This window comes from Camellia sinensis, chromosome 6 (genome assembly GCF_055761805.1).
Source record: "Camellia sinensis isolate YWXY chromosome 6, ASM5576180v1, whole genome shotgun sequence".
Classification (NCBI taxonomy): Eukaryota; Viridiplantae; Streptophyta; class Magnoliopsida; order Ericales; family Theaceae; genus Camellia; species Camellia sinensis.
In genome coordinates, this window is record NC_138966.1 from 45,924,738 (window position 1) to 45,996,826 (window position 72,089).

The 72,089-nt window shown below is 39.5% G+C and overlaps 3 protein-coding genes and 1 long non-coding RNA gene across 11 annotated transcripts; 2 read left to right on the forward strand and 2 right to left on the reverse strand.

Moving 5' to 3' along the window:
* Nucleotides 1-8,168: 8,168 nt before the first annotated feature.
* Nucleotides 8,169-38,921, reverse strand: LOC114307006 (methyltransferase-like protein 2). Of its 7 annotated transcripts, none has more exons than XR_003644900.2 (13): nt 38,326-38,921; nt 38,015-38,243; nt 36,799-36,938; nt 36,541-36,574; nt 35,540-35,615; nt 34,807-34,984; nt 34,588-34,677; nt 34,385-34,484; nt 33,891-33,968; nt 32,492-32,711; nt 32,176-32,244; nt 8,478-8,547; nt 8,169-8,372 (listed from the first exon to the last, which is right to left on the reverse strand). XR_003644900.2 is itself a non-coding variant. In XM_028252343.2 (10 exons), the coding sequence occupies exons 1-10, from the start codon at nt 38,611-38,613 to the stop codon at nt 32,641-32,643; spliced, it is 1,284 nt and encodes a 427-aa protein (XP_028108144.2). In that variant the 5' UTR covers nt 38,614-38,921; the 3' UTR covers nt 32,246-32,640. The 7 variants fall into 7 exon arrangements, 2 of the variants coding, with proteins under 2 accessions (XP_028108144.2, XP_028108142.2); XR_014332330.1 differs by having other exon boundaries at nt 33,891-34,105; XR_014332329.1 differs by having other exon boundaries at nt 33,891-34,129.
* LOC114306981 (zinc finger BED domain-containing protein RICESLEEPER 2) lies at nt 8,338-10,517 on the reverse strand. The gene is made up of 4 exons (XM_082876077.1): nt 10,177-10,517; nt 9,142-9,909; nt 8,656-8,996; nt 8,338-8,372 (listed from the first exon to the last, which is right to left on the reverse strand). Exons 1-4 carry the CDS (start codon nt 10,515-10,517, stop codon nt 8,338-8,340), a joined length of 1,485 nt encoding a protein of 494 aa, XP_082732203.1.
* On the forward strand, nt 15,748-17,839 carry LOC114307007 (geranylgeranyl pyrophosphate synthase, chloroplastic). Its single transcript, XM_028252345.2, has one exon. It carries the CDS (start codon nt 16,694-16,696, stop codon nt 17,819-17,821), a length of 1,128 nt encoding a protein of 375 aa, XP_028108146.1. The 5' UTR covers nt 15,748-16,693; the 3' UTR covers nt 17,822-17,839.
* A 23,615-nt stretch (nt 38,922-62,536) lies between the features above and the next one.
* Nucleotides 62,537-66,165, forward strand: LOC114307004 (uncharacterized). 2 transcript variants are annotated; one of them, XR_014331661.1, is made up of 4 exons: nt 62,537-62,830; nt 62,951-63,029; nt 63,566-65,684; nt 65,783-66,165. It is a non-coding gene; the product is annotated as an uncharacterized LOC114307004 (long non-coding RNA). The 2 variants fall into 2 exon arrangements; XR_014331660.1 differs by having other exon boundaries at nt 62,537-63,029.
* The last annotated feature ends 5,924 nt before the right edge of the window (nt 66,166-72,089 follow it).

Sequence of the window (72,089 nt, forward strand, 5' to 3'; positions counted from 1 at the left end):
AAATTAAAGGCCCTATCGGCCACCGAAACCGAAATTGATTACGCCATTGTGATTGGCGTAATTTTTAGAGCCTACGGTGAAATTTAATTGAAAATTGATTCGGATCAGATTAATTAGATTAAATTAATGGTGTAGTGCTCAAATTATTTAATATTAATAATTGTAATTAGTGGAACATATATAAAAAGGGCTACTTTCACTCAATTCCTCTCTTTTGTTCAAATTTGGCTGATATTAACTCTAAGGAGAGGGAGTGAGGGTCAACTATAGAGAGAAAAGGGGAGAATTATGCAATTTTGGCTCAAGGCTTGGAAATTTGAAGTTAAACTCCAAGAACTTGAGTGTTTGAAGCTCCTAGGTGAGTAATCAACCCTTAATTCATGAGTTTGAGTTGTGGTTTTGTGAATTGAAGATTAATTGGTGAGTTAGATCATGAATTGAGTTGGTTTTGTTGAATTAGAAGTCAATATGCACATGCATGTGAGAAATTGCTTTGAATTTGCATGTTTGAGCACAAAATGTATAATCCATGTGAGATTTTAGTTAAAGCTCATATTTTTGACCATCTCTTCATCATCTAAGTTGAGAATGAGAGTTACATATCACATGCATGCACAATTCATAAGTATATGAGTTTTCAATGCATGAGTTTGTTATGTTTGAAATAAGTTTGGCGTAAATTGGGACATTCATGTGATTAATTTGTGAAATTGAGCTTCATAATGTAATAAATTTGGTGTTAGACCATGTTGATACATGTATATGTGAAGTTTGAGCCATAATATGCAAGATATGTTAATTTGAATGTTGAATTTGAGCTCAAGAACAGTTCTAAAAAACCCAGAATTCTTGACGTCCGCTCGAGCGGGGGAACCGCTGCTTGAGCGTAAAATACGAGCTCCCCGAATATTTTGCAGACATAACGTCCGTTCGAGCGGGGAAGTTCACGCTCGAGCGGGGGAGCTATATAGAATGACCTTCAGCTCGAGCGTCTGAATTCACGTTCGAGCGTAAAAATGATGTAACCAGTACTTTTGCAGACCTCATGGGTCCGCTCGAGCGGGGAAGTCCACGCTCGAGTAAGGGACCCCTATTTCTGAAATTTTGAAAATGCATTATGTGCTTCATTTTCCGTTCTCTTTCACTTCTAAATACTCTTAGGCATGCATTGAGCATTATGAATGAATTAAAAGAATAAGAAAGAAGCCTAAGGAGGAATATGTGAATTAAGAACGAATTGGATTGTTTGTGACCCATTGTGTTCATGGAATGTATAGGGTCGAGCTCCAGGGCAAATCATCCAGCCGATCACTGTGAGTAATATCTTAATAAAGATACTTTGAAATATGTCGTTTGTCCAATTGTTTATCTCTCTATAAGTTTTATGAGTTTGTTGATTTGAATTGTGGACAAATGTTTACTATGCCATATGGTTGGGCCTAAGGCCGTTTGCTATAAATGAATGGACTAAAGGCCAACCTAACATGAAAGATAGAATGAATGGACCAAAGGCCAGTCTGACGTGAAAGATAGAATGAATGGGCCAAAGGCCAGTCTGACATGAAAGATAGAACGGATGGGCCAAAGGCTCGCCTGACATGAAAGATAGAATGAATGGGCCAAAGGCCAATTTGACATGAATGATAGAATGAATGGGCCAAAGGCCAGTTTGACATGAATGATAGAATGAATGGAACAAAGGCCAGTTTGATTTGAATGAAAGAATGGATGGGCCAAAGGCCAGTTTGATCTGAATAAAAGATAAATGGGCCAAAGGCCAGTATGACACAAACGAATTGGGCCCGAGGCCGTATGATGTGTTCGAAACCGCAGTCATTTGACCTAAATTTGTATATATATGCTAATAGAAATACGAATTGGGCCCAAGGCCATTTGAAGCATGTTGTTCTACATACCGTCTGTATAACTTCTTTATTTGGTATTATTCACTGGGCTTTTGCTCACGCTCATTTATGTGTTTATAGGTGAGCCAAGAGAGGTCCAATCCCAGCCTCAGTGAAGTTTGTGTGGAACAACCAAGGTTTTGAAGAGTCAGCCCTTACGTCTCACGCACGAGACCCGTCTTCGCCCTTTTGCTATCTTGTTTTATTTTGTCATGTCGGTGAGGACTTTGAATATGTTTGTACATAGTTTTGATTGGCTGACTTAGACTTGAATGATCCTCTATGTACAGAACTTTGTGATAGTACATATTTTGATGTGAGCTATTAATATGTATATGTATGGTTTGTTATGATGTGCCACGTAAGCACAGTTCTATGGACAAAGTTTTAAATTTTGCTTCCGTTTGGCCCTTTTACTCTGATGAGTTATGTCTGGTTTGGTTTGAGGCCATAGGTGATCTCAGGATTACTGGCCGGTTATGTCCTTAACCCATGGGGGCGGGCTCGGGTCATGACACCACATTTATTCGCCAAATAGGTACCAAAATAATTGGCGTAAAGCACAACATTAACCTCACAAGTGGTTGATCAAGCAATTTTGCGCAGTGCAAGAGCAGATGTGGTATGTTTGTAAGAAATAAAGATGGAGGTGGTGGGCGAGAATGTGGTGAAGGAGATTTGGGAGGGAGATTTGTGGAGTGGCTCTATTTGCCAGCCATTGGCACAGCAGGTGGGATATTTTTGTGTTGGGACTCCAAGGTAGTTTTGAAGGAACAAGAGGAGATGGGTGGCTTTTCTGTGTCTTGCCTGTTTCGGTGTGTGGAGGATTAGTTTCGATGGGTGTTTACTGGGGTGTATGGCCCAATGCAGAAGTTAGATCAGGGAGAGTTCCTATTCGAGTTAGAAAATGTGGCTTTTCGATAATCGGTGCCATGGTGTGTGGGAGGTGATTTTAATATGGTAAAATGGTCAATAGAGAAGGTGGGGAGTACCTGGGTGTTGAGTTTGATGCGGGCTTTCTGCTTATTCATTGACGAGATGAGGTTGATTGATATATGTCTTTAGGGGGGAGTTTCACATGGTCGAATGGACAGAGTTTGTCTCGGATTAATAGTTTCCTACTTTCAGGGGATTAGGAGGAACATTTTGTGGATGCGATTCAAACTCATTTGCCTCATCCAATGTCGAATCCTTGGCCTCTTTTACTTGACAATAGGGGATCCATCGTGGTCCAATGCCTATCCGGTTTAAGAATATGTGGCTGCAATTTGATGGTTTCTTGGAGGTGGTTCAAGGGTGGTGGACCTCATTTATGTGGTGCCCGGATCGCTCAGTTGTAGGTTGGCTTAGAATTGAAATTTTTAAAAGAGGATTTAAAAAGGTGAAATAAGGAGGTGTTTGGTCGGCTGGAGAACCAGAAAGAAGAGGTAGTGGCTCTACTTTACTCCCTAGACGAAATAGAGGCACATGGGGGTTTGTCAGCTGATGATGTGGTGAGGAAGGAGGCAGCTAGATAGGATTATGTTCGTATCTCTCACATGGAGGATATGAGTTATCAGTACAAATCCAGGTGCTTGTAGTTGAAGGCAGGGGACCAGAATACTAAGTTTTTTCATCGGATGGCTAATGCTCACCGTCGGGTGAATCAAATTAATAGGTTACAAGTGGATGGTCGGGATCTGGGTACGGAAGAAGAGATTCAAGAGGGGATTATATCCTTCTATCAATATTTGTTTCAGCCTCAAGCAAGGGAGTGGCAGCCAGGGATGGATAGGGTTCATTTTGACACGATCTCGGTAGAGAACAAAATGGCTTTGGAGTGTACCGTCTTGGGAGAGGAGGTTTTTGGGGCCTTGCGGGCGATAAGTAGGGACAAGGTGCCAGGTCCGGATGGTTTTACCATGGCTTTCTTTCAATATTGTTAGAGTGTGATTAAGATGGAAGTAATGGAAGATTTGGAGGCTTTCTTTGTGTCTAGGAACTTTGAGAAGAGCTTTAATGCAACTTTTTTGGCTTTGATTCCTAAAAAAGAAGGGGGGGCAGAGGATATCAGGGACTTTAGGCCTATTAGTTTACTTGGTTATGTGTATAAGCTTTTGGCTAAAGTTTTGGCGAATAGGTTTCATGGGGTATTGCAGGTGGTTGTGTCTGATTCTCAATATGCGTTTATGGGAGGTTAGCAAATTTTGGATGCAGTGCTTATGGCAAATGAGTGTGGATTCTCGGATTTGACAAGACTTACCCGGTTTGGTTTGTAAGCTGGATATTGAGAACGAGTATGATAACGTACGGTGGGAGTTTTTGTTATATGTTATGGGCCACATAGGTTTCGAAGGGACTTGGTGTCCGTGGATTCAGTTTTGTATTTCTACTGTCAGGATGTCTGTTCTGGTCAATGGTACACCAGTGGGTTTCTTTCTGACATACTGAGGCCTCTGTCCACTTTTGTTCATTTTAGTGATGGAGGCGTTGAGTAGATTGTTGGATATGGATGTCCATAAAGGTCTGATGGAAGGTTTTTTGGTGGGTTCTCTTTCAAGAGCGCTTATTCGTGTTTCCTATTTATTGTATGTCGATGACGCTTTGATCTTTTGTAGGGCAATGGCGGGTATTTAAGATGTGTCTTATTATGCTTTGAGGTGGTTTCGGGTCTTAAGGTTAATTTGTGAAAATCAGAGTTAATTCTGGTAAGGAAGGTAGAGAGTCTTCTAGTGCTAGTCGCGGTGTTGGGCTGCCAAGTGTCGACTCTGCCAGCAACTGACTTGGGTCTTGGGTATGAGAAAGAGTTGTGAAGCGAATTCAACATCAGTTGGCTGGGTGAAAGAGGCAATATCTTTTGAAAGGGGATTGGTTGACTTTGATTAAGAGCGTATTGAGTAGTATTCCGACGTACTTCATGTCTTTACATGTTATTCTGGTATCGGTGGCGCGACGAATGGAGAAGCTTCAAAGGGATTTTTTGTGGGGCAGTGAGAGGATGATTTTAGATACCATTTGGTGGATTGGGGGTAGATTTGTCAACCAAAAGAGGCTGGGAGGTTAGGGGTTTGGAGATTGGTGGTTTTTAACCAAGCTTTGTTAGGTAAGTGGTTGTGGCGCTTTGCTGAGGAGCCGGAGAGGCTTTGGCGACGGGTGATGGCTAGTAAGTATATGCTGGCTATGGTGGATTGGGGATCAGGAGATGTGACTAGTTCTCATGGTTGTGGTTTATGGAAAGGAATTTGGTTGGGAAGAGTGGAGTTTCGGGAAAGGGTGGGGTTCCGGGTGGGTGATGGGTTGAGGGTGCGCTTTTGGAAAGAAGGATGGATGGTATGGTGAGGCTTTGTTGGCGGATCATTTTCCTTTGATTTTTGCCATTGTTAGGGATCCGGAAGCTATGGTGGCATCTTATTTGGGGGGTGGGGATGTGGTGGTATGGGATATTCACTTGAGGTGGCCGGTTCAAGGTTGAGTAATTGCTGGAATTATGGGGTTATTTGTATGGGTTGGGTATGACTAGGGTGGGGGAGGATGCCTTGAGGTGGAATATTGTGGGGGCTAAGGGGTGTTTTTTCTGTTTTGTCCTACTATTGGAGTTTGGTGAGGAAGGTGAGAAGAGATTTTCCTTGGAGGAGTATTTGGGTGCCGGGGGTTCTTTCAAAGGTGGCTTTTTTCATATGGATGGCAGCCTTAGGGCGAAATCTTACAATTTAAAACTTGGTGAGGCGCGATCATTTTCTTATGAATCGATGTTGTATGTTGTGTGCAGATGTAGAGTTAGTGGATCATTTGTTTTTTGCATTGTCCTGTGGCTAGTCGGTTCTGGGGACTTATTTGCTCTCTTTTTGGGATTGTTTAGGTTCAACCGCGAAGGGTGATGGACATGTTGTGGAGCTAGCATGGAGCTCGGGTGGGTCGCCACGGGCGATGTGCGTGGTCTTTGGTGCCCTTTTCTTTGATGTGGCTAGTTTGGTTGGAGTGTAATCGGCACACTTTTCAAGAGCTTCACCACAGTGTTTCTTGGCTTGAGAGTCACCTTTTTATAGTCTTGTATAGTTGGCTGGAGCGGAAGTTTGATTCGAATTTGTTTGTTTTTTTATGATTTCTTAGATGGCATTCTTGGTTAGGAGTTGGTAATTATACTTTTTAGGTCTTGTATTTTTGCATCATCTTGATGCACTTTCAATAAAATTTAGTTTTTCATCAAAAAAATAAAAATAAAAATTGTCAGATAACCCATTCTGCATCATAGTTTTACATAAAAGGAAGATTTGCAAACTCGTAGGCACGTGCATAGGCTTTACATACAAACAAAATTGCACGTGTCTTCTTCTATAACCATGTAAAAAGATTACAAAATGGAATAGGAAATTTTCCGTATGAATCTTGTCTTTGGCATGAGCACACGCATCATTTATCCTTGGTACATGTATGCAGCATTGGCCTTACCTTTATAGTTGGAGTAAAATCTGATTTCGCTTACTTTTTCTATTATTTTCTTGAAATTGAATTTCCCTTAGTCCTTTATTGTGCTCTGATAACAATTTCCAACTACTGATAATTATGGTCCATATACAAGATGTTTAATATATATATTGTTATGGATAACGTGTGTCTTCTTCTACAACCATATAAAGAGATTGCAAAATGGGTTAGAAAATTTTTCTTATCAATCATGTCTTTGGCATGAGCACACACATAATTCATCTTTCGAACAGGTATGATGCATTGGCCTTGCCTTTATTGTTGGAGTAAAATCTGGCTTTGTTTTGGATTAATGCCAAAGGCTTTGAAATTTTCTACCTTGCATTTGGGCAACTTATATTCCTATATAATTTGATGCATGCAAATCTCCTTTGGTATATGACAAGGCTGATTGATAAATATTACAGAACTTGAATTGAGTGTTGACGAATTAGAAATTTTCTACACCAACATAAGTTTTATAGAAATTAAATGGAAGAACTCTTCTCAAAAGAAAATTGGTTTTTTTTTTTTTTTTCTAATTTTTTATTTTACTTTGACAAAGGAAAGAACCACCAAATAGTGAAATATAAAAATTTACGCTATGTGTGTATGAAATAAATGGCATTACCAGCTCACCGCTCACTGACCATGGAAACACAAGATACGTGGTCGTTTCTTCCCCACCCCCACCTCCACAAATCCCATGCATAATGTATCTATTTCCAAGAATAATTTAATGGGGTTGTTCTCTTGTTAATCATTTACTAATTAGCATTAGTATGAATCTATTATCTTTGTCACTCTCCTAGGTAATGTTGACAAGAGTAGTTGAAGAGGGATGTAGCTCTTCAAGGCTGCTTTTACTTCCTGCCTTATTTTGGTGTGTATGTCTCTGTGTGGTTGTCTGTTTTCTAATAGCTAATGCTTGTTATTTTGGTTGTTGTGGAAGAGAAAATCATGTTAAATTAGTCCCAAACAACTTCACCAAGGTTTTTCAGCAATTTTTTAGGTTAGAAATTTGATGCTACTAAATTACATGCTTCATGAATTCATTGTGCAGAATTGTGGTGTTAACATAATGTCACATAGTATCTTTGAAAGTAGCCTATATTTATTAAGCTATAGCTTGGAAAGAATTGAGTAGACTTTAACATGGCATCCAAAGTTTGCCTTACAAATTTTCATGGAATCACTTTACAGTTGCAAAGTGCAATCATTTTAGGTCCAAACTTTTTTTCTTCTACACCTTGTTTTGAAATTTGATAAAAAAAAAAAAAAGAAAAAAAAAGAAAAGAAAAGAAAAGTGTACATTGTGTATTTGTTCTTTCTCACTACCCTCTGGCACAATTGTTGATGATATCGTGTATGTTGAAGCAACTAACACCACTACTAAGACTACTAATGATTAATACTCTTATCATCCCCTCTCAAGCTAATAGGTGAGGGTAACACCATTAGCTAAGGGTGGTCGTGGGTTGGTTGCGGCTACGGAACCTCCAATCTGCCGTCCGTTCATCGGATTGGCGGATTGGAGAAAATCAATACGCATCTGTCCGCCAATCCGGCGGATGCGGATTGAGCGGATTAGCGGATTGATGCGAATCGGTTTAGCGGTTTAAAATTTTATACTTTTTCAACATAATTCAACATGTGCACTTCCTCAAAAAAAAAAAAAAAAAACCAAAACCAAAACCAAAACAAAAACATGTGCACTTCATTCCTCAATGACCACTTGTGCGCAATGCATATATAAACCGCCAAAAGATTATCAAATAAAACCAACCCATGACCAAAAAAAAAAAAAAAATAGTGCAGTGATCAAATTTTCAACATAAAGTGGTCAAATTTTGGCACTAGGCTAGTAAACTGTGCAGTGGTCAAATTTTCAACATACAACCATCCAAAATAAGGTATTAAAGTCATCCAAAGAAAGTTTTAACCGATAGTCATATTTTGAAAATAACTTAAAAAGAAGCAATAAAGCCATTCATTTCCTTGAGCCAAACCATGAGCCATCCAAACCTGTATAACAAAAAAATGAAATTACTTAATAAGGAAAACACTAAAAAGTCTTAAACTTAAAACAAATAAACATCAACACCATTTAACAAAAGGGAAGTATTTTACCAATGATATTAAACTTCAATAAAACTACTCTCCAGACTTGGGCTTGAACATAAACTTGATTCCGAAACAACTACACATAAAACATAATACAACAAAAACATGTGAAATGACGATAATGAATTTTGAATAATACAAAATAAATGAAATTTAAAGCAAAATAAATCATTGTATATATTACTCGAATCATATTGTTGTTCAAATTCTTCAACATCATCCATTGCTTGTCGAAGGTAGTTTGGAATGTTACTTCGAAGCAAATTTTGTGTACAAACAAGAAGCTCCACTATCTTGGGAGCAAGTGAACTACGAAATGGATCAAGTATACGACCTCTTGTACTAAAAGCTGACTCAGAAACAACAGTGGAAACAGGCATTGCCAACATATCTCGTGCTATAAGTGATAATACTCTATACTTTGTTGTATTAACCTTCCACCACTCCAAGATATCAAATTCAACATTCTTCCCACGTTTCTCAATATCACCCAAATACTTGTCCAATTCCAACGTACTCCTATTACTACAAAATTACCCCTAAAAAAATGAGTTAAATTGAGAGTTCACAATAGAGTGCGGATCATTTTCATCTATCACCATATCTACTGCTTCATTTATATTGGAAGGCATGCACATTTGTTGAATCAAGCATGGCGCAATGATCATACAATTGATTCAAACAATTTTTCACCTTGTCTAACATTTCTTTGACTTTCACTACATCTCCACCAAAATTTGTTGAAAAACAAAATTGTAAATATGTCATTTTTCTTCGATGATCAAGCACAACCGCAATATACAAAAGGAGATTGATTTTATCTCCATTTCCTCTATACTTGTCAAACTTCTCTTTCATTTTCTTTGCCATTGAAGACAAAATAGGATAATTGTCTTTGATTAATTGTCCAATCATGTTTTCAATGACAAAAATTTCTGTGTAGAATGTATTTGAAGTAACAAATAAAAACCCAAAAAATCTCTTTGTTGCATTGTAGAACATTTTAAGAAATTTCAAAAACACCCTACAATTATCCCAATCCTCGGCTGTAGGCATCTCTCTCCTCTCACCCCCTTCATTATCCAAAAAGTAGTGTTTATAATTGTAGTCCTCCTCACCCATTCTTTGAAAAGCACTCTCAAATTTTTCCGCCGCCTCCAACATAAGATATGTGGAATTCCACCGTGTTGGCACATCTAGACACAAGAGACTCTTACTCTCAATTTTCAAACTTTCCACATACTTTTTAAAAGTGTCAAGGCGGTTTGGAGAATACCACACATACCTCACTACATGCCTCACATTTGCTATACAAGACTTAAGATCCTTCAATTCATCACTAACAATGAGATTTAGAATATGCGCACAACAACACATATGCAAAAAGTCATGGCCCAAGACAATTCCCTTCAACAAGTTTGTGGTTCGTTTCAAGAATCTAATGATTAGATTATTGGAACTCGCATTATCAACAATTAAGGTAAAAAGGCCATCAATGTCCCACTCTTTTAAGAGTGCCTCAATCGTTTTACCAAGAGTTTCTTATTTGTAGTTTTCAACTTGACAAAAATTTATGATCCTCTTTTGTAACTTCCAATCATCATCAATGAAATATGCTATTAGACACATATAACACAAATTTTGTATAGAAGTCCATGCGTCTGTGATAAAGCAAATTCTATGCCCCTTCACAATTTTTTTCAACCTCTCTCTTTCATTAGTGTATATGTCTACAATGTCCCTAGCAATGGTATGTCGAGATGGGATCTTGAACTTGGGTTGCATGACATTACAAAACCTCTTAAAACCAATCCCATCCACAAATTTAAAGGGCAATTCATTAATTACTATCATCTCGACAAGATACCTCCTAGCAACTTCTATAGAAAATGAGGTAGCCACAACATCAACAACACCCTCCCCACCAACTTCTCTAGGTTTAAATCCCAATGTTTGTTGCCCCTGAGTATCTCTATATGGATACTTTGTACAATTTTTCAAATGAGTTAATAAATTACTTGTTCCATGACTCTTAGAGCCTGCCATATATTATTTCTTACAATACATGCACATTGCTCTATCGTTCCCATCAATATCCTTAATCCTTTCAAAATGATCCCAAGCCTTTGATGGTGTTCTCCCACCACTACTACTTTTGGCCAGGGTTGGTCTAGGAGGGGAAGCATTAGGTTGGGTAGATGGGTCAATAGAAGATGATTTAAGCTCAATTAGGATTCACAGAAAATGTTTCTTCACTTGGAGGATCCATGACCAAAGGATTATCAAATAAATTGTCAAAAACCAATAAAAAAATCATTCAAAATATGCTTTTGAAATCCATGCTTTGTTTTTCCCTATAATTTCAAACAAGATAACAGAATTAAAACCCTAAACACTAAATATGCTCTGTTTAAAAAAAATAAAAGAATCATTCAAAATATGCTCTGTTTTTCCTTGCTGCCACAGGATAACAGAATCAAGTCAACAAATATTTCTGCACAAAACACTTCAAAAATTTTCATGAAAATTTTCACATGAAGATGCAAGAAAGTACATAAATCGAAATAGGAAAATTAATCATCCATCTATCATTCATTTATAAATAATGAAAAAGAAAACAAATGCATATAGACTTCATACAAAATTCTAAATCTAGTTTATAAAGACAAACTTGTATGCGGAAAATGTGAAAATGAACTATAAAATCATATACACTAAAAAACTAGAACCTTTTTGGCTGATTCTAGTTTTGTGTTCTAATTCTGGTTCTGGTGCCACATTTACCAAGATGATGCTCCAGAACTTTAGTGAGATTTATGTATATTTCTCAAAAACTAGAAGCTTTTTTGGCTGATGAATGATAAATTTGATAGTATTCATCAGTATTAAAAACATCAAAGGTGAAAAATAGTCTTATGAGAATGAGAGTTCTGACAGAAAAGGTGCTTATGAGTTATTTATCCTCTGTTTACATACACCCACCCTTCAATCTCCAGTTAGTTCCAAATTTTCACAAGTTAGAGAGATAAAGACTTAATACTCAAAAGAGTCAAAACAAGTTCAATCTCAATTACTCAGATTACAAAAACACCCAAAATATGAGGAATCAAGACAAACCCACCTCGGCTTGGTACTCGTGTTTCTCACCAGAGGTCTTGGAGCTAAGGCTGAGTAGTGAGGGCATAAAAAATATTTTTAAAAGCAATGGACAAAGTAACGAGCGGGTCAGGTTTAGTGGGTGTAATGGCGAATCAATCGCAAACAGACCCAAAACTGCGAAAACACATAATCTGGGCCCGCACTCGTCCACCACGTGTCACGTATCCACTCAAAAGTGGTCGGGTAGGGCAGGTTTGGCAGGTCGGGCGATTTGCTGCCCAACCCTACCATTAGCTTGTCCTTTAGCTATAACTTTCGTGTTGACTTTTAAGAAAGAGGAAAGAATGCACTAGGTTTTCGGAAAACTTTTACTGGATGGAATATAGTTAGGGCTCTTATACCCTCATGTTAATTAATCATTTAAACACTAATTAGTTATAGGACAAATGAAGGGTGTTCTAGGGGCGAAAATGCAAAACAGTTCTCGAAAAACACAATGGATGTCATAGGAAGCTTCCTTGTGACAACTATGATATATGAGGATATACGACATGTAGTTAGCACACGTAGGTTGGGAGTTAAAGTCATCGTGGAAAGCTTCCTCATCAAAAATCAAACCCTTGGGGACAGAGGGCATATAGTTTGCACACGTAAGTCGGGAGTTATAGTTGAAAACGCCTTAAACTTAGTCGAAAAAGGGCTTCCAGGGGGCAAAAATGCAAAACATCCCCCGCACCAATGTGTGGGTGTCAGGGGCAGCATCCTTGTGACAAATACAACCTGTGACCACAGCTGGTATGTAATTCGCACGCATAGTTTGAGAGTTAGAGACAAAAACACCTTGAACTTAGGCAAAAAGAGCTTTCGGGGGGCGAAAATGAAAAACAGACCCCAAACCAATGTATGGATGTTACGAGTTGTATCCTCGTAAAAAATAGGACCTGTGGCCATAGACGGCACATAATTCGCACACATAATTTGAGAGTTAGAGTCGAAAATGTCTTGAACTTAGGCGAAAAAGGGCTTTCGGGGGGCAAAAATGCAAAACAGCCCCTGAACCAATGTATGGATCTAACGAGCAGCATCCTCATTGACAAATAGGACATGTGGCCATAGACAGCATCTAATTCACACGCGTAGTTTGAGAGTTAGAGCCGAAAACGCCTTAAACTTAGTTGAAAGAGGGCTTTCAAGGGGGCAAAAATGCAAAACAGCCCGAACCAATGTATGGCTATCACGAGCAGCATCCTCATGACAAATAGGACCCGTGGCCATAGACGGAATATAATTCGCACGTGTAGTTTGAGAGTTAGAGCCGAAAACGCCTTGAACTCAGGCAAAAAAGGGCTTTCGGGGGACGAAAACGCAAAACAGCCCCCGAACAAATGTATGGATGTTATGGGCTACATCCTCATGAAAAATAAGACTTGTGGCCATAGACAACATGTAATTTGCACACATAGTTTGAGAATTAGAGCTGAAAACGCCTCAAAGTTAGTCGAAAAAGGGCTTTTCGGTGGCAAAAATGCAAAACAGCTCCCAAACCAATGTATGGCTATCATAGACAGCATTCTCGTAGCAAATAGGAACTGTGGCCACAGACGGCATGTAATTCACACGCGTAGTTTGAGAGTTAGAGTTGAAAACGCCTTGACCTTAGACAAAAAAGGGCTTTTAGCGGGGTGAAAATGCAAAAACAGCTTTCGAACCAATGTATGGATGTTAAAGGCAGCATCTTGGTGACAAATAGGACTTGTGGCCATAGACGGCATATAATTCGCACACATAGTTTGAAAGTTAGAGCCGAAAACATCTTAAACTTACTCCAAAAAGGGCTTTCGGGAGGGGCGAAAATGTGAAACGGCCCCCTAACCAATGTATGGATGTTACAAATTTGTTATTTATTTACTTATTTTATTATTTAAGCAAGTGGTGTGGACTTGTGGATACTCATTTTTTGTGTATGGAGGACAATTTCGACTTTTGTGTACTCTTTGATAATTTTGTCGTCCGCTGCTTTTCTGTGGATTACTATTACTAGTATAGATGTTTTTTGGCTGGTATATAGAATTCCTTTTGTCGTGTTACAGATTATCGCAATCCGTACCACGACAAATGGCCATTTCGCATAGTAGTACTTATATTTTTGGCACACAGAGGGCTTGATTTTTGTAACTTAATTGTTATGTTTTGTATGGAATTATTAAAAAAGTTTGGACTATATAGTATAGGTTGGACTATGGTTTGTATGGAATTTTACATTTACAGTTATACATTTTTTGGATGGTTGGAAGTGAAATGGATGCAGATCTATTATGGAATGATTGATAATAGATGTATTGCTTTGTTCATATACATAGTATTGGTTGCATGAAGTACATACAGGTTGTAAACAAATTAGAATTTGGAGAAAAAAAAAACATAAAATTATGTTTTTAGTGACTAAACAATTTATAGGCCAAAAAGAAGTATATAATTTAATGACTAAATAGTTAGTAGCTAAAAAAAAAAAAAAATGAATTTTTTTTTGGTGACTAAAATGTTTAGTAGCTACAAAATTACAAACAAACAACATATTTGGGTGACCAAAGGTTTAGTAGGCAAAAACATGTTAAACTTTAGGCTAATAAAAGTTTAGTAGTCGAAAAAAATCAAACATTAAGTGACTAAATTATTTAGTAGCTAAACAAAAATAACCTGAACAAAAAACCATTTTTGTTGACTAAAGATTTAGTAGGCAAAAACAAATCAGACTTTTGGTGACAAAAAGTTTAGTAGCGAAAAAAAAAAATCACACTTTAGGCGACTAAAATATTTAGTAGCTAAAAAAAAGTACATGAAATAAAATAAAATAAAAAATTGCGACTACAATTTTAGTCATAAAAAATAATTCTCAATTTTTGGCGACAACAAATTTTAGTCGCTGAAAATGTTATAGATAATTTTACTTTAATGCTTTTGGCAACTAAAAAAATGGTCGGCAATTTATTACTTTTGGCGACTAAATTTTTTTTTTTTGGGTCACCAATAGCCTTTCCCGACAATTTGTCAGCAACAAACCTGGCAACCAAAACTTTTAGTCCCTAAAAACCTTCGTCGACTAAAACATGACTTTTGGCGACAAAAAATTTAGTCGCCAAAAGTGTTATTTGTCGTGGTGATTTGGAAAACCCTAAACAACTACTGTGTCGGATCTAGAATGATATTATCTTTCCTAATTTGGGAATGCTGCGTTTGGCTCAGGTCCAAATGTGGAAAACCCAACCAAAATGTGGTGAGTGCAAAAACCTTTATTGTACACTTTTTTCAAACGTAACATACACTGAAATCATAGGCTTGAGATAATGTGATATATATATATATATATATAGCATAAACCATGTCAAATCCCATACGATGGGACTTCCGTGCTCATTAAAGAAAATAGATGGGAGTGGCTAGTCCACAAGTCCTTTTTTTGGATAATAGGTCAATCACCCTTTTTTAATAATGTCATAAATATAATTCAATTAACATTTCAGGTAATTATATTATTGTATGCAAGAGTAGTTAGAAATTTTATTATGTTAAATAAAAAAATTCTAATAATGAAGTATTTATAATTTGAAAATCTATAAGGGATAATTTATACTTTTAGTAAGGGGTAGTTTGGGTATGATCTTTTTTTGGATTTTTTGTTTTTTACAAAAAGATATGCAGAAAAGTAGAAAGATGATGTGATAAGCCAATAAATCAATAAGCAGCCTATTTGGCTTCTTGCCAAACTCACTCTAAATCTCAAAGGTGTATTTGTAGGGTGTAGGATTATATATACGCGACGGATTAATGGATTCAATTACATACCACTTAATCTTGAATCTGAAAAGAATGAACCTGATAAGTGAATCACGTGCCTCTGAATCACCGTTTTTAAATCCAGCAATGGAGTGATACTACAATGCGAGCAACACTCACACAAATCATAGTACAAAGGCCTATGTTTAGTTCACTAATGGCAAATAAATTGAAAGACTCATAAAGTTTATCCACACAATATTACGTTTTGCTTCCCCTTTTTCGATTCCCATGATAATACGTATATTGATATATCAATATATAGCAAGATAGGTAACCACCCATCGTTATCCTAGATAAGATGGGACAGTAAGCTATCCTTACCTATTAGGATACCTTTGAATTTAAATTCAAACTTAAATTCAGATGGGTCTTACATGGATCATACCACCATGGACGTCTAAACCCAGGTTTGAAACCCAACCCGTTTACCAACATAGAAAAATTCTAATATACATACTTCTTAGGTGATGTTTGGCAAGTGGTTTTGGGGCTAAAATAGCGACAAAAAACAAAATAGGTTATTTTAGTCATAACAAACAAAACATCACATCCAACCCATAATCATTACACTCTTCTCTCACAAAAAAAGTCAAAAATTCAAAAAACCTTTTTCAAACCAAGTTTTTTAGCCCAGGCTAAAATAGTCAAAAAAACTAAAAAATTAAAAAGCCAACCCACTTCCCAAACAGAGACTTAAAAAGGGTGTATCATATGCACCCTAATTATGTTATTATTTTATTTTTTTTTAAACTTATAATCAGTTTTCTTCTTTTGTCATGATAATAGTTTAATTATGATAAGATTTTTGATTATATCTTATATAGTATTTGATTATAATTTTTTAAAAATAATAATTCAAAAAATATAATTTTTTTTTTGGGGTTTAATTATAAGATATTTATCACAATTTTTTTCTACTTTCAAATGGCCTACGTGTCCATACTTCCAAATTGTGGTTGCTTCCAATCCGATTCCATCCAATAGAAAGCCCTATCTTTTGATCGTGCCTTCCTACGATGGGTTGATGTGATGTCAATGTGTCCATGTTTCAACCGTTTAATTTCAAAAAGTAGAGATGGTCATCTCTTCATAGTATTTCTCTTACACAACCTCTCCTATAAATGCTTTATGAAACTTCGTAGACTTTGACTCCCCAACACAACATGTCCCCCCATTAATAAATCACTACGCTAGTAGAAAGGTACTATTACACACGCATGTATCTATTGCTTTGTTGTATATAAGCAGCCCTTTCAATCTCTCTCTCTCTCTCTCAACAGAAAAAGATGAGATCGATGAATCTGGTAGATTCATGGGTCCAAACCTGTTCAATGTTTAATCAACCAAGCCGATGCAGATCTCTGATCGGATTAATCTACAATCCAATCAAGAAGAACACACCCAATTTCAGAAACTATCCTTCATTTCCTCTCAGACAAACCCAACAACGACCCGTCTCATCTTCCACAGTTTCTGCGATTCTCACCAAAGAAGAAACAGACAGTTCGAATCAACAAATCACCACCCAATTCGATTTCAATGGATACATGCTTCTCAAAGCTAATTCCATCAACAAAGCCCTCGACGACGCTGTTGTGTTGAGAAATCCACCAACGATCCACGAAGCCATGAGATACTCTCTCCTCGCCGGCGGCAAGAGGGTTCGCCCGGTGCTCTGCATCGCCTCCTGCGAGCTCGTCGGCGGCGGAGAATCTCAGGCAATGCCGGCTGCTTGCGCCGTCGAGATGATCCACACCATGTCGTTGATTCACGACGATCTTCCCTGTATGGACAACGACGATCTCCGCCGAGGAAAACCCACCAACCACAAGGTCTTCGGCGAGGACGTGGCGGTCCTCGCCGGCGATTCCCTCCTCGCTTTCGCCTTCGAATTCGTCGCCACATCAACAATCGGAGTCTCCCCAACTCGAATCCTCGCCGCAATCGGTGAATTAGCAAAGTCAATCGGAGCAGAGGGGCTCGTAGCAGGGCAAGTTGTGGATTTGAATTGCACTGGAATGTCGAATGTTGGATTGGATGAGCTTGAATTCATTCACATACACAAGACTGCTGCATTGCTTGAAGCTTCGGTTGTGCTGGGTGCGATATTGGGTGGTGGAGACGAACAACAGGTAGAGAAATTGAGGAAGTTTGCGAGGTGTATTGGGTTGTTGTTTCAGGTTGTGGATGATATTTTGGATGTGACAAAGTCATCAATGGAGTTGGGGAAGACGGCGGGGAAGGACTTGGTGGTGGATAAGGCAACGTATCCGAAGCTGATGGGTTTGGAGAAATCGAGGGAATTTGCAGACAAGTTGAAGGTGGAAGCCATAGATTTGCTTTCTGGGTTTGATGAGGGTAAAGCGGCTCCATTGGTGGCTCTGACCAATTACATTGCTCATCGGCAGAATTAGCGTAAAAAAAAAGGGTAATGCTAGGGATACCAAATTTTCTACCAAACAAATGACCAAATGTCTCACATGGGTGTGGGGTCCGCAATTTTGTGGGCCCTACACCCATGTGAGACATTTGGTCATTTATTTGGTAGAAAATTTGGGACCTCTAGCATTTTCCAAAAAAAAATTGTTTGGGAGCAGATGATAACATTATGAGGGTTTTGAATGTTTGTTTTGTAACAATTTTTATAGAAATTATCATTCCTTAATTGGAATCTTACTACTGTGTTGTTGAATGAAGAGATATTATTATGTTGTTGCTACTACAATCTCCATCTTCATGTCAATTATCAAACTTAAGAATCAGTATGTAATTTAATTTCAATTATCAAATTATGTGAGATATTTTTTTTTTTCATTTTCAAATCTATATCTAAATTTATAAATCAAACATAACATAAATGAACTAACATAAAAATATTAAATTTGTGATGTTTAATTTATTGTGATTTACGTTAAAAAAATAATAATAATAAAAAAAGGAAGAAATGACAAAAAGATTTGAAAATCTTGGAGGAAGATGTTATCCAAGCAGTTGGCCATTTAGAAAATACCGACAAATGCACAGATGTCACATGTTGTCACAATGATATATGGCCAGATCTCCCAATATGTATATTTGATTAATTTTTAATATGTGATCAACCAATTAATTAAAAATTTGAAATGAAAGCGATTTTTTTTTTTTCTTTATAAATCTCCTTTCAAATTCTTAATCTAGACAACTTTAAGAGTGCTTGCATGCATTGTGGTTAAGACTGCGTAAAATATCGTCTAATTCGCTAAAATTATATCGATCCATATCAATTCGCACCGCTTTAACCGTTAACCGCGATTTAAACTTTAAAATTTATAATCCGCCAACCGAACCGCTCCGCTCCGCTCCGCTCCGCTATAATTAATGCATATATTTTTTAATTTTTAATGAAATATTAATGTAAAAATGAGTGTGAGAGAGATTTAAAATATGAAATTTATTACAAATTAGTGGTTATATATATGAAATATATTGTGCAAAATTACTTTGTGTTATATATCTAAAAAATATTATACAAATTAGTGTTATATATTATGCAAATGTATGATAATTAGCTAAAATATTCTTCAATCCGCCAATCCGTCAAAAATCGCCCAAACCGCAATTTGTCAATCCGTTAATCCGCTAAGCCGTCATTCGATTTGTAATTTTACTCTCAAACCAGCCGAACCGCACCGCGCGCACCCTAAATTGTGGTTTAGCATTGGAATGTTGATAGCAAAGCGAACTAGTTAGTTCACTTTGAGTTAATTTATGAAGGCTTCTTATGGGAAGCCAAAAACAATATGCATTTTTTCATAATAAGCTAATAAGTAAAATAATAAAAAAGAAAAAAAAAAGTCACTTATCAAAATAGATCTAAATATAATGAATTTTAAAATACTTTTAAATTTGACTTAGAATATTTTTAATAGTTTATCATTGGAGCTGCTATATCTATAATTTGGCAGATGAGAAGAAAAGTGATACTCCAATGGTAACATATGGCAGCTGCCATATGTGCTAATAGCTACCAAAACTTTCCTCCCTCCCTTCCTCCCTTTCAACAAAACAAAAATATTTTTTTCAAAATTCCTATTTTTGCAGAACCAAACACAAAAATTGATGTGTTCGGTCGTCCAATCACACCAATTTTCTATGTTTAGTTTTGCCAAAATAGCATCTCACCATTAGAGCAAGATTGCTATAACTCTACCATTTTCTACTATTTAATGCCAAATTATAGCAATGACAGTATTATTATAGCATTTGTCATTAGAGATGCTCTCAAGGGGGTTTGGTATGTCCTAAAATAGTACATGCTATTTTAGCACATTATTCTATTTGGGTCACAATCATCTTATTTTGGTTATATCATCTCTCTATCACATCACTTTAAACTCAACTCATTTTTCATGTTTTTTCGTAAAAAATATACTTATTTAGATCATCTTAAATACCTTTTACTTATGTAAAAAGTCAATCTCAAACAATATTTTAATACATAGAGAACACAAATAAAGCTTGAATTATTTTATTTTATATTATTTTCTTATTTGAGTGTAAATAAATTTATCTAACCGAGTATGTTCAACTTATTTTATAAACTTGGGTTAAAAATTTAACAAATTTTGATTCGTTTTACAATCTTGATTGATTGATAACACTCTGTTCTTGATGAGACTCACACCAGAATATAGAATTATTGATTGTGATTCAAGTAGATCTTGACCCCGGATTCATTAAATTAGAAATCAAACGTGAAGGGACCACTGGCAGTTACAAGGTTGCACTTATACTAAAACTCTCTCACACAAGCTTTCTGGCTCACCTTAACCTCCTAAAATCCATCTGCAGGAGATGGAAAACATTTCAGCAATCCTATGCTGGTCTTTTCTATGAACAAAAACAATCAAAATGAATTCCCTTGCAGGAACACTCAGAGATTTAGTTGCTGCAAATTTAGTTGAATGTTGATATTTTCCACAATGGAATTGACTGGCAAAGAAGCACTCGTTTAAATCGTGGATAAGAAGCAAAATTGGACTCAATAATCTCTCCTTTGGTAGAGCAAAACTAACCTAGAATAACTAACTCTCATGTGACTTTTCTATCCTGCAGGAGGAATTGTTTTTCTCGAGAATGGGACAATTACGGATAACTCTTGCTGGCTGTTGGAAATTGGATTAGATTTAATTCGACCCATAACCCATTGAATGTCACATGAATTATAGATAATTCACATATTAAAGGAATAAGATAATTAAAGAAATTATCTAATGAAGCGTTTGAATTATTGTGAGAGTCTACAACTCCACTTCTATTTGCAAAGATATTCTATATATCTCATATATATGATACAGAAGATACATATTATTAAATGTGGAAATTTTACCCGTATAATCTCTCCAGGAAAATATTTCTCTTTGTTCTTCTCTCCTAGGTCACCATTATTGAACCTAAGGATTTGGAATGTGAATACTGTAAAAGAGGGTTCAAGAACGTCGTTGGAGAATTCGAAGACCTTCGAAGATCTTTGAAGAACAACTTCAAATTCTCTAGAAGATGATGAGAGGCTTAGATTCTTCAATAGTCTCAACTCAAGAACACAAGAGTAAAGGAGATGATGGAGATAAGAGATTGGGTGAAGAAGAAGGCAAAATGGCTAGAAAGAGAATAATGGCAAGGCTCTCCCATGGATCTCCCACTTTCACTCTCAAGGTTGATAATGGAGATGGGAAATTAGTTCTTTCCTAAGAGTTAACTCTCCAAAAATCCATCCCTTGTAAAACTATGGGTGGGTGCTATTTATAGGCACCTCATGATGTAGGATGGAGCCTATGTGCAAGGCACATGGGGAATATTCTCTCTAACCACCTTGTCCGAGGAGGTGACCTCTCCGAGGATGAGACCTCTCCGAGGATAAGGAAAACCCCGAAGAGGAGATCAACCTCTCGGTGAACCCTTCTTCTTAGTCACACCTAACCAATGATCCCCAATCATCCCAAAGGGTCAGGGGTAGTCCCAGAGGACATCATGCCGCATAAGGGTCAGGGGTAGTTCAAGAAAACGCCCTGTCGCAAATATTGCTGAGTCTCAGGGACCCCCTAGATCATGCCATCTCGACCCGGGTATAGGCTAGTTTAACCGAAGAGTGAATTTATCTTCACTCACCGTCCTTGGGATCGGGTCCTTTGTTCGGACTCCATTACGCCCATGGTTCTGGTACGTAGATCCCGGAAAGCTCCGAGTCCGCAAGTGTTCTGAGACTCATTAATGGAGCGGCTTCTAGATTGCATCTGAATCCGTTCGAAGTCAAGTGCTTCGGATCTCTAGGTTCGTGGATCCGAACCCTTTCGAGTCCGAGTCTGAGTAAGTCTCTAAGTTCGTGGATCTGAACCCTTTCGAGGCTTAGAGAGATTCGGCCCGTTTGATGGCGATAAATCCAGACCCACCAATCTTGGACTTGCGATAAATTCGGGTCCACTAATCTTGGACTATTGGGCCTAATTAATTTAGTGGGCTCAAATTAGCTCCCCTTACATTTGCCCCTTGCGTGTACGAGAAATTGTAGTTTTCTCGGACATGCATAATTTCACCTTATCAGCCATGCTTCACATTACGTCTTCAGGAATATTTGGTCTTGATAGAGTCAGGATAAAGTTGAAAATTCATCGTAATTTACAGATAAAATCGACAAGTAAAATTAAAAAAATAATAATAATAATAAAAAAATAAATGAGTAACTTTTTTTTTTTTTTTGCACTTTTTTTTTATGAACTTTTTTTTTTTTTTTTGATGCAACTGATTTGTTTTTACAACATGTGAAAACATAAAATAAATAAAACACCCATTTTTCTTGAAGAGATAACCGCTACACACTTTTTTTTTTCTTTCTCAAATATTTGAAACCACTAAAATCAATCAGGTTCTTTATTTATATATACATATATATGGAAGCTAAAGACAAAATCCACCATTCTTATCCTTTTTTGCAAATGTGAGCTCACTTTTTGAAATGTACTCAGCAAAAAATAAATAAAATTTATTTTGTGGAGTCCAATCATCCAAACCCACTTTTGTTTCTCCCTCTAAAAAGTGAAACCCATTGTTCTTCTTTCTTCAAATTTAAAACCCGTAATTGCTTGGGCCGTTATATATATATATATATATATATGTGTGTGTAGAATATTTGAGAGGATATTCCATCACACCCCTTTTTTTTATTCTATTTAAAGAAAAGGATAGCAACCCTAATCAATGTAGCCTCTCTTTTCTTTATTTTTTTGTTTTGTTGCGCAGCTGTTGCGGCCTCCTTCTCTCTTTACACAGAGACTACCCCAGTTGTCCTCTTCTTCAAAGAACAATATGTAATCTGTAACCCCACAGGGCCACCATCGCTTGCTTATTGCTCATTGCTCATTGTGTAACTCCGGGCGTCGTCGTCGTCCACTCTATCCTGAATACAGTCAGTTCACGCGCACATTACTTACGCGACAATCACCGAAGACCACGCAGACCAACGTCGACGGCCTACGCGAGAGTCAGCCGCGGCACTGCTCTTTGCACGCGACCACCCAACTCGCGCAGCTTGTGAGCCTCATCTACAGCTCCTGTGACATCGCTGCTTCTGTTAGACGCGACCTGCCAGTGCCGACCACGTCGACTTGCAACGTGTCGTTGGTCCGCCTAGCACCTTTCTTACATACTGCTTGTCTAAACCATACGCACTGCCGCCGACTTGTCTTGGCTGTCCCTGGCGCTGGCTCTACGGATCCCGGCCTTAGTTCTCTCCAACGCTGCTCTCTGCTGCAAGTTGGCCACCGGCTTCAACTATTCCAGCACCGACCACACACGTTGCCCACTCAACGCGACGTGTATGATCACCACCTTCTTTCTGACACCATTGTCGCCTCCGGTCTCGACTTGTCCGACGCCGACCACGCACGTTCGCCCACTCAACGCAACGTGTGTGGTCTTGCCTAGCACTGCTCATTCTTGTTTTTGTATCCTATTGAAGACCAACTTTCTGCTAAATAATTAAATAATCAAGACTCTTGGTCAGGGCATTTTCTCAAGACCAACGGCCAACAAAGCTTCTGCCGAGTGCCAACCAAAAAATCATCCAGACCCATTTTCATTTCTCTGTACAATATATAAGACCCATAACTTTCAACATTAAATGGCTGGTTTGTTTATTTTAGGAACAATATACCGGTGCTCTGTTCTTGGCTACTTTCTCTCACAGGCGTGGCCTTCAGATCTGTAAGTATTTTGTCAAACCCCACTCTCAAACCTCTTGTTTTGACGAAATCCGAATTTCTGAGCCTTACTAGAAATTTGATTTGGGCCTTTGAGATTTGTGAGTATTGTTGTATAGCAATTTTGAACTCGAGATGGCCGAAGGTTCTATTAAATCTTGATTGGCATGAGTAATGTAATCCTGAAATTCATGTTTTGGAGCTTGACCTTCTGTTGATAAATCTGACATAAACAAAATATTTGATGCTTGCACTAGGCTATTGATGTTGAGAGAGAACATGGACTACAAGTGAGTGTTGTTGCTATCTTTGCTTGCATGGGACGAATAAAATAATTATTGTTGTTGTCGATGAAACCCGAGGAAATAAACCCCTCATATTGTATATAAATCTTGTTATCGAATGATTGATTGTTGCAACCCCGAGAATATTAGATATCATGCTTGAACTCCTGATGTAGAATTCATCGTAGGACTTGTTGATATGATGAAATACCTCGTTGACTAATAGAGATGATATATTGTTGTTTGTTTAACTTGTGGATGCTTGGGAAATACATAGCTGATGCCAAAATTTTGTGTGATCGTTGTAGCTTTACGTCAGCTTGAGAGGAACCGGCCCGGAGAGACAAAAACTTGATTGTTGCATTTTCATGAACTTGCTCGGAGGAGTAAAATTGTTGTAGCTTAAATAGATCATTATTATTTGTTGATGTTGCCCCATTCTGATAATGCCTGAATCAGGATATGAAATTGATATTGCTCATCTCATTTGTCGGTTTTACTATTTCAGGCAAATAAATTTTTGTGCGAAATCCACGACCTCGAGGCCCTTAGAACCCGCACTAATGAGAGTAAGGGTTGTTCCTCGGAAGTCCAAACGGAAGCAAGATGTCCCTCGGGAGTCCGAAAGTAGCATACACCCTACTTTGGCAAGAAAGATTCCTCTGGAAGGTAACCGAGTCTACCAAGCTTGCACCAACAGAAGTAAAGATTCTCTCTCGGAAGTCCGAGCAGAAGCAAGGTTGTCCCTCAGAAGTTCGAGCAGAAACAAGGCTATCCCTCAGAAGTCCGAGCAGAAACAAGGCTCTCCCTCAGAAGTCCGAGCAGAAACAAGGCTGTCTCTCGGAAGTCCGAGTGGATGCGCATTTCTACTTTGGCAGCTAATGGAAGCAAAGGCTATCCCTCGGGAGTTCGAGTAAGAGTCTACTCTACTTTGAAAAGAAAGATCCTCGGAGCTTGTATAGATGAAATCAAGGGCTGTTCTTCGGACCCGCACTAATAAGAGCAAGAGTTGTCCCTCGGTAGTTCAAATGGAAGCAAGGTTGTCCCTCGGGAGTTTGAATAGTGTTCCCTCTTTGAGATAGTCAATATAGACTTGCCTCCAGTCAGGGGTATCAATTTCAAAGCAACTCTCATCCTTTCGGATGTATGACTGACACTTGGGGCATTCCTTCTGTAATTGATTCGAGTCCTTCTCATCTTAGGCCAATAATAGCCTTGTCTTTGGATTCTTCTGTACAGACTGATATCCCCATCCCCGTAAGACTTTTCATGGATCTGTTGTAGTCGGAAGCTTGCTTCTTATTGGCCAACACACCGGGCTAGGAATCTGGTACCCCCTCGGAAGTAGAGTTCACCTTGAATAATTATGAATTGGGCAAGCTTTGCCATGGTCAGTTTTCCAACTTTGCTTATGAGTTGTTCGAGGACTTCTCCTCTCCAATCCTCCTGAAGGTCTTTATCTTCGGATATTATTGAAGGTTCTGTTCTCTTCTTGATGATAATTGTCGCCTCTTCCTCTGGAATGTCAACTCTTGCCCCTAATGTTGCTAGGGCATCTGAAAACTTGTTGCCGGAGCGAGGCACATGCTCTATTTCGACCTTCTGAAATTTGTCAAGAAGCCTTTAGACTATTGTTCGATATGTGGCCAAAGCAGGCTCCTTTAAGACGAACTGTCCTAAAACTTGCTTCACTATCAACTTTGAGTCCCCCCGAATCCGAATCTTCTTGATATTGTGCTTCTCAGCTGCTATCAAGCCCAAAATAAGAGCCTCATACTCGGCTTCATTATTCGAACAATGGAAATCCAGTTTATAAGACAAATATAACTTTTTTCCACTTTTGCTTGTAAGGACTATCTCGGTTCCTCCTTTACCTCCGGCTGCTGCTCCGTCAAAGCTCAATGTCCAAAAGCTTTCCTCGGAAGCCATAGCTGCATGCACCTCTCCTCTTAATTCTTCATTCACTGGTTCATAGTCACCACTTGGAAATTGAGCAAGGAGGTCAGCTAAGGCTTGGCTTTTGATCGCCTTGGGGGCTACACATGTGATCTCGAAATTCACCCAATGCTAACAACCATCTTGCCACCTTCCCGGTTAGAGCAGGCTTGCTGAGGAGGTATCGAATTGGATCACTTCTGGTAACAATCTGAACCTGATGTGCTAAGAAGTAATGTCTGAGCTTTTGGGCAGTGAATACCAAAGCTAAACAATGTCTCTCTACCGGAGTATATCGGACTTCTGCTCCTCGAATCTTCCGGCTGATGTAATACACCGGGCGTTCTGCTCCATCTACATTTTGGACCAATAATGCCCCTATGGACTTGGGGGTTGAAGTTAAGTACAACATTACAGGTACCCCGGGCTGCGGGGCTATCATGGTCTGAGGCGAGGTCAAGGCCGCCTTGATTCTCTCGAAGGCTTTTTGGTGCTCTTGGTTCCACTCGAACTTGGCATCTCCTTTTAACAATGAACCGAAAGGGGCAGAGATCTCTGCAAGTGCTGGGATAAACCTCCGAATATAAGACACCTTCCCGAGGAACTTCTTTAACTCCTTCTAAGAATGTGGGGGAGGCATTGCTTTGATAGACTTGACCTTGTCTTTTTCTGCCTCGATACCATGCCTATGTACAAGAAACCCAAGGAACTTCCCGGCTGTCACCCCGAAAGCACATTTGAGAGGATTCATCCTCATTTTGAATTTCCAGCACCTCTTGAATACTTTCTCAAGGTCTCGGAGATGGTCCTTTTCTTTCTTGGATTTCACCGCTAGATCATCAACATAATCTTCCACCTCATGATGGATCATGTCATGATAGATTGCAGTCATAGCCCTTTGGTAAGTTGCTCCGGCATTCTTGAGTCCAAAAGGCATGACTGTATAGAAGAAGTTTCCGAGAGGTGTTCTAAAAGCGGTCTTTTCTGCGTCCTCCTCAGCCATCTTAATCTGATTGTATCAGCTGAATCTATCCATGAATGAGAACATCTGGTGTCCCGAGGTGGCATCTACGAGGGTGTCGATGTGTGGTAGAGGGAATTCATCCTTCGGGCAAGATTTGTTCAAATCTCGAAAGTCTACACATACTCTGATTTGATCATTCTTCTTCTTTACTGGCACAATGTTTGCTAACCACGTGGGGTATTGTATTGGCCGGATGAAACCAGCTTGTTGAAGTTTTTCAATCTCCTCCTTAATCTTCTCTTCGAGATCTGGATGATATTTTTGAGCAGCTTGCTTAATTGGCTTGGAGTTTGGAAACACATCAAGATAATAGAAGACTAGGTCAGGATCTAGTCCAGGCATTTCCTTATATGACCAAGCGAACACATCTGAATACCGGCTTATCAACTTTAACAACTGTTCCTGCCTCTCTAGGCTAAGGCTCGAACTTATGAATACCGGCCTTTGAGCATCTTGTCCATCACTCAGATCTATTTCAATAAGTTGTTCAGGCTGAGGCTTCGGCCCATCTTGCATGCATTCTGGAGCCACTTCAGGCTTTATCACTATGTCATTATCAGGAGGCTCTTCTTTTGACTCGGAGTCGGTGACTGAAGAAACCGACTCCCCGCACCTTCATAAATAGTACACCATCTTGCCCCCTTCTCGAACTTTCATCACCTTTCGAGGAATAGGCGGACTTTCTAGTCTAGAGATCTCCCATTTACTTGATTCTGTCCTTGGCTCCTTGTCATCTTTGATATCCTCCCAACGAGGAATTTTGACCCCCCGAGGCTTAGAGGTGGTGAGAGTTTCTTCGACAGCCAGTTTGGTGAAGTAGATGGCATCAGAATAATGAGCTTCATGGATCTCGAAAGGCCTTTCCGTAGCTTGAATTGTCACCATCTTCTTTCCCCATTTAGCCTTAACACATTGATGATAACTCGATGGTACAACCCCATATCTATGCATCCAGGTCCTCCCTAGGATGATGTGGTAGTTTGCCTCGGAATCGATAATATGGAACTTGGTGGCCGAGCGAATCTCTCCGACGACTAAATCAACTGTTACGCATCCGATAGTAACTCTCATTTCTCCACCGAAGCCAGTGATGACTATCGGCTGCTTCACAATGCGTTCTTTAGAGATTCTGGCCTTTTCTAGAGTAGCACGAGTCATAATGTTGATAGAGGATCCACTATCTAGAAAGGCCTTTTTGAACTCAACCCCGTTGATAAAAGCAGTCACATAAAGCGGGCGATTGTGAGAAAAAGGAAACTTCCGATCAGCCTCAGAGAAAGTAATGGCACTAGATTGCTCTTTTGCCTTCCTCGGGATAGATCCCTCAGTCGACATGCATTTCTCATGATGTGCCTCGGCTATATTAATGATAGACTTGGTGATTTCTGTTCTTGCCTCCCTGGAAAGTCCAAGCTCTTCAAAGAACTGGTTGAACTTTACACAGTCTTGCAAGGTTTTGGCATAGTGATCCGGATCTTTTTCCACTCTTGAAGGCTCGTAGTTAACCATCTCCTCGGTCTCTTCAAAATAAGATGCCACATAAACATGGTGTCTTCCTCTTCCGTAGCACTCTTCTCCTCCTTCTAGATCAAAGGGATCATCGACATGAGTTGTGAAGGTTCTGCCCTCTGGATCGAGCGCACTTCCGTAGTAAATTTGTTCACCCTCTGGCTCGAGGATGTCGTCCAGAGAATAATCATCGTCATCGAGATTGGCGATAGCCTCAATCATCGGGCCTTCATAAGCTATCATAGCAACATTCTTGCCCTTGTCTCGGTGTTGAGGATATGGTTGTTCTCGGATATCTTGAGTCCCTTGCTTTTTGAACCTCAATTCGTCTGCCTCGACTTTATCTCTAAAGATTTTCCTGAGAGTCCAACACTTCTCTGTCGGATGTTTCAATGTACGATGGTAGACACAAAATTCAAGGCTCTCGTGGTCCTTTTTTGATGGCATTTCTTCGACATAAGGCAATTTTAGCTCTCCGTCGGCCACCCATTCCTTAACTAGAGCTTTCACTTCCTCGATTCCACATAGATAAGAAACATTCCCCTTTTCACCATTATATTGCTTTCTCTTCTGGCCTCTATGACCTCCTCCTTGTGACTTTCGGGTATCTGGGGCAGAGGCAGCAGCAACAATAGGTCCACGAGACGATTTGAAGCTAGTCTTGTAACTGGTCTTAAATCCGGACTCCTGAGCCTGAGGAATGCTAATGTTCCGAGCTGCTTCTATTAATGCCGAGAAGGTAGGTAGCTTGTGATTAACTAGAAACATTTTGTACCTGCTCAATGCCCCTTCTAGACAGATTTGAACCAGATAACTCTCCTCCACTGCTTCATGGCAATCCACGGCCTTGTCCTGAAACCTTTTGACGTAGTCAAGGATGTCTTCACTTTCTTGCTGCTTTTCTTTACACAACGTAAGTGTGGTCACCTTCTCCGCCACTTGAAAGAACTTAGAGTGGAATTTGTTAACCATTTCCTCCCAACTTTGGACAGAGTTTGGGGCCAAATTAACATACCAACTATATGCTCGGTCGGTAAGGGACTTAGAGAATTCTCTCAGCCGGAGGACGTGGTTTGAACCATGAATACCCAAAGTCTTGATGAATCGCACAACATGTTCTCGAGCATTTTCTTGTTTGTCATCGAACTTGATGAACTTCGGCACTGTATACCCCTCAGAGTATGGATAGCTCAGCATCTCAATGGGGTAAGGTGGCTTGACATCCAGATCAGGCAAAGAGGGTAAAGTCCTCTTGCATTGTTCGAGATCGAACATGGCCTGCACATCGACGAGAGTGAGAAACTGTTGAGGGAGAGAGTTTGATGGTGGTATTCCCGGAACTTGGCTTATGGACGCGAAGACTGAACTAGGGGCGACTTGGCCATTCTGGTGCTGCGGATTCATCATTGGTGAGGACATTTGACGATACTGGCCATCAGCGCCTATAAACAAGCCAATTGGTGATGGAATATTGAATTGAGGCCCGTAGAGTCCACCGCACGGCGCCGCTATACCGGGTTGTGCTTGCAGATTTGTTGTTGGCACCAAAGGAGGCCCGGCTGGTACTTGAGTAACATTTACTGGTGGCGTAACAAGATTAGGTACGAGCAGAGCTACCTTTTGCGCCATCAGGCTCCTCATGTTTTCCTGGACACCAACAGTCGCCAGAGCGCCATTCATTACACTAGAAACTTCCCTAGTCACCATTAGATCTTGGCTTGGCACGCCATGGAGCTCGGGCATGGGCAAATTGCTGCCGCCTATTGCGGTTTGAGCATGTGTTACTGTGGCCGTGTTGCCATGAGCCATAGGCTGATTGGGGCCTACTTCTCCTTGGATTTAATTTTGCGCTCCGGTGGGAATAACTCCACCACCCGTTTGATTTCCGTTTGGCGCCGGTGAAAAATTAGAACTCATCACCAACATGGTGTGAGTGAGACTCTGAAGAGTGGTAAGAATCTCCTGCTGAGTATTTTGAAATCCTTGAATGGCTTCAAGCAAAATTGGTTGATCTAGAGCCATGGTTCTGTCATCACCACCATTAGAGGATCCTTGTTGGTGAACTTCATCTTCTCCCGCCATCCTTGTTGGAGTTGTGTGGATTCTAGATCTCGTTGAGACCATTAACCAATCCGCCTCCCCAGCAGAGTCGCCAAAATGTAAGAGAGGGTTCAAGAACGTCGTTGGAGAATTCGAAGACCTTCGAAGATCCTTGAAGAACAATTTCGAATTCTTTAGAAGATGATGTGAGGCTTCGATTCTTCAATAGTCTCAACTCAAGAACACAAGAGTAAAGAAGATGATGGAGATAAGAGATTGGGTGAAGAAGAAGGCAAAATGGCTAGAGAGAGAATAATGGCAAGAATCTCCCATGGATCTCCCACTTTCACTCTCAAGGTTGATAATGGAGATGGAAAATTAGTTCTTTCCCAAGAATTAACTCTCCAAAAATCCATCCCTTGTAAAGCTATGGGTGGGTGCTATTTATAGGCACCTCATAATGTAGGATGGAGCCCATGTGCAAGGCACATGGGGAATATTCTCTCTAACTACCTTGTCCGAGGAGGTGACCTCTCCGAAGATGAGACCTCTCCGAGGATGAGGAAAACCCCGAAGAGGAGATCAACCTCTCGGCGAACCCTTCTTCTTAGCCACACCTAACCAATGATCCCCAATCATCCCAAAGGGTCAGGGGTAGTCCCAGAGGACATCCTGCTGCATAAGGGTCAAGGGTAGTTTAAGAGAACGCCTTGCCGCAAATATTGCCGAGTCTCAGGGACCCCCTAGATCGTGCCACCTCGACCCGGGTATAGGCTAGTTTAACCGAAGAGTGAATTTATCTCCACTCACCGTCCTCGGGATCGGGTCCTTTGTTCGGACTCCATTACGCCCATGGTTCTGGTACGTAGATCCCGGAAAGCTTCGAGTCCGCAAGTGTTCTGGGACTTATTAATGGAGCGGCTTCTAGATTGCATCTGAATCCGTTCGAAGCCAAGTGCTTCGGATCTCTAGGTTCGTGGATTCAAACCCTTTCGAGTCTGAGTCTGAGTAAGTCTCTAAGTTCGTGGATCTGAACCCTTTCGAGGCTTAGAAAGATTCGGCCCGTTTGATGGCGATAAATCCGGGCCCACCAATCTTGGACTTGCGATAAATTCGGGTCCACTAATCTTGGACTATTGGGCCTAATTAATTTAATGGGCTCAAATTAACTCCTCTTACAAATACAACATTAAAAAACTCTAGTAACTTCAATTGACGAAGGACATGAGAGTCATAATTCAAGTATTTTGATCCAAATTGTTTCTGCTTGAGATAATATAATTATCCGTATCTTTTCCTTCATTGGCAAAATATTAAAGAACCGTGATTGAGGCCTCGAAAGTTTGCCTCAAAATTGCCTCGAATTTGCTCTTTTTTTTTTTTTTTTTTTTTTTGTTTGTTTTTTCTGGGCTAAATCATTGTAGAAAAAAATAAATAAAAATAATAATAATAATAATAAGCAAAGCATCAACCCAGCAAAAAAAAAAAAAAAAAAAAAAAAAAAAAAAAAAAGCAAATTCGAGGCAAATTTGAGCCAAAAAATTTGAGGCCTCAATCATTTTTGAATATTAAAATACCATCCCAGGATTAAACATTTTGGGATTGTGAACAAAATTAATGATCCCAGCACAAGGCACCAGTAGATGCTGCATCATAACAATTTTTGTTGGCAGTTTCATATACCAAATCAATAATATAGATACTTCATATTTTGATCAATAGCTTAATGATAGGGCACATACCCATATTAAAACTGGTGCCCAACTCATAAGAACTGAACTCTGAAAATCCATTAACCCAACTCAAGGCACCTACAGAAATTGCATCAAAATAATATATGTTGGCAAATTCCAGTTTTACATATCAAATCCGCAATTTGGGTACTTCACATTTTGATTCGATAAGTTATCCCAGTGAAAATGGCCATATTCTCATGTGAACCAATATCAAGAACCAGGATTTCCCAAAATTCCTAGGGAGAAAATACAGAAAATTGAATAAAGTCTTTAAATATACTTTTGGAAGAATCAGCAATTCCGAATGTTACATATTTGTCACCTGTTAAAGTTTGATATGCCGCCAGCATTTTCTTCTGGCTGTTCGATATTTAAGCTACATCTGTCATCCGTGAAGAGCTCCACTCCTAGGCAACATAGGCTATGAAGTGCAATGCCTCATTTCAATGAAGTGCGATGACCATGGCATGGTTAATCATGATCATCAGGTTCTGGGAGAGGCAACACTTCCATCTCATGGACAAGGCAGCATGTCACCAATCCTGTTAACAATTGCTTACTAACTTCAGAATATCACATTAATGTCAGATCAGACAGTCATTTGTCAAGATCGTATATAAATGCTAATTTCTAGCACTTTAAATAGATATTTTTTCTTACCTATAATCCGATATTTCATTCTGAATAAAAGCAGTATCAGAATATATAATATTATATATTTTATAACAATATCCACTTTCTTACTACTAGTAGTAACTAAAAATCATTTTATCAGTGAAAAGCTGGGGAAAGGGTTGACTTGGAATGCAGCTGCCAAATTCAAAATAGTAAGTAATTATTCAAAACCAAATAACCCAATATATACAAAATGAATTGAGATGACATGAAATGGGGAGCCACAAACTGACATATTAGTGTTGTGGCTTCCCTCTGAAGCAGTCCAATGAGATCAGAGCCAACACCGATTGGTTCAAAGGTAAAACATTGGCCTAATAACCTCGAGGTTATGGGTTCAAGTCTCAGGATAACCACTTTGTGCACTATGCCAAAGGTTAGGTGTGTACCCAATCTTTCACTTTCCAAACACACATTAATGTGTACTAATTAAGCGTTGTTTTTTTAATAAGTAAATGAAAGAAATGTGATTTAAGAATGAGAAGGAAGGCAACCAAAGACAGCACAGGATTTAGGAGGTTCAGGGCTTTACAACAATTTCATAGAATTTTTGGGCTGAGATTGTATGGACTGTTTAAACTAGAAGTCCAAAACTAATGACAGCCAAATGTCTGCCTCACAACACTAAAAAATGGTCAAACAGGTTTTGAATGTGAGAGGTTTATATAGATTGTTTCAACTGGGTATTAAATTAGTCCAAGATTGGAAGCATTGTTAAAAAGAGAGTCAGAAACCAAGCAGAGACTTGATGAAAGATTCACCGCCTGTCAGGACAGCAGGAGGAAGAAAGAAACGAGGTATTTAATCATAGAGCAGAGATGTTCTAACCTCTCCACGCACTGGAAAGGCAACCAGAGGAAACTTGCTGAGTTACAGTGATCATACCTATCCACTACAGTTTTTACAAGCACTTGCCATCAATAATTTTCATTAACCACTAATAATGCCAAGTACCAAGCTGTAGTATCATGAAAACAACAGCAAAACCCATATTCCAGTTTTAACAAAATGATATGTCAACAGGGACAGAAATATGTGCAACTTACTTGAGGGTAAACACTTGCACAAGAATGCCAAATAGGTTCCAGGTCGGCAAATGTAGTTCCAAAGAGAGAGGCTTTCGTCTGAAAGCATTATGTATCAGTTGTCCTCTTTAAAAAATTTCTAGACTCTTGAAAATGAAGGGGCTCATTTCCCCATGAAGTCCATCCAGATATCATTTCTCTGGAGAATAGTTCAATGCAATGAGGGGACCTGAATCCTGGCACATAATCGAGTAGCAACTCTGAAATTGTCAAAGGAATAAGGAATACAAAGTATTTTCACAAGTCAGAATTGTTAATACAACGAATTGCGATCAAAATGATTAATACGAATATTTATCCTCAATATTTTTTCTTTTCTTTTCTTTTTTAATGAATAGTGTATCAAGCCACAGACAAGAACTTTACAGTTCCAACAGAGAAATTAGGATTGACAATGGAATCAAATCAAACAAACCAAACCAAAAGAATAGTATGACACATCAAGAAAAGGATACCTCCCATAGGGGGCTTCCTAGAGTAATCCCCAGGAACACTGATGAAGACTTGATTATCTGGTATAGGTTTGAGTCCTGACAAGGATTCAGAATCCATTGCCTGCAAAGGTATGATAGCAAATTCTTAACAGAAACTTCAAACAATCCAAAATGTATTGCAATCAGCAATCAAAAGTACGTAGACTACCACTGCAGAGTCTTACCTTTCCATGACAGTAACCTACAAGAAGGCATTCATATGGTCTATGATGAAAGAGATCCAATTCACTAATCAATAAACCATCCGCTTTCACCTGTAACTTAAATACATCAGATTTTTGGCCAAGTAACTGGCAGTTTTGGCAATGGTTAATCACCATATATATAAGAGCAAAACCGGAAAACAAAAATAATAACAAAAAAAAAAAAGAAGGAAAAAACACCTTTAACCAATAAAGAGTAGCCATGTATTTGACTCCCCATGAGGGAAACAGTTCTTTCTCAACAAAACCACGCAATTTCTCCCTGTTGGTCACCCATAAGGCTACCAGAGCTCCATCTGTATGAGTAAGTTTCTTAATTGGAAGTGATAAGAAATATCGGTTTGGCAAAGTTGGGTACCTGTAATGATAGGGAACCAGCATAAGTAACATGAATAACATATTAAACATATTTGTAATAATGGTAGACTTTGGAATTAAAGTTTTGGAAAGAAAATAAGAGGAAATGGACAAAGTTGCAAACCAACGTTGTGCAGTTTTATAGCTGCCACTTGTTTCTATAAACTATTACTAATAGTAACACAATGGACAAAGCCTTCATCCAGTTTATGGTTAAATATACATCTTACAGAGATAACAGAAATTATATGCTTCTTATTACTTCTCATGATTGCTGATTGCAGAAAATTCAATCTTTTTTCCAGGAAATGATTTCTCACAATCCAAACCATGTGACAAGATTTTTCTCTGATCCAACAACTTTAAGATATGTGAGAATACATGCTGGCTTAGTCATTTGTGTAGAAATGTCTAGGGTAAATTTTATTTCAAATGATACACTTAAAATTACAAGACCCTAGATACAAAAGACTTTATAAAAAGATTTGATGACTTATACAACAAACCATGGTAAAATTTTGAAGGCTAGAAATAGCTTAAGAATGTGAATGCATACTTTAATTTCTGATGGGCGCTGCTATTTTCCCATGGTGGGTCGACCAGTATAAGATTAAACCCACAATCAGATTCAGCTGCATGAAAGAATCAGAGGACATTTAACCCATTTTGGAAATACTAGAATTTGTACCATATTCCTTAACAGTCAGTGAAAAGCTTATAGTTTTTATTAAGGGTGAGGACTGAGGACTGAGGACACCAAAGCAACCATCATTTAGGCCATATCAGTGGGACTAGCAACGGCATACTGGTGCACATGGAACACAAAATAGACAAATACAGGATGCTTCCCACCAACAATTGAATTTGATATCTATGTTTCTTTGCCATACGGGTGCGGGTACCGGTATGATACGGGTACACCGATGCAGCAAATTCTTAATGAAGTAAGGTATGGGTATGGGTACAGCTAGGGCACGTCAATTTTTTTTATTTTTTACTTTTTTTTTAATTTATAGCTAAACATCCAACATACAAATCAAAATTTAAATATCAAAACTAAAAAGAGAACAGCTATATAATTTTTTCTTTTTCTTTTTTGATTGTCTAAAACAGGATGCAAAAGAGAGCAAAACCATGACTCATGGATAAAGGGTGTTGGAAATAAATCACTTGATATTTTCAAAATTGAAAGAAAAATAGTTAAGGCTGCAACAAATTCTAGCAGCTGCAAAAAATAAAAAAATAACCTTGCCGTACCCACGACGAACCCATGCCGTACCCACAACATATCCAAATGTATTTGCCGTACCCAGTACGCGTACCCGTACCCGGTAAGTACCCATGCTTCATAGATAGACTCAATATCATATACCCTATGTGCAAGCATGTAACATAACTATGAAAAAACCTTGAAATTTCTTAGGAGACACAAGATTCTGAATAAGCTTAAAGAAGGATAGGTCTAGCCATTAAACGGGATCAATAGTGATAATGGAGATCTCCTAACACACAATGCCAGATTGAAACGCAAAAACAAGTTTTATTAGTAGACATTACCAGGAATCAGGTTGTGAATCTGCCCCAGATCAGACTTCCATGTGATGAGAAAAAGGAAGCACAAGAAGCATGTGAGACATAATAGATAACAATCTAAGCTTCAATCACACAAGAAAATAGAGAAATCAACAGTGAAATGGTTTAATTTGTCCTTGAGGAAATAAAAAATAAAAAGCAGATAAAGAAATAATAAAAGTCATTACGCATGATGTTCCATCATGAAAAAACTTAAACCATGGGAAATATTTAAATTCATACCATGTAGAAACAACTCTTTCTAGGTATTATATATCTTCTGTTCAGAAATTCAGCCTCTACATCTGTACTTGCCTCGTTAACAACTAAGTTATTAAACATTTGGACCACTCTTTGTTCAATGAATTGAACTACTGATGAACCTGAGAAGAAATAACAAACAAACAAGTTATTGCGATTTAGAAGCTAAAGCATAAGACAATCACATCACATGCTTGAGATGACAGATAGCTTGCAATTTCTATGCGGTACGAAACACACAGACTTGAAGGCAGAATACATATAGCTGCACAATTTAGTGATTAACGGCTACCATATGCACATCATGAACTCTGTATATCGTACAATTTTGTCAAACAGTATTTATCTGGCTCGTGAAATTTAGCATTGCATATCAATTACACTTGCGTAAGACTTATATGACACCATATCGCAGACTCCTGATATGTTTAACTTTAAAGCAAGAACAGGGATTGGACCTCTAAAAGGTTGTGACACAAACAATAGGCTTGACCTCAGACCATCATTGTGTGGAACCAACTGATTACACAAGACAAAACAGATGTATTATATTTGAATAATTCTATATACACCAACACTCTTACTAAAAATCTTACTAAAAGGACGTACCCAATGCACGAAACTCTTGCTTAAGCGGGGTTTGGGGAAGGGTTAATGTATGCAACCTTACCCAGCAAACAGAGATGCTGTTTCCGCGACTCAAACCCATGACCACCAGGTCCCCAAGGGTAGCTTTACCGCTCCGCCACCCACCCTTCTACTAAAAATCTTACTAGACATACAATAAATTAAATATGATTTGTTGTCAAAAAAAATAATGACACTTTGACATCCAATGATGTTTGGACACATGTTTTAGTAAGAGTTTTGGTGCGTGTCACATTGCTCATCATATTTGCTAAATATTTTCTAACACATAGTATTTCTTCTTTTTATCTCAAGAACAATATTATTTAAAGCTTAAACTATGTCTTATGTTAGACAAATTGTTCCCTGTTTGGGCTTATTGTCTGGTCACAACAAGTCCTTAATATCACTTCCAATTCCGCAAAGATAATTTTGCACCCCAAAAAAGAGCATGAATTCATTTTTCTTCAACAAGAGCCAATACTATTAAAACCATCTCTCTTGCCACACTATCATATCCACTAATAGACACACAATTGAGTAACTGCAAATAAGATATTGCCAAACAAACCTCCATCTTGGGTAGGTTCACAGAATTGAGGAAAATTCAGGGTTATCTCATACAAAGGGGCTTGCCAAACACTTCCGAGCTCAACAAAAGACTGATCAGTGCTCGGCGAGACTAAGTCTCCACAATCTTCTGAAGAACATCCATCACTCCTCAAGTTTCGAATAATTGCTAGCAAATCAGTAGCTCCAAGTAAAGCTTCATGTGCCTTCAACAACAAAGGCCTCACCTCCTACAAAAATCACTAACCAAAATCACAACAAGCCAAAACATTCAATACGTGTTTATGTAAGTATAAAATTGGCGATTTATACTTGATGGCGTTGATCGGCGATTCGTTCTCTGTCGTTGAGAGCGAGAGGACTTTTCTGTTTCTGTTTTCGTTTTCGTTTTCTCGAGTGTGAAGAATCTGTTGGATCTTCTTTGGAGCACTTGGATTCGAAGAATCGAGAGTAGTACACAGAAGATGAAACCCTAAATCGATTGTAAGAACGATTGAGGACTCGAACGGGATCGATGAATACTGCATTGGAGTTCTCGAAATAGTAAATGCCGGATTTCAAGAACATGGAAACCTCATCGCTCGTTTGCAGTTCCGCCATGTTCAGAGCTCAGTTTTCTACAGTCTAGCAAGAAAAACGGACTGCTTGGCTGCTGAGAAACGATACGAAAAGGTTGTTGAAGTTTCAGTATATTGCATTTTTGGCCCCTAATTTTTGGGTCAATTGTATATCCATCCATTGAAAGTGAGGACGTTCATGGGTTGGGGTCGACGGGTTGCATCTGATACGCGATCAAATGGGGTTTAGGTTGAGAAAATCTCACCGCAGTTACCATTCACGATTTCAAATCGACTAAGCAGATTGGACTGACTGACGAGTAGCTACGAGTTGAGTTGGCAAATTGAATGGAAGGGAATGGTAGAGACCACCCTTTTAAATAAGAAAAATGAGTGGGAGCACTAATTAGTGCTACCATTAATGATGTGGCAGTGGGTGGAACACACTGTCACAATGTTTTTGTGTTTTGTTTTTTTTTTTTTTTTTTAAAAAAAAAGTGGGTGCCAACTCATTAGTGGTGCTTTAGAGCACCACTTTTAGTGGGATGTAGCATTGTTGTTTAAATAATGTATACTGTAAAAAATTTATAATTTTTTATGATAAATATTATGATTATTTGTGATGAATGTTATAATTGTTTGGGATGTGTGTTATAATATTTTGTTATAAAGTCATAAATAGATAATTTATAATGTGCACTCTAAAGTTGAGAATGATAATATTATGATATTTTGTAATTTTTGTTATGACACTTTGAGATTTTGTTATAATATTTTTCAGTGAAAAAAAAGTTATGACTTTTATAATGAAAAACTTATGACATTTTGTATTTAAGTTATGAAATTTTGTAAAAAATGTTATGAAAGGCATACCATATGCATCTTTTTGAAGGTGTACAGATATCAGATTTTTTATTAAATAAATGACTAAATATCTTATATGGATGTGAAATTTATATTTTTTTGGATCTCATGCTCATATGAGAGATTTGGTTATTCATTTGATAGAAAATATGGAGTCTATAACATTTTTCTTGAATAAATTCTATTTTACCCAAAAAAAAAAAAAAAAATTCGAGGTAGCGTTTAGTAGAGTTTTCTAAATATAATTTGAGAATAGAAGTTGTATTTTGAGTTTGTGAATTTTGGAATTATGATTTAAGTGTAGAAACTTTATTTGGTTATAAGTTTAAAAAAAGTTTTGGAAAGAGTTTTTAATTGAGTTTGAAATGAATGATGTGACATATGATATTTAATTCAAAAACTTACAACTCATAACCAAACACACAACCCAAAATCATATTCAAAACTCATAAAAAAAAAAATTTAAATTTTGAAAATATTTTTTTATTTAAAACATAAAAATAACAGGTGCAATAAAAAAAATAAAATACACTGTTCCGGTCAACCGGACGATCAACTGGGCGGACGTCCGGGGGATGTTCGAGGGGATGACCGAGTTAGCCAAATTTTCCCGCCTGGAAAGGAGTTTTTAAAAGTAGATGTGAAATTAATTTTTAAAAACTATAGCCAAACATCACATGCAAACTAAAAGGTGGAATTACAATTCTAAAGTTCTTCCAAACTGAGCCCTAATTTTTCTAACTAATCAAAGATGAGTAATGATTCTGCTTTCTCTAAAGGGTGAAAAGAGGCCTTTCCAAGTTTTAACATTTCATTTATTGAACAAATAAATAATTTATACATATATTAATATTTATAAAAAATTTATATTTCATTCGATCTGGTAAAATTTCACAAATTAAAACTACTAGACTCGCATCTATATGCCTATTGCAATTGAAGATGTATAAAAAAAAACTAAGGCACACTTTGAACCAGGCCAAGCTCTCAAATGAATTGGACTCATTCACCTACTGTGGTGGAAGGGTTTGGAATACTCTCTGATCTTAACAGACTTCCTTGATCCTCGAGATGATACTTGAAATAAGAACAAGCACTCCGATCAGTGATGCCGAAATCAGCACTTCGACGAGCAAATTAGTATTCACTCAAGTTTACTTTTATCACAAGTTATCACTGTGTTCTCACATACCTTTCTATGATCAAGGCTCCTCCTTTTATAGTGTTCTCCTGGGCCCATTTCTCCTTTTCATACATCCTGACTTTATGATTGGGTCCCTGCATGGCCCATGAAATATTTGACTCAGTTGGCCCTCCAGCTTGCTCATATTTGGCCCACTTTATATTGGCTACAACCTATTTACTAAGCCTTTGGATAGAGTCGACTTATTTATGGCCCCGTTCACAAGCTACGTCCCACTACGACATGGGCTTCTAAATACAGCTGACTTGTATACGACCCTATTCCCTAATGGGCTGACCTTTGGGCCTCCAAGTCCATTAAATTTAATTCGCCCCCCACACCTACTAACGTAGGCTAAATAAGAGTACAACCCAAACAATGGATTGGGCTAACCCAATTGGCCACTTCAAAATGGGTTGAACAAAGGATTAAGTTTAATGCAATTAGGCACTCTGAAATGGGCCGAACAAAGGTTTGGACTATAGCGATCCCAGTTTTTTCCCGACTCTTGTGATGTTCCGAGCTTGGGTTTAATGCTTTCATATTGTTGTCTATCTCTTTCCTCTTTTGTATACCTTTGAAATGGGTCTTTGGGTTGTTGTGGTTGTGTTTGGACAGGTTGGTTACTTAGTTTTCAAACTCTATGTTGCCTAGATTTTTTATCTTCTGCTCGAGCGGCCATTCTTGCGCTCGAGCGGACTATGTATTTTGGTCCTTCGCTCGAGCGAGAGTTACAAACACTCAGTACTCTGCACTTCTGCAAAAGTGCTAGAGGAATACTTTTCACGCTCGAGCGGCGTTTCTTACGCTTGAACGGGTGTGCGCTCGAGCGGCTATTCTTGTGCTCGAGCGGTTGGTCTGTTGTTTGGAAAGTTTTGGAGGTGTGTATTTTGCGCTTGAATGGGCCTCTTCTGGCGCTCGAGCCGAACAAATCTTTGTGTTCGGCGCTCGAGCATGAAACCCTTCGCTCGAGTGGACTGCGCCTATATCAAATCGCGAAAAGCACTTTTTACATCACTTTTTCATATCTTTTCAGCCAAAACCCTAAAGTTGAGAGCCTCTCTCTCTAAAATACTCTCTCTCTCTTTCTCTCTCTCTCTCTCTTTATATATATATATATATATGTATTGGCCTAGATCCTTTGATCTCTCCACCCTACTCCCTTTGATAAAGAGGTGGAGTTTATCAAGATCTTCTCTTTGAACCGATTAGAGTTGGATTTCGATACTTTTGGGGTTTCTCTCTTGCTTGGCTCATTTTCTCTCTTTGAGGTAGGGATATTCTATACTTTAGTATGAGTTTTAACCTAGTTATTTGCGGTTATGTATAAATGGTGGAAATTTTGGGAGTTTTTGGATAAACTTAGGGTTTGGTCTCAAATTAAAAGAGAGGTTTCTATATTGTGTTACATAGATGATTATGGGGTTTTGAATATGAGGATATCTTGTGTTAAAATGGTGAATTTTAGCCTTTAGGTTAATATTTGAATAAGGGGGAGATTTACCCTAGATGTGTCTTGAATAGTATTTTGTATAAATAATGAAATTGTTGTAAGGAATGTGAGATTGGGAAAAGGTGTAAATGAATGGTGTAGTTGGATTTGTTTAATCATTCATTCATGGAAATTTGATAAATTATCTGTTATAAAGATTGTATATCTGTTTGGAAATATCTGTATTGGGCTATCGGTGGAGGATAGCTATGATTGTTGTAGAAATTGCATAAGGATTAGATGAATTGAAACTAATCATTTAAGTTTGTCATTGAATATGACGGTATGATTAAGGCATTGAATATGTGTTATGGATAGTCATTGTATATGATGATGAATTTAAATACATTGTATATGTATAATGTTTTGGGAGAAGAGATGAGATGTACTCCATTGTTTTGGAGGAGATAGGGGATGGACTCCATTGAGAATTAAGTTGGCCGGAATGTCTAGGGTGAAAGTTCCGAAATCTTATGTATATATGGGTGCCGATCTCGCAGATGAAATTTTCACAAAACGGCAAGGTTAAAGTGTTTGTATGATGGTTATGTTAATAGAGAACCATTAAGTTGCAGTCTTAGTTGGATCATCTAGAGAGTTATGTATATTTGTCTTGTGACATGAACGAAATGAATTAACCTGAAATGAATAAATAAGAATGAATCAAGATGTGAATACCAATATTGAATGGTCGTAGGAAGGATGAAAGTTGGTCATGAATATTGAACATTTGTCTGACGCTTATACCTTAGTTAAACTTCATACATTGTATTAGACTGTTTCTACTGGGCTTTGGCTCACCCTACTTGGGAAACCATTTTCAAGTACCGGTGACATGCTTCCTCCAAGGACGTAGCTTGGAAGGACTTAGGAGCTGGAGGCTCTATTTTGTTGTTTTGTGTTTAAATGTTTATTCAAGTCGAGGGCTTTACATGTATAGAGCTTAGGGCTCTATTTTCTTGTAACCAAGTGATATCTTGGAAAGATGTAAGCCCGTAGGGCATTTATTTTGTTGTTATTAACTAATATTACATGCTATAGATTCAGGATGAACATTTATGAATGTATAATGCATGTAATATCTTTTGTAATATAAACTCTGATGAATGAAAGTATATCCATTCTATTATGCACTCTTCTCTTATGGATGGGTTAATTGTATTATTTTGGGGGCGTGACATGGACTAAGCCCAATTAGGCATTCCAAGGTAGACCAAGCAATAACATATACTAGATGCTCTAAGTCAAAGGAACCAAGTTTGGTTCTACTATTCAAATCAGGTCGTACAAAAGAACAGCCTCGGTCAGAGCAAAGATATAAGAAGGGATAAGCCTTACACTTGACCTAAAGTCATATGAGGGAGGACGTGTCGCCTTGATTCTTTATTATTGTGAAAACAATTAGGAAATGATATTTCATTCTACAAAATGACACCGAACACATTCTTGTAGGCATTATGCTTAGCAGACTCGTCGTTAATCTCTCTTATTCAAGTGCAATTGCAAACAAGACAATGGTGTTTGGTCTTCGTAATTGGCAATCACATTTGACAAAATTTCTTTCAGTTGCAATGTTATTCATTTTTTTGTTTTAATGAGGCTTTGAGTGTTTAGATACAAATCCAACCCGAATTGTGCTTGTGCAGAGAAGTTTGTGCTGACATTCTGCTTCTTGAGCCTTGCTTGTTTGCCACTTAACTGACTATGTATGGGGATCCCCAAAGCCAAAAAGAAGTTAAAGTAATTTGATCGCTCAAGCGATCATTTGTATGCTCTAGTGATGAAGTTGGTCATTCAGTAGCTCTCTGCCTGCAAACTGAACTTCTGAGAAATATGTTTCACCGCTCAAGCAGTGAAATGTGCACTCGAGTGGTTGGCTTATATGTTTTGCACCGCCTTTACTCACACCGCTCAAGCGGTGAAGTGTGCGCTCAAGCGGTTTTCGCGGCTCTGTTTTCTATTAAGTACATCGTTTGTTGTTTTTAGTGTTTAACTCATCCAAATTCTCAGAGAAGAGTAAAAAAGTGTTCTACATTAGAGGGTTGTTTATATGAGTTTTCTTGATATAAGAAGGTGATTAATTGATCAACGAACTATATATTGATAAACATGAAGGGTTGTTTTCATTTTTTATTCACATAAAGAGAGAAGTGTTCATCGGTAGATTCCAGAGAACTTGGGCCGATTCAATATCAGGGTTGTGTATTCAATGTTGGACAAAGTAGTTCTGAGGTGAAAATGGTAGTAGAAGAGGCACATCGAGTTCGGTTCAATTCGGGCATAGATTTGCTAGGTAATTGAGAGCACTCGTGTGTAATTCTTTTATGTCTTCTTGGTGGATTGCTTTGTAGCTTTGGCCCGTGGTTTTTTTTTATCACAATTGGAGGTCTCCCATTGTGGTTTTTTTCCACATTAAATCATTGTGCTGATTTGTCATTGATTGTTTGATTAATATTGATATTCACTATTTGAAATTGAAGTATAATCACAAATCAATATCTTGAGGGTTTTTAGATTTTCAAATGGGATAGACCGCCAATACAACAATTGGAGAGCAAGGTAGACGTTGCCTATAATAGATAACTACAATCCTCTTCTAGAGTTATGCACGGATACTCTCTCTTTCTCTCTCCCTCCCTCCATCTCTCTAAGTCTTTGAATTTTGCGTCGGCGGAGTTTCTCGGCGAACCCCAGTAGAGTAGCTCTCATTGATTGTTATTTTTGTAGATCTCAGTTCCTAGATAGTCCATCTTGATTACAAAGCTTTGACTTATTTCACAATGCAAAATATACTCTCGCATAGTATCAAAACCACCCATTTGAAGTTTGGTTGGGTCGAGTTGTGTGAGTCACCTGGATGTTTCGGAGTGTTAATAGATAGTGGTTGAAGTTAACCAAGACATACATCTTGAAAATGTGCAATTAAATGAACTTTGTAGAGATTCACTCGCTAAGCGTTGAGCAGTTGAGCTCGAGAGTGTTTGACAAGCCCCTTTGCATCAAATAACCCTTAATTTTGAAATTAACCTAGAATTGTTAAGGAAAGAATAAATACAATTGAACTAGTTAAACTTCTCAACTTATAATTCAATACAAAATATTATAAATAAATTATAAATAGATCAAAACTTATAGATCGAATTCAAACACTAAAAAATAATCATCATCATCATTACATGTTGAGCACAACTATTCAAAGAGCCTAGCATAGTTGCAACCAAACACCAAAAACAAATGTCAAATCTAACTATTAAGCTTAAAATCTTGAAGAACCACTTGGCTCAAATCCAATTGTCTGATCTAACCACCCCAAAAAAATTGTTGCAAATCATGTAGCAAATGCAAAATAATTCATGTGTGCTTACAAGGTCTTAGCTTAGGGTAGTTAAGCACGAAATTAATCTAGGCATGTATCTTAAAGTTATTTTTCTGATTTATTTCTTACAATTTTTTTTTGTTGGAATTTATGATATTAAAATGATTACTGTGCAATGAATATGGAAAAATAGAAGACTGTGCTGTTATGTTTATTTGGGAAATGATTTATAAATGGCCCATTTAAAATAATAACTTTCAGCAGTTTCAGTTTTCAAAACATTACTATAACTGAAAGGGTAATGTGATGAGTATGCAATTAAATAATGAATCTTGATTGGTAGCTTGAAAAAGCCCTCCCCCGAATCCCCCGAATTTGAAAAAAAGAAGAAAGAAGAACAAGGAAAGGAGGGTCCAACATCAACCAGAGGGGGGCTTAGGTAGATGTAATAACCCACATTCATGTCTTAGTCATGTTCATGTACATTTGTATGATTTTGTCTTGTTAAGCTTGCATTTGTAGACTTGGACTTGTTTTGCCTAGGTAAAGGTTCTTGTCTTGTCTTGATGCTATCATGTTTTCCCTAAGTGTTGTATGCATGCTTTGTTCTTTCCTTGCTATGTTAAGCCTAGGTCATGTTAAGCCTAGGTCATGCCAAGCCTAGGTCATGTTAAGCCTAGGTCATGTGAAGCCTAGGTCATGTGAAGCCTAGGTCATATTAAGCCTAGGTCATATTAAGCCTAGGTCATGTCAAGCCTAGGTCATGTTAAGCCTAGGTCATGTCAAGCCTAGGTCATGTTAAGCCTAGGTCATGTCAAGCCTAGGTCATGTTAAGCCTAGGTCATGCCAAGCCTAGGTCATGGCAAGCCTAGGTCATGTCAAGCCTAGGTCATGCCAAGCCTAGGTCATGCCAAGCCTAGGTCATGTTAAGCCTAGGTCACACCTTTGAACCTCTTACACCTTGGACCATCTTGGAACCCCTTTGGTTGACCTCCAACATCACCTAGGCATATTGGCCGAGATGTTATCACCTAAGCGTCCGAGATCCTTAATCCTTGCACCTAGTGATCTTGTTCTGGGACTGGAATGACCTAGACCGAGGTGTGGCACATCTAGGCCGAGGTGTGGCACAGCTTAGTCAAGTGTTGTCCTTCCTAGCCGAGGTCATTGTCACCCTAGTTGCCGAAGTCTTGTGGTTAGCCGATGTCACCCCTTGCCGGAGTGTCATTCCGAGTAGCTTGCTAGATACGCCTTGTCAGGGCCTTGTCTTGTCAATCTATCACCTTTTTTAAGAGAACCAACCAACCGTTGCCACGTGTCCGAGCTGAGAGTTAAGTCAGCCGGCAGAGAGAGAAGCCCCTCATTTGTTGTATCTTGTTTTGAAGAGTAGAGAGAGAAGCTCTAGAAGAGGGAGAAGAGTTCTTGAGAGAGAGTGGATTTCCAAGCTTGATTCTTTGAGATCGAACCGTTAGATCCGTGTTCTAAGGTTAAATTCTTGATCCGCTCTTGTTGTTCTATATGTTTATGATATTGCATTGCATGATTGAATATGATTTGTAAGCCATGCATTGCTTTGAAGTTCGGTTTTAGAAAGAGAAAATGGTTTTCATGTGTTCTTCAAGAAAAGTCACGTTTTGATCCGAAGGCTCATGCCTAGATCCATGTTTTTGTGTTTGTTCTTGCATGATTTTCAAATATGGGTACCCAGGTCCATGTTTTCGAACTCATGTCATGAAATCCCAGATCTTGTAATAACAAGTTATGATTTTAGCATTCATGTTCTTCATGTTCCTCATGCTCATGTTCTTCATGTTCTTCAAGGAGGAAACCCAGATTTCCAGGCTTCATTTCCCTAGGTGTGATCACCGAGACCACTCTTGCCTAGATCACACACCTCGGTCTACCTTGCATGATCACTTGCACGTTAGTTTATCTTGCATGCACACCTAGGCTAACCACTGCACACCTAGGCTGACCATGGTACACCCATGCCGGCACCTTGTAACACCTCGGCAGACAGCTGCATACTGAAGCCTAGGTAACCACACCTCGGCCAAGACCTCCTGAGTTCACCCAGCTAGGTCGTTTTAGCCTAGATCATCTCTGTGCATCCATTCCAGGACCTGGTTGGTACCCAGCATGTTTTCCCTAGATGTTTTCCAGCATGTTTTCCCTAGATGTTTTCAGCATGTTTTCCCTAGATGATTTCAGCATGTTTTCCCTAGATGATTTCCAGCATGTTTTCCCTAGATGTTTCCAGCATGTTTTCCCTAGATGTTTTCCAGCATGTTTTCCCTAGATGTTTTCAGCATGTTTTCCCTAGATGATTTCAGCATGTTTTCCCTAGATGATTTCCAGCATGTTTTCCCTAGATGTTTCCAGCATGTTTTCCCTAGATCATTTGCATTCATGTGAAGCTTGTTTTAAGAGTGCGTTCAATAGACTTTGCCACGTGTTTATAGGACTTGGACCTTTGCCTTGATCCCGACGTCCCAAGAACTAAGTGAGTGGTATTTTTAATAAAGTTATGTTATAAAGTTTTGACAAAGCCTTGCTTCGTTTTAGAAAAGTATTTGATCAAGCATGAATGATTATCTCTATTTTGTGTATCAAGTAATTAGCTTTGTTTTGGATGACATTCTTGGAAAGTCCTCCCATGCTAGGGGACTCTAAGCCCATGTAGCACCATGTTTGAAAGATCTCTGTCATCGACGGTCTATGAACGGATGGCCCCATCGACGGTCTATGAACGGGTGGATTTGTCTAATCGATTCCGGGTCGATTATTCCCTTGTTTTGTCCGGAATGTCATCACAAGTATTATGTAGATGTTATTAACATCCCAAGCAAGATTTGAAAGACCAAGATTTGATTAATGAACTTGATTCATCCCATGCTTTGTTTTGTACAAGTTATGACATATGTATTGTTTTGACAAGAACCTCGGGAATCATTCATTTACCCCTTTATTACTTATATCATTCACTGAGTATCCAAGCTCACCCTCCCTATGTATATATGTAGGTAACAAGTTAGAAGTCGGCTACGCCGAGATGTGTGTTTTGTATGCATGTTATGTCAGCAGTGAGGACGTCGGCAATCTTGAAGCTTTTGTATTTGAACATGTCGGCTGAGAAGCCCTTTTGTTAATATGTGATATGTATTTTGTACTTCATTTCTTTATGTATTCAAGTTGTAAAGCTATGTAAAGATGTATGCCATTTCATTTGACTTATGCACTGCTCTTATGGACCACTTGTATCTTGAATTATTGCTTCCGCATTTGTGAGCCCCCTATATAAATACTCTGATTGTGTGTGAATTTTGTAAGTTGGCCTTCGGTAATTACGGATTACTGGCCATCACGGCACCAAACTACTAGGGGCGGTTTGGGGTCGTGACAGTAGAGGTGGAGGCAGATGAGGGGGGCGGAGGCGGAGACAGGGGGCAAAGGCGATGGCGGGGCTGGGCTGCGACGGAGTTGGGCTGCGACGACGACCGGGCTGGGCGACGATCGGCGATCGGCGAACCTCTCTTCTCTTTCTCTCTCTTTCTCTTTCTCTCTTCCCCTCTTCTTCTCTCTTTCTCTCCCTCTTCCTCTCTGCGTTTCAGACTGGAAAATGGAAGGAAAAAAAAAAGAAAAGGAAAATGCCCAAAATGACGTCGTTTTGGGCATTCGAGGGATTCAGGGAGAAAAGTTTCGAGCTACAAAACATTATTCTTAAATAATTTACTCTATGTTCAACATATGTATTGTTATAAATTATTCAAAATGAAAAAAACAGAGTACTCGTCTACAGAAAGGCATTGAGAAATGGCAAATGTATAAAACCTTTCATCAGATAGCCCATTTCAACTCTCTCATTTATTTTGAGAAATGAACTCTTTCATTTGTTAGGGTCTGGGGATACTGTTACGTGGGCTGTGTAGTTTTGACGTCCTAGTTGATAGGGCTCGAATCGAGGACCACCTGAAGAGATGGAGTGTCATGAACCACTTCACTATGACTTCTCCTTGTTAACGTTAGGGACATGTATATTAATTATTATCTTATTAAATCTTTGAAACCAGTACATATACATTTCAAAGCAAACAAAATTCTATAAAGCTGCTTTGAAATGTAGTTTTTTTATTTTACTTTTATTTTTACTGTAAATCTTAGAAAATGGTACTTTTTTTTAAGACATATTTTGTGACATCTCAAATATTTAATTAAATTAATAATATATATATATATATATATATAATATAATAAAATATTTAATTTCATAGTCTTATGTGCTAAAATGTAATCTAATTTGAAAAGGGGCATTGGTTTTATCAAAACATAACAATGTAGTTATTATATAATTTGGGCCAACCAACACATAACCATGCATTTAGTAGATTGTATGGACCCAAGTGGAATTAGGGTTTAAGTTGTATGAGTTGTCTACCTAGGAGCTAAGATCATCTTGGAGCAAAGGGTGGCAATTAATAAAGTTAGCAACTTGGAGAGTCTAGGGACCTAAGTAAAGATATCTATATGGATAAATCATCAATTAGGGGTGAATTAGCACCTAGGGCCATGTATATAAACAGTTGAGGTAGTGGCAAGGCAACATAAACCAAAAAAAAAGAAGACAAATGAAATAGTGAGTAAAGAGAGGACCTCGGAAGGAATCAGAGGAAGTAAAAATAAATAGAAGGGATCAACATTAAGGTGAGTTATATTATATCTTGAGTAATCATAAATTATTTTATTATTTTATGCAAATCATACTTTATAAGTTAAAAATCCACCTTCCAAAGAAAGGATGAACTTCTTGATTTCCAAACTCTCTGTTGGTCACCCTCAAGTGTATGAAGTATGTTCTCAATTCTAAATTCAAAAATTCAAAATTCTTGTTAGAATGGTGATTTGAATTGTTTAATAGTGTGTGTGTGTGAGAGGGGGGGGGGAGTGTTTAACTATTTGATTTTCTCACTTTCAACAACAATTACTCTTCTTTTGATCAAAGCTATTAGAATTTGGCTATAATGGAATTTCTTAGATGGTTTTGATATATAAAAGATGGTATAACTGTGTATATGGAAAATGATGGTTTATAGCTTAATTTTTACTCTTAATTCAAGCAAGACTTCTCTTTCTATCAATCTCTTCTCCACCTCTCTCTTTCTCAACAATCTGATCTTCTTCTATATGCAATGGTGGAAGACTTAGTCAAGAAGATGGTGGGAGACAAGTGAAAGACAATGGATCATGAGGTGACAGGATAAAGCACTCGACCCTTACTTTAGCTACTCATTTTTTTGAAAGGGGCAACTGCTTTTGGCAATGGAGGTTAAGTGTGTATGCATTTCGTGCATGAATGTATCAGAAATATCTAAGGTGGCATGTCTCATACACATTAAACAAAAATTCTGCTGAACCTACCCTGTTCCTGGACAAATTAGCCCGGCGACCAATGTCTTGGCTGATTGACCAAAAAGTTAGCTGGCCAGCCAAAATATTGGCCTTGGCTTGACTATTTTGTGCAAAACAGGATTTTTTGATATAATTGTCATCATGTCCTCCTATTTCCACACTGTTCTTTGCTCAAGAAATTGAAAAAACGTTTCATTTTGAAGTTTAAAAATGAGTCTCAGAACATTATGGAAATACTCATAACAAAGTATGGAAAGAAAGTTTCGAAAGAGAGTTTTGAACGGGACTTAAACACTTGGCCAAAACAGGCTTAGGGTTAGGAAGAAAGTTCAAATTTCATCTTTCTTATTGAGTATTTTGTGAGATAGCACATTCTTGTTTTTCATCATTGGGTAATCAAAAGAAAATGTCCACGTCTTAGGGCCGGTCAAAATGAGGTATCTACAGTTGCCCCTTTTTGACAGAACTCAAAGTCATTCCATGACGTGGGTGAATGTCAAAGCTCGAAGATGATACTTTTAACAAGGCCATAAGACTTAGGGAAACAAGCAAGAGGAAAATGCAATTGGTTGAACTGTAACGCCCTCGAAATGATAACATTAAACCCATCAATATAGACATGCATGGATATAAAAAGTTCCACATTCTTCCATTCGTCAGAGTTCTATTACCAAAAGTATTACATGTTAACGATAAAAGCAAATGCCCTAAAGGCTTACAACTTTCCAAGTTAACACTTGGTTACAACAAAAGAGTACTAACTCATTTACACATTAAGCCCTTGGCTTGAATATCCATGTAATACATCAAGAAACTAAACAACAAAAGTCTGCCCGCCTCTAGCCTCCCAAACTACGTCATTGGAGGTGGCATCCTACCTGTACCTGAAAATAATATTCCCATATAGGGTGAGCCACAGCCCAGTAGAGATATGCTAAACATAGTATGAGCAATGACTAAGACATTAGCAATTGATAAATGTTCAATTTTCATAAACCAATTCATAATCCATTTCCATTTCTTATCGATTCCACAATTTCCATCAATGGCTCAGAACCTGGCCAACCACTTATATGAAACAAAGATTCATATTAAACATTTCCCCTTATACAATAGATAAACACATTGGTTATATCAGCATCTCAACAGATACGCATGCAAGTTATATCCACATTCAACAGATATGCATATTAGCTATATCAACACTTCCAATGACAAGCATATGAGCTATGTCAACACTTCCAAGATAAGCATATGAGCTATATCAACACATTATCTGACAAGTATATGAGCTGTATCAGTGGAGTCCATCCCCTATCTCCTCCCACACAACATCCGGTTTAGAGGTCCATCCCCTATCTTCCCCTAAACCGTGGAGTACATCCCCTATCTCCTCCCACACACACAATGCATATATACACAAAGGTCATATACACAATCAATCAATACATAATGTTAATGTACTCTATCAACCGTCATACTCTATGACATATCCAATTGATTAGTTTTAGTTTGTCTAATCATCATGCATTGTCTACAACAATCAAAACTACCCTCCACCGGTAGCCCAAGCAATTATTTCTAAACAGATAATAAAAGCTCCAACAGATAAAATATCAATGTTTTCAAAAGCGAGCGATTTATAAATCCAACTCCATCATTTCACAACGTAATGAGCCAATTTCATTATTTTCAACTCAATTCCATAAGTTCACAATTTTCCCAAATTAATTATACCAATTAATTTTAAACAACAAATTAGGGCTTTTACCCCCAACTCTCGATATTAACCCAAAAGTTCTAATATCACCCACCAACAATAATATCATCATTTCGAAACCCAAAATACATATTATGAGCCCAAAATCATAAAACCCTATGTGCACATTTTGAAACTCTAAGCCCCAAAATTTCCCAAGTTCAGCACTCTATCAAAATAACTAAAAATCTAGGTCAAAGACCATAAGAGTGAGTAGGAATCCCTACCTCAAAGGATGACAACCACCGGAAAAGATGATGAAAACGAACTTGCTCCAAATCACGAGTTTCTCGAATCAAAAGATAGCCCTCGACGATCAACAACTCTTTTGTAAAGGCCAAAGGTGAGGAAATCACTCCTACTAGATCAATACCTAGAGAGAAGGTAGAGTTCTAGAGAGAGAAGGTAGAGTTCTAGAGTGAGAAGCTCAACAATGGTGTTTTTGGAAAAGTAAGAGAGAGAAGAAAAGTGAAAAAGTGATTTAAAATGACCCAGCGGATAACTCATATACGCATGACCCGCTCGAGCGGAGAACACAACGCTCGAGCGCCAAGAACAAAATCTGGACACGCTCGAGCGCAATAAGTCCCGCTCGAGCGCCAAGACACAAGAATAAAGCACTTCCGTTCGAGCGCGAAAACCAGTCCGCTCGAGCGTAGATTCCCCCCTTCCAGAACTTATACCCAGAAAGTACTACCCGCTCGAGCGTCAACAAACCCGCTCGAGCGCCACCGCTCGAGCTTAAAAAAACCCGCTCGAGCGTAAAAACCACATCTGCAGAAGTTTTGCAAGAACCCGAAATACTGGAGGTGTGCAATCCCCGCTCGAGCGCAAGAAGACCTGCTCGAGCGGACCGCCTAAAAACTGAACAACAAGGAATTGAAACCAACGCCTAACCAACCTGTAGCAACCCGCCTCAAAACATCCTAAAACTCAATCAAGTGGAATTAAAGGACGACAACAAGATAGCTACAACAACCAACTTCACGGAATCGAGTCCGGAATGCAACAGAACAGTAGAGGGACAACCGAGATCGCTATAACCTCCCCCCCTTAAAGAATTTCGTCCCCGAAATTAAACACAAGTTTTTCAAAAACAGGTTTTCTCCTTTCTCAACAATATTATAACATAATATTAAACAACCCGACCCATTACCGGTCCATCCCATCTCCTTTCAAGAGGCACCTCACAACATATATTACACGTGCATTATTAGCATGCAATTTTCTTCCATTTCCAACCATTTCCAACATACATGGTTCACAGTTCATATCATAATCAATATACATGATACAACTCCAATTCTACAATATAGCCAACATATGCAATATCATAATTAACCCCCATATCAAGGTAAGTTCTACAACATACTTTCATTAAACCGAAACATTACCAATGTTTTACAACTTAAGACATATATGAAGCTCTTAAGTCCAACAACATTCTGAAATCTAAATACAAGATTACTCATCAATAAACAAGTCTGGATATTTCTCGCGGACTTCCAACTCACGTTCCCAAGTGGCTTCCTCCACTCCGTGATGTTTCCACAAAACCTTTACCAAAGGGATGGTCTTGCCACGCAGGACTTGATCCCGCCTATCCAAGACCCGGACCGGTCTCTCCTCATACGAGGCATCCTCATCTACCTCTAAGTCGGTCCAATCTAACACATGCGATGGATCCGGCTCATACTTCCGAAGCATACTCACATGAAACACGTCATGAACTCTGGACAACTGCGGCGGCAACGCCAAACGATAAGCAACCTCGCCAATCCTCTCAAGGATCTCAAAAGGCCCAATAAACCGAGGGGATAACTTCCCACTCTTCCCGAATCTCATCAAACCTCGCATAGGTGATATTCTCAAGAAAACATGATCACCTATCTCAAACGCCAAAGGCCTCCTCCTACGGTCGGCATAACTCTTTTGACGACTCTAGGCTGTAACAAGCCTCCTACGGATAAGCTTAACTTTCTCCGTCGTCTCCCTAACCAACTTCGGACCCAACAAAGGTGCATCACCCACCTCGGCCCAACAAACTGGAGACCTACACGGTCGGCCGTACAAGACCTCAAACGGTGCCATACCGATACTAGACTGAAAGCTGTTGTGGTAGGCAAACTCTACCAAGGGCAAGTGCCTCTCCCACGTCCCACTAAAGTCAAGGACACAACCTCGAAGCATATCCTCAAGGATTTGAATAGTACGCTCGGACTGCCCGTTAGTCTGCGGGTGATAAGCCATACTAAAGGTTAACTTAGTGCCCAAGGCACTCTGCAAACTCTGCCACAACCTGGCAGTAAAACGAGGATCTCTATCTGAGACGATCGTCACTGGGACCTTGTGCAATCTCACTATGTCCCGAATATACAAGTCGGCAAGATGATCTACCGAATCTCTCACGCGCATAGGAATGAAGTGCGCCGACTTAGTCAACCGGTCTACAACCACCCAAATGGCATCACTACCCCGCTGAGTCCTCGGAAGACCTACAACGAAGTCCATAGTGACATGCTCCCACTTCCACTCGGCAATAGGCAAGGGTTGCAACAAACCCGCTGGCCTCTGATGCTCGGCCTTCAATTGCTGGCAAGTAAGGCACTTCGATACGAAAACAGCCACATCTCTCTTCATACCTCGCCACCAAAACTGGCGACCTAAATCTTGATACATCTTAGTGCCTCCCGGATGCACCGCAAGGCGTGAATGATGGAACTCTCGGAGTACTTCCTCTCGGCAAGACTCCGGCACAAACAAACGGTCACGGTATCTCACACTCTGGTCGGGATACACTGTCAAACCCTTCTCAACCTTCCCACTTGAGATCTTCTCTCGGAGGGATTCTACCTCAAGGTCACCTCTCTGTGCCTTTAACACTCGAGTCACTAGTGTAGGCTGTGCAACAACAGAAAACAAGGCCGCAGCCTCAACGGATTCGCCCAGTAGCAAATCAAACTCGCCAAGTGCTCCCAACATCTCCCACTCCCGGATGGCTATACAAGCTACATTACCTATGGATTTCCTACTGAGGGCATCGGCCACAACATTGGCCTTTCCTGGGTGATAGTGCAACTCAAAATCGTAGTCCTCAATGAACTCCATCCATCTCCTCTGCCTCAAATTCAAGTCCCTCTGGGTAAACAGGTACTTCAAACTCTTGTGGTCCGAGAACACCTCGAACCTCTCACCATAAAGGTAGTGCCTCCAAATTTTCAAGGCAAAGATCACTGCTGCTAACTCTAGGTCGTGTGTAGGGTAATTCTTCTCGTGAATTTTCAACTGACGTGAGCCGTAAGCTACCACTTTCCCCTCTTGCATTAACACACAACCCAAACCCTCTTGTGAGGCATCACAATAAACCGCATAACCCAACCCTCTCTCCGGAATAATCAAAACCGGAGCGGTGGTCAATCTAACCTTCAACTCTTGGAACGACTTTTCACAAGTCTCACTCCATACGAACTTGACCCCTTTCCGCGTCAATCTAGTCAACGGCGAAGCTAACCTGGAGAAATCTTTCACAAATCGACGGTAATACCCAGCTAATCCCAGAAAACTGTGGATCTCAAACACACTCTTAGGCTGTGCCCAATCTTGGACTGCCTCTACCTTGGATGTATGAACAGACACCCCTTCCCTGGATACCATATGGCCTAAGAACTTCACCTCTCCTAGCCAGAACTCACACTTCCCAAACTTGGCATACAGCCTATGGGCTCTAAGCAACTCAAGCACCACTCTCAAGTGTTCATCATGCTCCTCCTCAGAAGGCGAATAGATAAGAATGTCGTCTACGAAAACGACTACAAATCGATCCAAGAATTTCCGGAAGATCCGGTTCATCAAGTCCATAAAGACTGCCGGTGCATTGGTAAGCCCGAATGGCATCACCAGAAACTCATAATGGCCATACCGTGTACGGAATGCCGTCTTAGGAATATCCTCCTCCCTGACCCTCAACTGGTGGTAACCTGATCTCAAGTCTATCTTAGAGAAACAACGGGAACCCTTCAACTGGTCAAACAGATCATCTATACGGGGCATAGGGTACTTATTCTTGACCGTAGCCCGATTCAACTTCCGGTAGTCTATACACAATTTCAAGGCACCATCTTTCTTTTTAGCAAAGAGGGCCGGTGCTCCCCACGGCGAAACACTAGGGCGAACAAAACCCTTGTCTAACAATTCCTAGAGCTGAATCTTCAACTCACTCAACTCGGCTGGGGCAAAACGATAAGGTGCCATAGAAATCGGCGCTGTGCCGGGCACTAAATCAATAGAGAACTCTATCTCTTGATGAGGTGGCAAACTAACGAGATCCTCGAGAAAGACATCCGAATACTCACAAACCACCCTCGGCAAAACAATTTGGGTCTCATCACACTCACCACTCAAAAAGCTAGCAAGTAAACCACTAAGCTCACTCCGCCCTCGCGGATCATACATCGGTGGCAGCACACTACTAACCCGATCCCCCAAGAAATGGAAACACTCCCCGCTTAAGGTACAAACCGTAACCCTCTGGCGGTAGCAATCAATAACAGCTCGATATAACGATAGCCAGTCCATACCCAAAATAATATCAAAACCCTTCATGGGCATGACAACAAAAGGAAAAGGAAGCCTATGGTCGGCGACCTCTATATCACAACCTCTAACACCTTGTTTCAAGATCAACTCACTACCAATAGGTGATACCACACATATAGGAGATGCTAACTGTGCTAACTCCAATTCCAAAACAGATACAAATGCAGCAGACACAAAAGAATGAGATGCACCCGTATCAATCAACACATTAGCAACCGAGTTGCAAAACAGGAAAGTACCTCTCACTACTGATGGAGCCGGTACTAAGTCCTGCGCGGTAACAGCATACACGCGCCCTGTAGGCCCCTGATCCACCTGATCCACCTGCTCACCTCTAGGAGCATACAACTGCTGCACTGACTGGGACGACGAAGCCCCCGGATTGGCCCTCGAGGCCTGCACAGACTGAGTTGGCTGAAATCCCTGCGTCTGTCTAGAACCAGACGCTCCTGAAGTAGCACTCAACTGCGGGCAATACCTCTTCAGGTGCCCAGGCTGACCACACTGATAGCAAGACAAAGGCTGGCCCCTGCCCTGACTCTGGCCCTGAGGTCTAGCCGAAGAAGAAGCAGCTCGCTGACCCCCTCCCTTCTACGGGCAAACCGAAGACTTGTGACCCAGCTGGCCACACGCAAAGCAAGTCAAGCCTCCCTGACTACCTCTCCCAGAGCCCGTACTCGGTACTGGAAAGGTCGATCTAGCCACACCACCCTGAGACTGCTGAGGGTTAGAACCCCTCTATCTCCTGCCATCACCCTGACCATCTTGGCTCCTCTTGGAGCCTCTCTGCCCCTCATCCTCCTCCTGCATCATGAGCTCCATATGAGCTATAGCATCCACCAAACGTCTATACTCCCGGATGAAAGATCCACCAACCCTCAACATGAGGCCTCGCCTCAACTTCCGCTCAAACTCAAAGCAACGACGTTCCTCGGACGCCACCAGTTCAGGTGCAAACCTGGACAGACTGGTAAAAGTAGCCTCAAACTCGGCCACAGACAAGCCTTGCTGTCTAAGCTGGCAAAATTGCTCTCTTAGCTTCTCCCTCGCAGCTGAAGATAAAAACTTCTCCTGGAAAGCATTCACAAATGCCTCCCAAGTACTACCAACACTGCCCTTCTCATACTTCCACCATTGACCCGCATCTCCCTTCAGCTGGAAGGATGCCAAGGTCACCTTCAAAACCCCGTCCTCGATGCCAAGCATCTCGAACGTCTTCTCCATTTGTTCCAACCACTCGTCAGCCTTAAGTGGCTCCTTTGGGTCCCCAACAAACTCGTCCGAGTTAGACCGGAAGAATTCCCTCTTCAAGAAAGAAGGCCCTGCCTCAGCAACCTGATTCTCAGCTCTGAGAATACCCTAAGCTCCCGCTATTTCTCAGGCCAAGGCGCCCATAGTCTGCTGACCCATTGGCTCGGCCACATTGGCCTGACCAACACCCTCCTGCATTGCCGAAACGTCATCCGGTACAGGTACCTCCTGCCTACCATGCCTGCCACGCCTACCATGCCCTCGTCCTGACATCCTAATAAAGGTAACCAAGACTATTAGCACGTTCACAGATGTGCCGAAGCTATAACACCCTCGTCCTAATGCATGGACAACTGTAATTCACTCCACGTAAGCACATAAACACATAAGCATTTACGAATTTCATTTCCGGATAATGATAGTCCCGAGGTGTTACTAGAGTTCCGGTTAGAAACAACATTGATCAAGTGCTTTTCCAACAAGACTCCCAGCAACCCAAGGATCCGATCAACATCCTAGAAACTACATTCCACACCCACATAGTCACATAAGCATGTTATCAATTAAGCACATAGCATATGACACTACATCTAAGTCTCTATCAAGCGAGACAAACCCATTGTGATCCTAATCACTTCCCACGTACCCAAAGTATTTGAACCCGGTACGCTATGATACCAAGTTGTAACGCCCTCGAAATGATAACATTAAACCCATCAATATAGACATGCATGGATATAAAAAGTTCCACATTCTTCCATTCGTCAGAGTTCCATTACCAAAAGTATTACATGTTAACGACAAAAGCAAATGCCCTAAAGGCTTACAGCTTTCCAAGTTAACACTTGGTTACAACAAAAGAGTACTAACTCATTTACACATTAAGCCCTTGGCTTGAATATACATGTAATACATCAAGAAACTAAACAACAAAAGTCTGCCCGCCTCTAGCCTCCCAAACTACGTCCTTGGATGTGGCATGCTACCTGTACCTGAAAATAATATTCCCATATAGGGTGAGCCACAGCCCAGTAGAGATATGCTAAACACAGTATGAGCAATGACTAAGACATTAGCAATTGATAAATGTTCAATTTTCATAAACCAATTCATAATCCATTTCCATTTCTTATCGATTCCACAATTTCCATCAATGGCTCAGAACCTGGCCAACCACTTATATGAAACAAAGATTCATATTAAACATTTCCCCTTATACAATAGATAAACACATTGGTTATATCAGCATCTCAACAGATACGCATGCAAGCTATAACCACATTCAATAGATATGCATATTAGCTATATCAACACTTCCAATGACAAGCATATGAGCTATGTCAACACTTCCAAGATAAGCATATGAGCTATATCAACACATTATCTGACAAGCATATGAGCTGTATCAGTGAAGTCCATCCCCTATCTCCTCCCACACAACATCCGGTTTAGAGGTCCATCCCCTATCTTCATCTAAACCGTGGAGTACATTCCCTATCTCCTCCCCCACACACAATGCATATACACAAAGGTCATATACACAATCAATCAATACATAATGTTAATGTACTCTATCAACCGTCATACTCTATGACATATCCAATTGATTAGTTTTAGTTTGCCTAATCATCATGCATTGTCTACAACAATCAAAACTACCCTCCACCGGTAGCCCAAGCAATTATTTCTAAACAGATAATAAAAGCTCCAACAGATAAAATATCAATGTTTTCAAAAGCGAGCGATTTATAAATCCAACTCCATCATTTCACAACGTAATGAGCCAATTTCATTATTTTCAACTCAATTCTATAAGTTCACAATTTTCCCAAATTAATTATACCAATTAATTTTAAACAACAAATTAAGGCTTTTACCTCAAACTCTCGATATTAACCCAAAGGTTCCAATATCACCCACCAACAATAATATCATCATTTCGAAACCCAAAATACATATTATGAGCCCAAAATCATAAAACCCTATGTGCACATTTTGAAACTCTAAGCCCCAAAATTTCCCAAGTTCATCACTCTATCAAAATAACTAAAAATCTAGGTCAAAGACCATAAGAGTGAGTAGGAATCCCTACCTCAAAGGATGACAACCACCGGAAAAGATGATGAAAACGAACTTGCTCCAAATCACAAGTTTCTCGGATCAAAAGATAGCCCTCGACGATCAACAACTCTTTTGTAAAGGCCAAAGGTAAGGAAATCACTCCTACTAGATCAATACCTAGAGAGAAGGTAGAGTTCTAGAGAGAGAAGGTAGAGTTCTAGAGTGAGAAGCTCAACAATGGTGTTTTTGGAAAAGTAAGAGAGAGAAGAAAAGTGAAAAAGTGATTTAAAATGACCCAGCGGATAACTCATATACGCATGACCCGCTCGAGCGGAGAACACAACGCTCGAGCGCCAAGAACAAAATCTGGACACGCTCGAGCGCAATAAGTCCCGCTCGAGCGCTAAGACACAAGAATAAAGCACTTCCACTCGAGCGCGAAAACCAGTCCGCTCGAGCGTAGATTCCTCCCTCCCAGAACTTATACCCAGAAAGTACTACCCGCTCGAGCGTCAACAAACCCGCTCGAGCGCCACCGCTCGAGCGTAAACAAACCCGCTTGAGTGTAAAAACCACATCTGTAGAAGTTTTGCAGGAACCTGAAATACTGGAGGTGTGCAATCCCCGCTCGAGCGGACCGCCTAAAAACTGAACAACAAGGAATTGAAACCAAGGCCTAACCAACCTCTAACAACCCTCCTCAAAACATCCTAAAACTCAATCAAGTGAAATTAAAGGATGACAATAAGATAGATACAACAACTAACTTCACGGAACCGAGTCCGGAATGCAATAGAACAGTAGAGGGACAACCGAGATCGCTATATGAACTCGAAGGTTGTCTACGTATCCTTTTGCAAGGAATCAAGCTAGTGTAGTTTAGGGGCAAAATGCAAATGGCATACTCGAAATACAATTGAAAGTTAGACTTACACACCTCGTGAAGCCGATTTTGTTTGAGTATTCATGATTGTGCTATGCAATGCAATGATGATAAAGATTGTAAGATGACAACATATGAAATAAGCCTTAAGCTTAATCAAAACAGGCCTAACCGTGTCTCACACAGAAATGAGAAAAGATGGTGTAACCGACAGGCATACCTAACCGTATTTCATATAGAAATGGAGAAGGTTTTAACTGGGTAAACTTGAAATCCTAGTGCGTTTCACGCGAAAAGAGGAAAGATGGTGTAACAAATAGGCATACATAATCGTTTTTCATACAAAAATGGGGAAGGTTTTAACTAGATAAACTTGAAATCCTAGCGCATTTCACGTGAAAGGATGAAAGATGGTGTAACCAACAGAAGTATCTAACTGTATTTCATATGGAAAGAGGAAAGGCTTTAACTGAGTAAGCTTGAAATCCTAGTGCGTTTCACATGAAAGGAGGAAATGTGGTGCAACCAACAGGCATACCTAACTGTATTTCATACGGAAAGGGGGAAGGTTTAATCGAGTAAACTTGAAATCCTAGCACGTTTCACGCGAAAGATGGAAAGGTAGTGTAACCAACAAGCGTGCCTAACTGTATTTCATATGGAAAGGGAGAAGGTTTTAATTTAGTAAACTTGAAATCCTCGCATTTTATGCAAAATGATGAAAGGTTGTGTAACCAACGGGCACCCCTAACTATATTTCATATGGAAAGGGGGAAGGTTTTAACCGAGTAAACTTGAAATCCTCGCGTTTCACACAAAATGATGAAAAGTGGTGTAACCAACAGGCGTACCTAACCGTATTTCATATGAAAGTGGGAAAGGTTTTAACTGAGTCCAAATGAGTATTGAAACACCAAAGCATACATTCCAAATGCTATTCTTTTGAGTTTCTAAGAGCGGAAACTATTTGGGTGTGCCATTTAATCATCATTGAATAAAAATAAGAACACTCGGCCTCATCACAAGAATCCAACCATACAAAACAAGAGTGACCTAGCCAATTTTTGAGCTTACCGTACAAAAATAGAGCAGCTCGGCCAAACTATGAGCTAACCGGCTAAAAAATTATCCACCCGGCCAAAAATTGGCCAGTCGACAAAAAAAAGTTTCACACGGCCAAAAATTTAGCTGGCCAACCAAAAAATATGCCGGCCGGCCAATTTGTTCGGCTATGGGGTAGAAAATGGATTTTAAGACCTGATTGCTTTAAAACACACCTAGGGCTCATTTCCTTATACCACCTAGTTCGAAAACACTATATCCCACTCCCGAAACTCTTTCTCTTTTGATTTTTCCCCTTTTCGATTTGCCCAAACCCTTGTCCATGCAAACCCAAAAAAACACCACAGTTCCATGCATTTTGCACCGATTGGAATCCAAAAAGGTAAGGTTTTGGAATTTTTTTTTGATTTTGCATGATTCGGGTATTCATTTTTTGATTTGGGCTTGATTAACAAGTGTTTTTCACAAATTTAGGCAATCTCTCATCATTTTCCTTTGATTTTGCAGTGTAATTCACTGCTCCTCACAATTTTCGTTTTGATTTCCCACAATTTGGACTAATTTTTGGTGGCTCCTCACAGCTAAGGTAATTTCTCAAAAACCTTGATTAACTGCTTACAAACTTGGACAACTTTCTTGAATTTCTTCATGGTTTGCTTTGAATTTCTTGATTTTCTGTTGAATTTTGGTAGTTACTCACTGTTTAGGCATTGATTTCATATCACATTGAATGCTTGGTCAATTGCTCATAAATTAGACAATTCCCTTAGAATTTGACCAAGATTGCTCGCAATTTTCGTTACATGCCCCCTTGATTAAATGAAACTTAGACCATGAATTTCAATTTGATTTGGATATTGAGTAACATTTCCATGAACTTAACCTTGAATTCATATTGCTGGGAATTTTTGTCCCTCACATACACATTGGCCCCAGTTTAACATTGTTGAAATTAAAACTCTTGAGATTTCTTCAATTTGCCATTGATTTTGCATTTTTTTTTCACAGTTTCATCACTTTTAGAATATTTTATCACTTTTCCCCTTTGATTTTTGATGATTGCCCACAACTTGGATTGGATTTCTCACACTTTCCTTTAATTCCATAAATTGCTATGGCTAGCGACGACGCTCCTCATGATGACGTACCACCTATCATCACCGGTGCCTGGGGTTGATATCCTTGTGCCCGCCGCGGACGTTGAGGGCCATGACAAGGATCTCATGGCTGCGAACATCAAGCCAGAGCCAGAACCAGAGCCATTTCCCTTGAGGACAAGGCCATTTGATCTTGTGACATACACGCCACGCACACACACAATGGTCCTCGGGGGATGTTGCAATTCACAGAGTTCTCCTAACGGGTTGCAGAGGATGTGGTGCTTTAGGAACGTTCGAAGCACGTCTTCCATGAGCCCTTCGTTGTATTCTCATTTTACTTCTGTTGCATGCTACACTCTAAATTCCTTGAAAGTTACATTTGTTTTTGTATGCTAACAACTTTCTTGTTGCAGATCACCGGCTAACTGGTGAAAGGGTACGGGAGTGTCCACGTCCCTCGCCAGTGGTACGGAGATCTCTCCACTGAGGTCTGCACCCTGGTGGATGGAGTCAGCTTCACCCCATTTTACTTCGAGATCTGGTCACTATAGGTGGACCGGTCGATCTATGACGCCTTGGTGGAGAGGTAGTAGGACACCACCAACTCCTTCTACTTTTCATCCATCAGAGAGATGACAATGACCCCTTATGACTTCTCCATGATCACCGGTCTCTTGGTGTGGGGTGATCCGATCCCTTTTATTCTAGACCTGAGCCAGGGGCATGCTACTCAGATCTTTCTTCTTGGGGTTATGCTACCCCTTGCTTGCCATGGGATGATCCGATACAACTGGCTCTAGCAGCATTTCCATGGGACAGAGCTAGCAACTATAGATGAGACAGCCAAGTATGCTCACGGGTTTCTTCTTTATGTCCTCGGCACTACCCTGTTTTCAAACAGGAAGAATACCGTAGGACTTTATCTATTGAGCAGCATGGTGGAACTCCCGTGGGTGAGGGAGTACAACTAGGGTGGAGTTAGCCTCGTCACCCTCTACGGATACATGAGCTCCGTGTCCCGCCGGAAGATGGATCTGTTTTGGGGCTACTAGAGGGCTTGTGAGATACAGTATGCACTTTCTTTCAATTTAGTTATATTTTATCGCTTATCTCATTTTCATCTTTGCCTATTGGCTTTCTGATATGCTTTTTCGTACAACTATGGCTTTACAATTACTTTCCCTCCATTGCCCATATTTCGCGACTTGAGATTGCCATGGCAGTGCCTTGCTCCCTATATTACGATGGGAAACTTTGTCCTTGTAGCCGACATGTCTGCAGCTTCATTGCTTGTCGTCGCTTCTTTGACACTGTGACTGTCGACATAGTAATCATTTGCAGAACTCTCTATTTCCTCTTCACTATATTTTAAATTAGGCAACTAATTTGTATATTCTTCGTTTGTAAGTTCGGTGGCATCCTTGGGTGGCCATGCCCCTTGCGATGAAGGTGAGATATGTTATTTCCTGGGAGACTTCCAGGATGAGGGTATTGTTGGAGGGCCCATTCTACAAGGTCTGCTACTTGGGGGAGCGATTCACTCACCAAACTTTGGGCCAAGTCGATCCTCATATTCTATCATCCTCCATTCATGAGGACTGCCAACGACATCACTGATAGGGCCCTTATCGATGAGCTAATGCTGGCGCAGGATGCTAATGCCTTTCATATTCCTAGGGACTATACCACATTCTTGCGGTTCCACATTATCCCTTCTTTGACCAAGGGTGTGGTTCGCGTTATCGGAGTTGCTGATGTCCTTGCCGCTAAAGATGTTGCCCATATTGGTGCTGCCCTTGCTGCTAGAGGTCCCACACCTCCTGTTAACGATGTTTCCTTCCCTCTCGGACATCCGGTGCTTTCCTTAGTGATTACATTTCAGCACCCGGATGGTCTTCTTAATGAGTTACCTTTAGAACCTCTTGGACGACGGTCACTCATCCTCGTCCCAAAGACCCGACCAATATACCCTTCTCTTTACTACTTTTCATTTATTTCTCATTTTTTCAATTTCGTGCTAATCTCTCTTTTGTATACAGTGCCCAGAGATGGCTTATACTGATCAGTGCCTAGAGCTCATCGACACACTGATGCTCATGGTGTGGAGGAGAGAGGTAGCTTTGATCTCTACCAGGATTGAGGTAACCTTTTCTTTACTTGCTTTGTCTCCTATGCAACGTTTTTTGTTTCATTCAATTTCGATGCACTTCTGATATTATGATCTCTGTCATTTTGTCAGATGGCACCCCCTCCAGCCATGAGAAGGAGTGGAGGGAGAGCTCTAGTACGAGGGAGAGGAGGCCAGGATGAGAGTGGTCGAGGCAAAAATAGTTGTGGTAAGAGAGGAGGGAGAGCATCTCCTGTGGCTCCCGAGCCAGAGGCATATAAGAGGACAATGGAGAAAGCAGCGAGGAGAGTGGTAATGGCAAAGATGCTGGTGTTGACCTTGAGATTTCTGAGGACAGTGAGACCGCCAGTGACGTGGAGGCTTCCCCACCACTGAAGAGGATGAAGATGGCTTCACATTGATTTTTTAAATTTTTTCTTTCATGATGTATTTTCTCTTTTTTCTTTTTTTTCTTTTTTTAAATTTTTGATGTAAAAGGGTGACCTCAAAACTCATGATGATATGTATATATATATATATTGTCCTTTTCTTTTATGTATATGAACAGGCAGACTATATGATGCATATGTATACATTTATCTCAAATCCTAAATGGTATTAAAATTATATAAAATGGATAATATAAACTATGCACAATGCATGAGACAACATGTTATATAACGAAAATAGATTACACTTACACAAACACACACCAATTATTTAGTTATATATACCCTACACATATTTACACATATACATACCTGTATACATACCATACATATACATACATGCATATATACAACCCATAAATATATTCGTACAAACTATATATACAAAATACATATCACATACATATACATATATGGACACATATATCATATATATACATATACAAATACACTATATACATATACGTATATATATATACAAATACACTCTCTTCCCTTTCTCTATTCTTATTCCCTTTCTTCCTCCACTATCTTCTTCAAGTGTCGCATTTGGCACATGATTTTAACAATCATGGTGCATAACCGACATAACCAAACCTACCTCGATTTTTCAACGGTTGCCTTGGCATTCCCTCTTGTCTTCTTCTTCTCCTTCGTCTTCTTCTTAACCACATCTCGTGAAGGAGAGGCAGAACAGATAGCAAAGCTGGAACGAAAAGCTGCAAAAGCAGTGTACTATTGCTCGAGCTTTTTCATTTCTGACATGGCCTCTTCTCGCCATCCTCTTTCTCTTTTTCTAGACCTTAACAGCATTTCGATAGAGATTGTTGACACCAGCCCCTCTATGCCTTTGCAGGGTGCCCCTGCCCTTGTTTTTCATCTCCTTGCAATGCCAATAGAACAAATGTTGGCAGCAAAATCTAACATCCACGACAGCTCTCATACTCTAAACTTATGTATGGAGACCGCAGCTACGGTATCTAATTTGTCCCATTGGTTGCAAAGCAGAGCAAACAATGTATAGCGCTTAAATGCATAACTCTTCCTATACCAACGTATGTACCAGGATGCCCGAGAAGAGATTAGAAAATTGAAAAAACAAAACAGAGAACTGAAACGACGAGCAACCTCTATTACCGGATTCACATCTCCTTGTTGTTCTTCATTCAATGGTCAATGATGAGTGATTTCTTTTGGAAGCTCTGCAAATGTTGAAGCGGGGTCTTCAAGACTCTCACCAGATTAACAATGAAGTGAGACAACTGATAATGAAACCAGGCAATCACACTATCTGCAAAAGGCATCATCTTGTAATCTTTGTCGATGGAAACACAAGTCGCCAGAAACTAAGAAAGTGTTTGTATCCTCTATTCTTTTTTTTTTCTTTTTGTATTTTTGGTGTTTGCTTAGGAATCGAGCACGAATATATTAGCTTCAGATGATATCCCTTTGTTGTTTTTGAAATTTTCTTATTTTGTAAGTTGTAATTGGGAAGTTCAGCCTTGAATTTGAATAAAATAAATTTTCATTCTGGACATCGTGGCGTGAATGGCATAGCACTTAAGACATAAAACATTTTGTTTGTGAATTTGAAACTAAGAATAATTGATTTTCAATAAGTCCTAGATTGGTTATTAAGTTTTCAACTGTCCAAAATTCAAAATACAACTCGATAAAAGACAAACAAAGCATAAACAACTTAAACATGTCAAATTACACTTGTTGGAAAAGAAATGACTCAAAACAAAACCTTAACAAACAAACCGTTGAGCCTTCCCTTTTGCTGCAGTTTTTAATTCTGGACATATGACCATTTGGCAGGCCAGCTAATTAATTGGCCGGTCGGCCAATTAATTTGCCAGCTAGCTAGTGTTTTTGATAGCCGACCAAGCTAATAGAGAAGGAACAAAGGGGAGTTGGCTAGCCAGCTAAAAAGTTAGCCAGCCGGCTGAAAAATTGGCCAGCCAGCAGACAAATTGGCCAGCTGGTTGCCTAAAAATAGTGTGCCACAATTGAAAACAACTGTCATGCACTTCCAAGCCCACTATCTTCTATAATAGGTGATTCTCCAATGCTGTTATACCACAGAAGTGAGAAGCTAGATATTTTGCTCCTGAAAATGAAGAATTCTCTCCTTAGGCTCAAGGAGTGGATGACCACGCTAGACGGCATGAATAAAGTGAATTTCATCAGATTTGGCTAAATGCTATTTTGTCCTTGAGTTGTGCCCCACTTCAACTTCCATTTCTCCGTGCAGCTATTCATTATTGGAATCCGATCACGCATGCATTCCGCTTTGAGACACAAGAGTTATGCCCGACTATTGAAGAGTTTTAGGCACTAATGGAGCTTTCTTGAGATGAGGAAATTTTGCCCCGATCAAATTTTAGCTATGCATGGACCCTTGCTCAAATGTGCGGTCTTGCGTTAAATGAAGCTCTGTCTATAGCTTATGAAGGCAAAGTGGATGTTTTTGTGTAGACACCACATTCTTGACCAACCTCAAGACTTCGACGTCATCACTTGTGCACTCGATGATTATGATTGCATGTCTTCACTTTGAGTGCCCGAAGTCCTCGGTGCGACGCCCTGTCTTTGAGCCTTTAAAGCTTGTCCACTTTGTGCTTTGTTTTGGACCAAAACCTTGTTGTTTCAAGCCTGGACCTTGGGGTGACCTGTCAGCCACCACCATAGGCTATCGGCCATGGCTCATGGTTTCCAGCCACCAGTGGTGGCCGGTTGGCTACCAGTGGTGGTCGACGGCCGCCAGTGTCTTTTTCCAAATATTTGTTGACAGCTGTGACAACTGTTAGCACACTGAGCTGCATCTACCTACAAGTGTATGGTACAATGTTTCTATGGCATGTTTTTCTATATATATGGGGTTCCTCTCCTATTTTGGAGGGTTAGAAAATTTGGAACCATATTCTCTCTCTCTCTAGACTTTTCTCTCTCTCTCTCTCTCTTACAATTTTATACATATTTGCTCATAAATCCTACACGTTTGCCTATACACCCTTGATAGAAGTTGCTAGTCATTGGGCTGAGGTAACTTGGGACTTGTTTTGAGCTCTAGAAGGTGTGTGTGACTTGAATTTGTTGGCCAAATTGTGTCTTCTCTTCAAGAGGTATAACACTTTCTCTTTGTATTTGTTTTGTACCCTTGCTTTGCCATCTTTTTCATTTGTTTTGAGGTTGATTTTGAACTGTAAAAAGCTCTATTTTTATGGCTTAAAAGTGTTGGTTTGAGGCCATTTTTAGTTAAGGGTGGTTCATCTTCTTGCTTCTTTTCTTGTAAAGTTTTTGTGCCTTTGTTCATCACTTTCAAACTAACTTTTTTGGGCCTTTTAACTACTGAATTTCAGAGGTTTGTTAGTGGCAAAAAATTCATTTTGAAGTCCAAAATTGGAGGGGTTAGCCTCTCCCTCCCTGTGTCTTGTTTATATGCCTAGTTAGCCTCATGTATTAGCTTAATGTTTTAGCTTTTTGTGGCTCAAGTCCAGCATGTTTTACACTCGGTTTTGACCTGTTTTCGCTCTGTTTTGGCTGCTTGGTCCCATTTGAATCTTGTTTTGCATAGTTGTAGTATAAGTCCTTTCACTAGTTTTGTGTTTTAAGGCTTTAACCATCATTGGTTTGAGTTGATTGCATGTTTTAATGCTTTTCTCACTTCATTTTAGCACATACAATCTCTGCAATCTCCCTCATTTTGTCACTATTTCATTTTCTTTGAGGGTTGTTTCAACCTTAGGATTGTTTAAGCTTGACATTGGGGCTCATGCTTAATGGTTTAATTCTCCTTTGAGGGTTCATTACCAACGGCATGAAGCTTCTCTCATGCCTTAAACTATCCCTTGGTTGACTTTTCTTTCACCTTAGAAGACACTCACCAATGGACAAATTGATTAATGAATGGCTTGGTAACTAAAATGTGTAAACAAAATCGGCAAGTAAAAGGGGCAAGATAAGCATTCTTTGTGTTGCATTGCATGTGTTCAAATCGGACGTTAGTTTGAACACAAGGAAAATGAGACATTTCATACTCAAAAGTGATGAAATGTGCCATTTTCCTAGGTCACCATTACCCTTGATCATGTATGATATGGTGGTGGTCATTTGAGTCTTGTTCTTGCATTTATTAACTTACACAATTGGTTTCACAAGCCATCATGCAATGGTTTGCTTGACTGATGGTTTATGAACCAACCTTTGTCCCTCCTTTAATTTCCCCATGAAAAGGAGAGGAAAGTGTGCAACAACCCTAGAGAAATACATTGTTTTGCTCAGTTTGCTATCTAATGCAACAAGGAAGTCTGGGTTATCAGTGGCCGACAGCCACCATCAGTAACCGACCGGCCCCTTGTCGGCCACCAGTGGAATTTGCACAGTGTGTTGGTAAGGTGGATTAGAGGTGTTCTGGAAGTGGGCAGAGTTGTTGGTGTTCAATGCGCAAACAGAGGCATCCAGCAGCAAAACGGTGGCTTTTCAGGTGAAAACCGGGCATGCATGGGCCTCCCTCGCTCCTCGGGATTAGCTAATTAGTTTAATTAGCAATAGATCAAGCATGTGTTGTAACTAATTAGTTGTAGCTAATTAAATGTTGTAAATAATTAGTTAGTTTAACTAGTTATTCAATTTCATTTTGTAATTAGTTAACTAGAATAGTTAATTAATTCGGTTTGTAATAAATTAGTTAGCTAGTATAGCCAGCTAATTAGTTTTAAGTGTTCTAATAATTAGCTTAATTAGCGTAGCTAGTTAGCTTTTATTCATTCGGACCCTCCTTCGTGAGGGCGTAATGTTGTAATAAGCATGCGTGCGTGCATGTATGTCTTCCAACCCCACATCTTTCTCCCTTTTAATTAATCACTTTTGATGGTTAGATTAGGGACATGTTTTGATTAGCATACCTTATGCTTGCATCCATTCATTTGTATTGCATGCACCGAGGCTCGGTGCATCATTCAAACTGCATCGTAATTTCAATATCTTATTTGAATACGTGTTTAACCACATGTTATCAAATCAAATCATATGTCATATTAGCAACCGAGCCTATTAATTGCATATTGCATACGTTGCATTAGACACTTAACATAGTTAGGAACCATGCATATTTTTCTAACTCATGTTTTTCTTGGCTTGGAGTACTCGGTGAGCTTTTGTACTTTAGCATACTTGCAAAAGTGTAAATGTTACCATGTTTAGTATGCTTGCCATGAGGCTATGTGCTTAAATGCTAAACTACTTAAGTGCCTATGGCTGAAGGCTTGTTTTTTGAATTGGAACAATTTAACAAATGTGCATTTTAAGCCCACTTTGTTGAGTGGAAAATCATGTTTTAAGCCCACTATGTTTGGTGGCAAATCCGCAAACTTTAAGCCCACTTAAGGTGGCAAATTCAAACCATTTTCACAAACAAACATGAGTTGAATTGTTCCAAACTGAGCAAACTAGTCTATACTTGCTTGCGCGCATCATATAGTAAAGTTAGCTTAATAACCAGAACAAGAACACATAATGTTTATAAAAAATCATATCATGATTAGTAGAGGCCAATCTTTGATCGAGTGAGCGGAGGTGCTCAATTCATGACATTCCCCTCTCGTACCTAAGTTCCTGAGCTGAGGCAACTTTGGTGATGGTGGACACGTGTCCTTTGGCACGAGTCATGGGTTTCCTAAATTTTTCCAAAAATAAAATATTTAGGTGGCGACTTTGTATCTGGCAAAGCAGTTCAATTTTGACACTTTTTGATTCAAAATCAATTTTTCAAAAGGATTTGCCGAATTTGGACTCTTTAGTGTTTATCAGTTTCACATTGCACTTGTGAGATTAGATTCAGAACCGTAGGAGTCCGAATTGTAGGGATTTCATTCAAACCTTCTGAAAGGGGGCGCGAAAAAGCCGAGCTACAGTTTTTGGCGACTCTGCTGGGTATTTAAAGAATTTGACTCGAACTCATGATATGACTTTTTATCTACACTTAT

What these genes read in the sequence shown, in the direction of transcription:
- LOC114307006 (XM_028252341.2), bottom strand. Translation starts at nt 38,613, where the DNA reads ATGGCGGAACTGCAAACGAGCGATGAGGTTTCCATGTTCTTGAAATCC. An exon ending in TGAACCTACCCAAGATGGAG is followed by an intron (nt 36,939 to 38,014) that starts GTTTGTTTGGCA and finishes ATTTCTTCTCAG; the next exon opens with GTTCATCAGTAGTTCAATTC. An exon ending in CTACTCTTTATTGGTTAAAG is followed by an intron (nt 34,678 to 34,806) that starts GTGTTTTTTCCT and finishes TTTAAGTTACAG; the next exon opens with GTGAAAGCGGATGGTTTATT.
- LOC114307007 (XM_028252345.2), top strand. Translation starts at nt 16,694, where the DNA reads ATGAGATCGATGAATCTGGTAGATTCATGGGTCCAAACCTGTTCAATG.
- LOC114306981 (XM_082876077.1), bottom strand. Translation starts at nt 10,517, where the DNA reads ATGGCAGGCTCTAAGAGTCATGGAACAAGTAATTTATTAACTCATTTG. An exon ending in AAAAATTGTTTGAATCAATT is followed by an intron (nt 8,997 to 9,141) that starts GTATGATCATTG and finishes GTAATTTTGTAG; the next exon opens with TAATAGGAGTACGTTGGAAT. An exon ending in TGAACAACAATATGATTCGA is followed by an intron (nt 8,373 to 8,655) that starts GTAATATATACA and finishes TTTGTTATACAG; the next exon opens with GTTTGGATGGCTCATGGTTT.